We start from the raw sequence: 72,089 nt of genomic DNA, 5'->3' as shown, positions 1-72,089 counted from the left end.
AAAGAAGTGAAGGACCTCTATGATGAAAACTTTAAAATCTTGAAAAAGGAAATCAACACAGAACTTAAAAAATGGCAAAACCTCCCATGCTCCTGGATTGGAAAGATTAACATCGTGAAAATGGCAATACTTCCCAAGGCTATCTACAAATTCAACGAGATACCTATTAAAATTCCACCCTCATTCTTCAAGGAAATAGAAGAGGCAATCCAAAAATTCATATGGAACAATAAAAGACCCCGAATAGCAAAAACGCTCCTCAATGGAAAGAACACTGCTGGAGGAATATCAATACCAAATTTCAAACTCTACTATAAAGCCATAGTAATCAAAACAGCTTGGTATTGGCATAAGAACAGACCTCAGGACCAATGGAATAGAATTGAAAACCCAGAAATGAACCTACAGACCTATAGCCATCTAATCTTCGATAAGGGAGCTAAAACAATAGAATGGAACAAAGACAGCCTCTTCAGTAAATGGTGCTGGCAAAATTGGTTAACTACATGTAGAAAACTAAAGCTAGATCCTTATATATCACCCTGCACCAGAATCAACTCCAGATGGATCAAAGACCTTGAAGTCAAAGCAGACACTCTGAAAACATTACAGGATGGAATAGGAGAAACCCTAGGTCTCCTTGGCTCAGGCCAAAATTTTCTGAATAGAGACCCGGAAACACAACAAATCAAAGAAAGGTTGGACAAATGGGATTGCATAAGATTGCAGAGCTTCTGCAGGGCAAATGACATAGCTAGCAAGATCAATAGAAAGCCCACGGATTGGGAGAAGATCTTTACTAGCCATACAACGGACAAGGGTGTCATATCTAAAATATACTTGGAACTCAAAAAATTAAACCTCCCAACAACAAGTCCTCAAAGAAACAACTGCCCAATAAATAAGTGGGCGAAAGACTTAAAGAGAAACTTCTCTGAAGAAGAAAGAAGGATGGCCAATAGACACATGAAGAAATGTTCAACATCCCTAGCCATAAAAGAAATGCAAATCAAAACAACATTGAGATATCACCTCACTCCAGTTAGAACGGCAAAAATCAAGAACTCTAACAACAACAGATGCTGGAGGGGATGTGGACAGAAAGGAACCTTACTTCATTGTTGGTGGGAATGTAAACTTGTTCAACCACTTTGGAAAGCAGTGTGGAGGTTCCTCAAAAGACTTCACATAGAACTCCCCTATGACCCACCAATCCCACTTTTGGGCATTTACCCAAATGTTTACAAACAAGACCACACTAAAGCTACTAGCACAACTATGTTTATTGCAGCATTATTTACCATAGCTAAGATATGGAACCAACTCAGATGCCCCTCAGTAGATGAATGGATCAAGAAAATGTGGTATATATACACAATGGAATTCTATGCCTCCATCAGAAAGAATGACATTGCCCCATTTGTTAGGAAATGGAAAACTTGGAAAAAATTATATTAAGTGAAGTAAGCCAGGCCCAAAGAAACATAGGTCCCATGGTTTCACTTATTTGTAATATCTAGTATATGTATGAGTCAAGTGGAAAAGGTCAGATAATGTGATGTCAGGAAAATGAACCCTTAGATGTGTATTTTAAGGTTTTTTTCTTTCATGCATGTGTTTCTAATGCATTTATAAGATTATCTCTTTGTTGCTTTGTATGTCCCTCCCCCACAGTATAACCCCTGCTTTCACTATATTTGATGTCAGTATAACTTGTGGAGGAGATGGGGAAAAACCAGTTGTTTAAGGATACAGGTGGACCTGTTGCAACAATGAGAAGTACAAGTTGTCATGTCCAAAACGAGCTTTACAATGTCGGTGCGGGGGGAGGGGGAGGGAAGGGGGAGGGAAGGAGAAGGATTGGGATTGGGGGGGAGGGGGGAGGTTGGGAATGTATGTGAAGGGTAAACACAGGAGGAGGCTGCAATGCTTGGTAAGAAATGTACGTATTATCCTGCCCATGCAATTGTAACCCCTCTGTACAGTATGTTCACAAATAAAATAAAATAAAATTATAAAAAAAAAACAAAAAAACAAAAAAAAATCTATTCTCAGTGACTTCAAGAACACCAAGCCCTTAGTAGGCATCCAATAAAATTTCTCACATGAATGTGTGATTGTCTCCTTACACATGATTCTTCTGAAAGAAGCATTGAACAATGGGTGGCTTATTTTTACAGAACTGCACATCCTAAAAGCTAGGTTCCATTAGCTATTTCTTTTCTGCCACAAAAAAAGCTCTTGCTTGGCCTTTGTGTGTTAGTCATTACACTAGATGATGAAACAATCATTGTCTTTGTTATCTAAAACGACATTAGATGTACAATACACAGATGAATGTAATATTGAAAGTTGAAGGTAAAAGCTGTGAAGTCAGAAAAAATTATTACAAGAAGGAATGGGCCGGGAAGGGGGGAGATAGAGGAGAATACTTCTAATGAAACTGAGGTAACACACAGAAAAGAAAAAAAAAAGAGAAAGAACTAGTATACTGCGTAGAGTTAGAGGTTGAGATGTGGATTACAAGGAAGGAAAACAATCCTATATGAAAGCCCTGAGCAAAGAAAACAGATATTTGAGAAAACGGTGGACTGAAGGTAGGTTATATAGCACATTGTACAGTATTGTGTTAAGATATAGTTGGTATAATTTGTGGAGGGGAAGGGAAAAAACAAACTGTTTAAATAGGGATACAAGTGGATCCATTGCAACAATGAGATGTACAAGTCCTAATGTTGAAAAATGAACTTTACAACTTTGGCCAGGTGGGGCAGGGGTGGGGGGAGGGGGGAGATGGGAAGGGGAAACAAAGGAAGAGGCAACAATGCTTGATAAGAAATGTACTCATTACGTTGCTCATGTAATTGTAAGCCCTCTGTATGATATTTTCACAATTAAAAAAAAAAGGAACTTAGTGCACCAATGATAAAGGCCAGGGGCAATCATAATCTTGAGCTCTTAAAACTTACATGATTCAATGAATTGGTTAGCTATTCTTTGCACCATTTTCCTCATTTCAATATGAATAATTCAAATAGATTATTGGGACCTTTCTCTACTTGTATACTACATTCTTAATGCCTGAACCAATGGGCTATTGTTTTGAAAACCAGGACGGATAATGGAGACACAGAAATACCAATTTAGAAGTGTTGACAAATCCCCTAATTCCTGCTCTAGACTCATTTCTGTAATTTATGCATGGTTGGCTTAAGACAAATGGTACAATCAGGACATGATGGAAAGAAAGTCATTTTGGGAGATCCAAAATTTAAAATTTGATCCAAATAATTGAACAATTCTTGCTTATTTTAACTGTACTAGATAGTTGGGTTCAATTCTGAATGTTATAAAGGGGAGCACATTCAGTTACTATTTGCAACATTTTAATACTTCTAATAGTCAATACAGATTATTTTTGTTGTGAAATAAGGTTCCTCCCCTGTTTCTCAGTAAATAAGTGTAAGCATTAAAAATAACTAAATGGGAAACTTGATTCAACAGATCTGTACTTGAAAACTGGAATATGATTTGAAACAATGAGAATATATTCTCTAGAAAATCAAGTTTCTATTGCATTGATTTTGGGCAGAAGATTTCAACTCAAATATCTCATTATTGCCTTTCTACAAACTGAGAAGTAGAATAATATATATGAACTAATTTTTGGACAAAACAATTTGCTCATCAGTTAAAATGTTAAAATAGATAGTTTTATTTTGACATAGAAAACTCTTTGTTATTTGATCCTTTGTATAATGAAAAGGAAAGACAAAATGAATTTAGTAATGGTTTTGCTGGTAATTGTTCTTCTATGTGCTGCAGTTCTGCATTCAGGCCTATTCTAAAGCCAAGAAGTTGTATATGGATACTCTTAATGTATTTTATTGTATTTACAGCAATCAGGCATGAAGAATATGATTTTATTCCTCTAAAAGGTAAAAAAAACTAATTTAGACTGAACAACCAGTTCTATACAAAATAGTATATTGATTTTTAGCAAAACAAGTTTTAGCTAGGATATTAAAAGTTATTGTTCCTCATTACTGGCTTAACCACCCTATGGCTTTGTCAGCCTTTGGGGTACTAACTTGGATTAAAAAGCTTTGCCCATGTATTTTGTTTAATGACTCACAAGATTTCACTTGTGAAAAATCTTAAGTTTTAGAAATCTCTGTTATTCAATGGATAGTAAAGAAGGGAATGAGTACCAAAAGGGAGAAAGAGAAAACTGATTTTCTCACTCAAGCATTTATGTATTAACCTCAAAATGATAGGTTTAACCATCTAAATGTTTTCTGTAATACTGTAACAGGTGTGAATGCATATGCAGGTAGTCCACAAACATAGAAATACATCATAATCAGGAAATAGGTAAGAAAATCTTCTAAGTATTTCCACAAACATCAGTAAGCAAAAACAAAAATATGTTCTGATAAGAGGTAGACTCAGTGACAAAAACAAGCAGAATGAAAAAGCAAGAGTGCATATTGCCTTTTTTAAGTCACCATCTTATTTTTATATTCTATTATTCAACTTAATTTTCCATATTTTTTTTTATTTTTGCCAGTTTGGGGCTTGAACTCAGGACCTGGGCACTGTTGCCAAGCGTTATTACTCTATCACTTGAGCCACAGCACCACTTCTGACTCTTTCTGTTTATGTGGTGCTAAGGAATTGAACCCAGGGCTTCATGTATGCTAGGCCAGCAATCTACAACTAAGCCACATTCCCAGCCCACTTTCTTATTTTTGACCAAATTTTCTATTTTTAACCAAATTTATATCTAGTAACTAATAGGTAGTAGCTATCCATGAACAAGACGTAAATATCTGGTACCCCCACCACACACTCACACAAATAGAAACTTAAAATGAAGGAAAAGATCCAAAGATTCTTTAAAAGAAAAAAAAAGAATAAAAAAAATCTTAGCACTGTAAACTTTTAAAAAGCAGTATCAACTGATAATTCCTAGTGGGTAATTCTGTTGTTCTCCTGGTAGGACAAACCACTTTTAGTCTAAGTATAGTTGTACTTAAACGTACTTAAACTGGCTTTGGCTGTCCTTTCTGCCTCTGTTTTCTTTTTCTTTTCTTTTAATTTTTTGTTGTGAAAATACCGTACAGAGGGGTTACAATTACATGGGCAAGGTAATGAGTACATTTCTTATCAAGCATTGTAGTCTCCTCCTTTGTTTCCCCTTTCCATCCCTTCCCATGCTCCCCCTGCCCCCTACCAAATCCTCCCCCCCCACCAAAGTTGTAAAGTTCGTTTTTCAACTTTACCACTTGTATATCTCATTGTTGCAATGGGTCCATTTTTTTTTTTTGCCATTCCCCTCCACAAATTATACCAACATCAAATACAATAAAAGCAGGGGTTATACCGTGGGGGAGGGACATACAAAACAACAAAAAAATCGTCTTATAAATATGTTAGAAACAAACTCAAGAAAGAAAAAAACATTAGAATACTTATCTTGGGGTTCATTTCACCTAACATCAACTTATCTGACCTTTTCTGCTTGTCTCAGATATATACTAGTTATTGCAAATAAGGGAAACCATGGGACCTATGTTTCTTTGGGCCTGGCTTACTTCACTTAATATCATTTTTTCCAAGTCTTTCCATTTCCTAACAAATGGGGCAATGGCATTCTTTCTGATGGAGGCATAGAATTCCATTGTGTATATATACCACATTTTCTGGATCCATTCATCTACTGAGGGGCAACTGGGTTGGTTCCATATCTTAGCTATGGTAAATAATGCAATAAACATAGTTGTGCTGGTAGCTTTAGTATGGTCTTAATATGGTAAATTCCCAAAAGTGGGATTGCTGGGTCATAGGGGAGCTCTATGTGGAGTCTTTTGAGGAAACTCCATACTGCTTTCCACAGTGGTTGAACAAGTTTACATTTCCACCAACAATGCAATAGGGTTCCCTTCTGTCCACATCCCCTCCAGCATTTGTTGTTATTAGAGTTCTTGATTATAGCCATTCTAACTGGGGTGAGGTGGTAACTCAATGTTCTTTTATGGCTAACGAGGTTGAGCATTTCTTCATGTGTCTATTTGCCATCCTTCTTTTGTCTTCAGAGAAGTTTCTCTTTAAGTCCCTAGCCTACTTATTTATTGGGCAGCTGTTTCTTTGAGGATTTGTTGTTGGGGGATTTAATTTTTTGAGTTCCAGGTATATTTTAGATATGAGACCCTTGTCCGTTGTATGGCTAGTGAAGATCTTCTCCCAATCCGTGGGTTTTCTATTGATCTTGCTAGCTATGTCCTTTGCCATGCAGAGCTCTGCAATTTCATGTAATCCCATTTGTCCAACCTTTCTTTGATTTATTGTGTTTCTGGGTCTCTATTAAGAAAATTTGGGGCTGTGCCAAGGAGAACTAGGTTTTCTCCTATTCCATCCTATAATGTTTTCAGAGTGTCTGCTTTGACTCCAAGGTGTTTGATCCATTTGGAGTTGATTCTGGTGCAGGGTGATATATAGGGATCTAGCTTTAGTTTTCTACAAGTGATTAACCAGTTTTGCCAGCACCATTTACTTTCTTCCATTCTATTTTTTTTAACTCCCTTATTGAATATTAGATGGCTATAGGTCTGTGGGTTCATTTCTGGGTTTTCAATTCTATTCCATTGGTCCTGAGGTCTGTTCTTGTGCCAGTACCAAGCTGTTTTGATTACTATGGCTTTGTAGTAGAGTTTGAAATTTGGTATTGATGTTCCTCCAGCACTGTTCTTTCTGTTAAGGATCATTTTTGCTATTCAGGGTCTTTTATTGTTCCATATGAATTTTTGGATTGCCTCTTTTATTTCCTTAAAGAATGAGGTTGGAATATTGATAGGTATTGCATTGAATTTGTAGATAGCCTTGGGAAGTATTGCCATTTTCACGATGTTGATCCTTCAAATACAGGAGCATGGGAGGTTTTTCCACTTTCTGAGTTCTGTTTTGATTTCCTTTTTTCAGGTTTTTAAAGTTTTCATCATAGAGGTCCTTCACTTCTTTGGTTAATTATTTGTTGTGGGGCTATTATGAATGGAGCTGCTTTCCTGATTTCAGCCATGCTTTCCTTGTTGTTGGCATACAGAAAAGCCATTGATTTTTGAGGGTTAATTTTATATCCTGCTACTTTGCCAAAGTTTTGAATCAGTTTGAGTAATTTGGGAGTGGAGTCCTCTGCCACCGTTTTCTGTTATTACTCTAAGTCATTCCTTCCATGGTCACTTTGCAATTACCTTGATTTGCAAGAAAGATAAGACTGATCAAGGTTATCTTTATGACAGAAAAACTAAAATTATAAAGAAAAACAGAGCCTTGTAGGACAGATCATCCGCAAATGAGGACAAATACTTATAATGATAAGGCTATACTCTGAAGCCAGAGAAATCATTTCATGAGAACACAATTGCTCTCCTCAAGTGATGACAGTGATAACTTCTCCAAGACCCAGGAAATCCAAAATTGAGATAATGACCAGCCAAGCCACATCTGTAACTAGGTCTATTAATCTGTGCACTCCTTCTGTTATTCCTATTTTGTCCTCTTTATAGCTTGCCTCTAATTCTTCCTCAACTTAAAGCTAATGCTGATGTCTGTACTCTGCAGATGGCAGAAGCTGATTTAAAGTTCCATCTTCTTGAATCATCACGTACATAATAATCTCCTTTTTGTCATATTTCTTTCCTAATAAACTTTGCTAGCACTTTCACTACATTATTCTTTTCTAATAACTTTGCTGTAACAAACATCACCACCTCTAGTAAATTTCTTTCTCTCCCTCTCTTTCTCTCCCTCTTTCTCTCTTTCCCTCCATTTTTCCCTCTCTTTCTCCTTCCCTACCCTCCCACTCTCTCCCATGAATCTAATATAGTCTATGTCTTAGTGTTGCTGATGAGTTTTGATGCTGTGCATACAACAAGAACCATAGAGAATTTGGAAAATTTCCTTAGAAGAGACTTTTTATTCATGTGGTCAGATAGATCTGAGATGTGGTTTTAGGCTCTGCTGGGACTAATCTAGACATTTTTCATCTTATTTAACATTATTGTGCAATAGGTTTTATTTATTTATTTTTGGTTTCCCCTACTCTAGTGCATACCTTATTTGAGGTCTCACATGACATTTTATTACACTTGCAAATGGCACTTGGCTTTCATGGAGTTGGGATTCTGACCTCTGGCTTCTCAATATTGCCTCCTACTGAAATTGGTGATTGGCTTTTCAATTTTCCAGGTTCTTTGGGTCTTTGAGAATCTTGCTGGACTCCTGTGCCTCTTTAAGAATTATCCAACAATATATAGAGTGATAAACAATATATGTTTATCACTCTCTGAGTTTCTCTCATTCTCTAGAAGCTTATATCTTAAGTCTGAGCACTGAGGGGCCTGTGCCTCCTACCCATCTTCCTACTTGGGTCCTATTTCATAATGCTTGAATGTGGAAAGCCATTACAGGGAAAAGTGAGAAGAAGTGTGTGTCTTCTGTCTCCTTAATCTCAGATTTTAGCCCCTTCTTTAGCTAAGTTGTTTAGCTTTCTTTTGGTTTGTTTTTACTATCATCACCAATGCACTGCAAGATGCTTTATACTGTCTCTACTCTACTCTTTCATTTACTGTAATATAATTTCCATCTGACTACTCCATTAAAATGCCCTGGATAGAGTCCTCAGTAGTTTCCGTGGTGCTAATTAATTTACTGGATTCTCATCGGTCTTTATCCTACTCTTTCTGAGCAGAATTTGACACAGCTGACTATTTCTTGTCTTCAGTTTTTATATCATTCACTCTTGATTTCTTGCTGACTTAGCTCATAGCTGTTTTTTTCCCCTCTGTATTCTCCAATTACCTTTATAGGTAATCTAGTTTCCATAAGCCAAAAATTTTCAGATTCATATTGAAAATTTATGCAGTTTCTCTAAGCTTTAATCTTTAGATATAATGACCTATTTGAATTAGATGACTAACAAAGGTTTCCAAACTTAACATGTCTAGCACTAAACTATTTTTGTGTTCTAGGCTAACACTTTCACCTTCTTCCTGGGGTAACACTTGTCACCTTCCTTTCCCAAGTTCCTGGCTTGGTAAAAGTCATCATCCCAACTTTCCATAATTCTTGCCAAACAGCTGAAAATAACCTTGACTCTTCCTCTGAAAACTGCTTCTAGTTTTCACTGTAAAGGCCGTTGTGATTGTTTCCCAGCAGAGAAAACATTCCTGTGACCTCCTGGTGTAGACTATGACCTGGTCTGCTTCAGAAATTTACTCCTTGTCTTTGGAGATGAAAGGATAAATCAAGGGCTGTTCTTGATTCATTTCATTTCAATACTGTAGGTATTGGCAGCTCACCTTTAGATTAGACCATCAATTATTTTAGAGTCTATTTCTTGATGGATGATGATCATAATGATTTGTGTTAGATCGAGTCTACAACTCTAGAGAGCACTACTATGATCATTTTTATGGTATTTAAAGACAGAGGATGCAAGCTCCTGAATTTACTATATCACTACATATGATATATACAGCCCTTCACAGGCAAAATGAAACTAGTGACATATAGATTAATGTATGTTTTATAAATTTAAGATACAACTAAGTGTTACATGATTTCTAGGAACATTAGCAATTTAAGAGCTAGATTGCAGGATAACTTTTGTAAGTTTTTTTAATGGACAATAGTTAAAATCTTATAAAATTGCATTTACATCAATTACAAAGAAATGGATGGAACTGAAAAATATATTAAGCAAAGTAAATCAGGGTCAGAGAGTCAGAGGTTGAATGTTTTCCTTCATGTATGAAAGCTAGCATTTTTTGGCTTACAAACATATACCTTATATGAAGTGTACATAAATGTATTAATTGAAATACAGTAGATTTAAAGGATAATTCAAACAGTGTAATTCCTTAGAAAGGCAAAAATCATACTTCAGCAAAACAAACTTGAAAGGATGAGGTGGAGTGTGGCCAAAGAAAGGTGGGAGAGGTACACGAATGAAGAATGAAGTACAAAATGCAGTAAGAAGTTCAAAGTATATCCTACAAAATTTAAGATATGTGGGGGAAGGAGGAGGTTGGGAGGGATGGGTAAGAATATTGAAAGCGATGACATTGGTCAAGATGCATTGTAATCATGGTTGAATGGTAACTTCTTTGTACTCAAATATACTAAAAGTGTTTTTAAGAATTGTTCCTAGCTCCCAGTGGATTTATGTCATATTCAAACAGAAAATTTTGGTCATTTTCAAATCATAGCTAATTGAGAGCTTTGGACTTATGTCACTTCATTTATGAAATGTCTTAAAAATGAAAATATTTATTTAAAAGAATGAGACATTTTGGCTAATGGAGTTCTAGAGAAATTGTGTAAATTAAATTATCTTCTAATAAATAAGCTTATTTATAACTTCTAAATACAACAGAGTACCCACTTACTCAGGTGGCCTTGAGCAAGTTACTTATAAAGTCTCTATCCTCATCCTTCTTATTTTTGCAATGGTGAGAATGACGGCTCTGCTTTGGGGCCATGATATGTAACACCAGACTCTTCTCTTACACTCGTTAAAGCATTTGACCTGTATCACTTACTTCATTCCCACAAGACTCCAGGTAAGAGGTTGAAAATCATCTTTTACTTGTGGCTTAGAGAAACTCATGACTTGCCTGAAGTCACATCACTAGTAAATGTGAGATCTAGGAAGTTTGTCATCTTTAGGAAGTTTGTCATCTCTAGAGTCCAGTATTTCTAACCACAATGCTGAATTCCTGAACATTTTTTTCTAGTGGGTGATTGCTTTTACTTAGAATGTGATACTTAATTTTAAGTGTCAAATCTACGGGCCCATTGGACTTCTCTGTCTTAGTCTGTTGTATCCCGTTTTTACAGAGTATTGGAGACTTAGAAATTTATTTTAAAAAAATAGATATATTTCATAGCTCTGGAAACTGACAAATCCATGCTCATGATGTTGAAAACATGGATTTAAACATCTGGTACTATTTCAACATGTTCTGAAGAGATTAGAATTTGGATTGGTGGACAAAGTAAAGCAGATGCTCCTTACCAAGGTGTGTGGGTTTCATTCAACCCTTGAGAGAACAGAAAGATGGAGGAAAGTCAATGTTCTCTCTTCCTACCTGACTGAGCAAAGGCTTCCTACTTCTGCCTTCGCATAGCAATTCATACTACCGATATTTCTGTTTCTCAGGCCTTGGGACTGAAAGGTATAAAATTATCTTTCCTAAGTCTTGAGTTTGTTGATGAAAGACTGGAACTTCTCAGCCTTCATAACTGCTGCAGCCAATTCCTTATGTTTCTTAATTCTGTTACAATGGATTCATCCTCCCCAGCAGAGCTTTTAAGAATAGACTAACACCCACGATTTCAGCTAATCTTCTTCCTCTGTAAAATGTCTCTAGTTACCATTGTAAGGGCTCTTGTATTGATTTCAATCAGAGCAAAACTTCACTGAGGCTTTCTGAGATGGGCTTTGCCTTGCCTGCTTTAGAAAAGTACTGTTTGTCTCTAGAGATGAGAGTGACCCAGGGCTGGCTTTTGTTCCTTGGCTTTTGGCTCACCTCTGTCATTGCTTTGTTTCTAGAAGGCATTTGCAATTCTAACAATTTACTCATGCAGAAACTAAACCTTATGTTACCTATTTCATATTTTCTCCACTGAATCTTGTCTTAGCTTCTTTTGGCAACCATGAAGTTCAATCTTTAATAAAGCAGGTTTGCTTTTGTATTTAACATTCATGATCAAATTTTAGCATCAGTGTAATTGCTTGCTGACTCAAATCTAGATTTCTTTCAGTGCCCTTCAAGAGACAGTGTATTATTGTATTTGCCATTTAATACCTTTTAGGTCTTAAGGGTGAGAAGAACAGACCGAAAAGAAATTAAAGTTCTACAAGGTAGCAGAATCTGTGAAGCTCATTAAATCATGGGTATGTGTGTGTGGGGGGTGAGGATTCATGTTCTCATTCACTAAGGGTCTATAGAATCATTAAGTATTGGAGCCAGAAAGGATTAGAGATAGTTTTCCAGATTCCATAAAAATGAGAACTAAACCATGTATATAGAGTGATAAATCTACTATCCCAGAGCCATTTGCATGCTGTTGAAATTTTACTTTCCAAAAGATACTTTCAACCCTAAGCACTGACACCTGTGAACACAATCTTATTTGGAAACAATGTTATTCTAGGTGTATCTAAGTTAAGATAAGGTCATACTGGATTAATGTGGACCCTGACTCCAATGACCAGATTTCTTATGAGAAGAGGGAGGACACATAAAAATGCATGCCTAAGTCCATATGAACACGATGCAGAAATCAGAGTGATGTAGTCACAAGTCAAGGAGCTCATAGAACTATAGGCTACTATAAGAAGTTAGGAAAGATTCTGCCTTTTGAGAAAGTATGACCCTGCTGCTACCTTCATTTCGTACTTCTACTCCTAGCTTCAGGACAATCTATTTCGGTGGTTTCAAGCCACCCAATTGGGAATTATTTTCTATGACGGTCTTAGAAAAAAATAATGCAGTGTGGCTATTAATAAAATTTTACTTTTATCTAATTCCACATAATGTTTAAATTTCATGTTTCAGTTCTTTCAGGGAGGCAGATACTTAAACTCAATTTATATTCCCTCCTCATCCATTTTTCCAGAAAGGACATTTTGCTGAAGCTACAAAGTACTTACACTTGTCTAACCAATTTGCCTGGGAACAATCTTATTTTTGTTTCAATAATTCTTACAGATCTGGTTGTTCCAGCAGCTTTCCACCTCCTGTAAGATGGAGTATTCTCAGAGAGGAAGTATATTCTCCTCTATACCTGTTGGTATACAGGAATGTGAAAATTTGTCATGACAGCTCTACCCAGGAGAAAGTGTCAGAACTTTTTTATCCAAGACCCACCCTGTGCCTGTTCTCTCCTCTTTACCTCTGAAGTTATTGAAGAAATAATTAAACCCTATCTCCTTAAGTCCTATTTCCTGATACTTGCATGCATTTGTTCTAAGCTCTAAATCTCTATTTTTTTCTTTTCTTTCCTTTTCCTTCCCTCCCTTCTTTCCTTCCTTTCCTTTTCTTTCTTTGCCAGTCTTGGGGTTTGAACATAAGGCTTGGGTGCTGTCCTTAACCACTTGGTGCTCAAGGCTAGCATTTTACCACTTGAGCCACTGTACCATTTCTGGCTTTTTCTGAGTAGTTTATTGGAGATAAGAATCTCATAGACTTTCCTGCCTGGTCTGGCTTTGAACTACAATCCTCAAATCTCTAGCCTGACTAGCTAGAATTTCAAGCATGAGCCACCAGCACCTGGCTAAATCTCTAATTTCTTACATTATACCTTAAGAATACAAATCCCTAGATATTTATAGATTTTTCAGTTTTGTCAAACACACACTCCATCACTAAAGTAATAAATACAGAATATTTACTGTTAAGGAAGAAGACAGGGAAAGAGAAAAATATTAGTGAGAAAACATACACACACACACATATACAAGTTAATCAATAAAAAGTAGTTTGCAAATATACTAGGCATGTGAAAGAAACATATACTGACACCAAAAAGATATAATGATGACTTTCTAGCTGAAAATACTAGGGCAAGTTATATTTAATCTCATGGAGACTTGATACTTTAATTTACCAAAAAAGGGAAATTAGAAGTTATAAGAAGAGACCTTGTAAGGACTAAATTTAATAAGATAATTTATGCAGAGTTAAAGTATTTCCTTCCAGCAAAAGAATAATTAGTATACTAACTATTCAAGTCAGAAATGTTGCCAAAAATTATTTAAAATGAGTTCATTCCTATGGAACCAGCATTCATAAAAGCACCAAAGATTTAGTCTACAGGCTCTTTTTGATTGTGGTCCCCCATTGTTGCCCAAAATACTACTTTAGAGGATGGTTACCTGTTTTTCTCCTCCATTGTGAGGAAAGAATAGCTTGATGAGGAGGGTAACAGTTTTAGTTCTTTCTTTGTGTTGTGTTTAACTTCTGGGCACTTTGACTTTTGTGCTTTCCTGTATCCAGGTGAACATAATGTTAATTGGCCTTGCTTTTAAACTGGAATACTGCCAATATCCTTTGATGACTAAAGTGTGCTCTATTGGATTTTTAGGAATTGATGAAACCTGTGTAGAGCCACTGTTAACTTCACCAGACTTTCCTCTGCTACCTGAGGGGTTGCCATGCATCTATGAAGCCACTAGATGTCATAAATGAGAAGGTGTTCTGCCACATTCCCACAGTTTGTCAAGAGTGATGGTGTGAAAGAGTCCTTAACTGGAGTGGCTCCAATGGCATATTAGTGACCAGCTAGTCACATATCTGTGTTCTGTCCTTACAGCAAGGGTTCAAGAAAGCTATACATTGTCTTTATCCTTATTTATAATAAGAATTCCAGAACAGAAATTGTTTAAGAAGACTTCATTTTTGAATGCTCCAATGCAGGACAAAGGGAAGAGAAAATCTCATTGGAACCTCCACCCTACAGATTATTTGGATCATCTTCATTAGCATTCTCAGTATCTCTTCTATGACACTGAAGGCTTTTGACAATGTTTCTGGGGATTGTTCAGAAATTACTTATTCCCAGCAAGGACATCTATGACACTCACTAGATCCTAGAAAAGTAGTTGCAAATAAGTTCAGTGGTCCCTATGGTCCTAGAGAGATCATCAGAGCAGATTAAAGACATTTGGTCCTCAGTGAAACCAGAAACATAAACACATATGGCAGACTTTCTTGTAGCGAAAGATACTTACCTTGAAGAAGTGGACTTTTAAAAGGGTTTCAGCTTTGAGTTAATGGTTAAAATCTCCTTTATTTAATAAAATAACATTGTAATATTCTTATTGGGGAGAATTAAACATTACCAGCTTTAAGATGAATTTAATGTTCCAAAATGTTGACAATTAGAATCCAAAGTTACCTCTCACGTAAGATTACAACCCTGTCATGTCCTCCTCAGTGACTGCAATTGGGAAAGCTGTCAAAGAACAGACAGGAAATCACCCCCCAGATAAATGAAAGCTGAAAATAAACAGATTAATAAATTGGATAATGAATAGCATTAAAGCTTTCCTTCAGGAATCAATCAGTTTTAGCCAGAATATTGTATACATACTGGGTCTCTGAGATTACTTCATAAACTTTATCTGTATTTTATATAAGGCCCTCCATGGAAATTAAATGATCCAATATTTTTCTGGATAAACAGTTCAGTGAAATTTTTTTTAAAAAGGGAGAATTCTATCTAAAATGAGTGACCCTAACAAGTAAATACAAGATTTATCATATCTTTGTCATTATAAAAATAAATCATCATGTCTTTATCGCTATATTTACCATAGTCAATTTGACTCAATTCATTTAAAAATTGATACATAAGTCAGGCATGGGTGGCTCATGTATAGACCTAGCTACTTAGGAAGCAAAGATCTGAGATTGCAGTTTGAAGACAACTCAGGCAAGAATGTCTGTGAGATTTTTTATCTCCAATTAAACACAAAAAAATCTCAAAAAACAAACAAACAAACAAAACCAGAAGTGGAACTGTGGCTCAAGTGGCAGAGTGCTAGATTTGAGCAACAATGCTCAGTTACAGTGCCCAGGCTCTGAGTCCAACCTCTAGGATCAGCACCTCTTATCTCCCCTTCAAATGATATACTACCTGTTGCAAAGAGACATCGAACAGTGTCCATGGAGATTATATGTACATAATATATAATATTCTTCATACATGTTCTAAAATGAAAACATTCTTATTAATATCTATAGCAATATTCCTAAATAGAATGTTTAGTTTTATTAGGAACAAATGCTGAAGACATCAAGAATATGGAGAAGTAGCAGGAAAGGGTTCTTTTGTAGACTGGTGATTGGGTTAAAAGTAGAAGAGACTGAGGTTTTTATGGTTATTACAATGATCAGCCAAGATACACTCCAGCATAAGCTTCACTTAAAGGCACCTATCCATTTAGTGCTGATGGTCAGAAAAAGAACTGGTGGGAAACAGTAAAGCTTCTTCTTGGCTAGAGAATTCTAAAAGGATAGAGTTGGCATGAGATTGTGAGTGGTGATATGTAGATTCTATTTAAAAAAGACACAGCCCTATACATGTAGGTAAGTGTCCAAAACAATAGAACAGCTCCCCAACACCTGGAGAAATGGCTGTAACACGCAGATACAATCTCCATGTGGTCTTTCAAGGGAAGTTTGTGGGAGCACTGAGAAGATGACCTTCAGCTGGCATTTCCATGGATGCTGCAGGTATGGGACACTCATTCAAGGACAAATACTTTCTAAAGTGACCCACATCCAATGATTGAGTAGTCACTAAAAGCTTGAGCATTCCAGCACATTATAGGACCATTGCCAAATGCCATGAGGGCAGTCAGTATGTGCTTATTATTCCAACTGTGGCAGGAAGTGTAAACAGAAAGATCACAATCCAGACCAATCTTGGCAAATAGGCAGACACTCTCTCAAGCATAACCAGGCAAAAAGTTCTGTTCAGAAGCGTGGCTATAAATATAACCAGAGGAAAAAGGGCTAGAGGCAGGGCTAAAGGGATAGGGTGTTTTCCTGTCTGCACCAGGAAAGAAGGATGACTAATTCTGAATGGGTAGTGAAAGCATGGATTGAAGTCGGCACCATCTTAATCAAGGTATCTGGTAAAAGGGGACCTGGGCATGAGCACCAGCCTGTGCTCAGTTTACTAAACCACGTACTTGCTTCCAGGAAGAGTCAAAGTTCTGTCCCACCCAGAGGTGACCCCTTTATCTGATTTCTTCAGAAGCCTTGCTTAGTGTGCTTTTGTGATTCAAACTGAGAGAAGGGTGGATAAGCCAAGTAAAGGAGAATGGCCAGAGGAGAGGATGAGCAGGCCTGAGAAAGGAGATTCTTAGGGTAGTTAAGATGGGAAGGACCAGAGCGATTAGATGTTGTGAAGAATAAAAAGATAGCTGGAAGAAAAATAAATTTTTAAGAAGGATCAATAAAATAAAGAATTTGAGATACACTAAAATGTCTCTGTTGCTGGGCTGTTTTCCTTGTGAGCATCATGGTAACAAGATAACTTTACAGGTCAAAGTTGTTTTTTCAGATAAACTAGCTAAATAAACGAACTTTACAAATCCAGTCAGTGGATGTTGGATAAAGGAATCTGTGAAAAATAGAAGGAAATGTATGATGAAAGAAACATATAAAGGGCTTTCTAAAATGGAGCTGAGAGGCCATGAAGGGTTTGGACTACAGGAATCTATCTAGACAATAAGACAATAAGACTAAATTGGGTCCAGAACCTCAAAATGTAGATTAAGAAGTTTTGGATGTTTAACTAATCTATACCTTATTTTCTTTTTTGCTGTATGTAATTTGTGTGTGTGTGTGTGTGTGTGTGTGTGTGTGTGTGTGTGTGTGTGTGTGTGTGTGTGTGTGTGTGTGTGTGTGTGTGTGTGTGTATGTGTGTGTCTTTTCCTGGGGTTTGAACTCAAGGTTCTTGCTTGGATTTTTCACTCAAGGCTGGCTCTCTATCACCTGAACTATCCCTCTATTTTTGGCATTTCACTCATTGGTTGGAGTTAAGAGTCACAGACTTTTCTGCCTGGGCTGGCTTCAAATTGATAGCCTCTGACTTTAGCTTCCTGATTAGTTGGGATTGTAGCATGAACCACCGGTGCTGGAGTATATTCTTTACTTTCTTTCCATTAGTCACATGCTCCTGTTCTTAACTCCAACAGACAATGAAAGAATTTTTCTATCCTATAATCAGGCAATGAAGATTTGCTTAGTATAAGTGCCTGCCTCCCCTGATTTTTATAGAACACTGATTTGTAGCCATTTGAATATGTGACTCCTAAGTTGCAATTCCTAAAACCTCAACTCTGTACAATATCCTCTCATCTTTTCTTTTTGTTTTGCAACTACTTGACCTTCAGAAAGTTAGTGCTTTTTATTAAGGTTCATTTTTTCAACTACAAAGCAGGATAATAATACAAAACATTTTATGGAATGGCTGAGGATTAAGTGAAATCACATACATCTAAAGCCCTTTGTTTAGGATTTAGTGCAGTAGAAGTGTCAAGTAAATAATAATGTCCCATTGTTGTTTATGTTGCTAGATGGTAAAAATCAAAAGGAATCCTTCAAAGCCTCCGGCAAAAATTGTGTGCACTGAAAACTATCGCGCCAAGCAGAAAGCCTGGGTTTCACTGAATTACAGTGACTAGGATCAAAGCTTTCTACTCTTCTGAGATACATATTTTTATTTTTAAATGCAACCATTTCATATTTTTCCTAAATAGAAGTTTCTTATGTTGTCTCTTTCATATAATTTTCACATTTGCCAGCATTCCATTTGCTTATGTTTTCCTCTTGACATCCATATTCCATTTGGTTTGCATGCTTCTAGTCCATCTTTCTTTTGAAAGGATTTAAAGATGTCAAAACATTTCCAAATTTGAATTCAAGAGACAACAAGGTTAGCATCTCTCCTCTTAGTTTTCTCCAAGACACCATTCTATTTCTTTTCTACACCCTCATCTATACCTTGGATATTTTCCCTGAAAACACTTTGTCCTGCACCTCAGCTCTTTCCCTCAGAGTAGAAATGTAGGGACTGTTGAGGTGGAGCTTTGTGTTTCATGAAGAAATAATAACAGGAAGGAAAGTGCAGGGTCCTGCAGGATTGCAGCATGTGGGATAGTAGATATGCATTACATATATCTATGAAAATAGCATAGTGAAACTCACTAAAGACTTTTAAAGCAAGTGAAAGGAGGAGGGCTAAGCAAGAGCCATGAAGAGGGAATACGTTTGAGCAAAATGCATTATATACACGTATGTATATATCACAATGAGACTTCTTTGCATAATTAATAATTAATGCTAATAAAAAATTTTAAAGTCAGATGTGATCACATACTGTCAATACTTATCAACAGCCAGTTGTAACTGAAGGCAGACACAATACAAAATAAAATTCAACAAATAAGACACTAGGGCAATAATTCTTCATCCAGATAGATCCAAACTGTAAGCTCCCATGAGGTTCTTTCACTTTCTCCTAAAGCTTTGCCTGTATGCTTTCACACCATTTTCAAAAGCCCTGTGTTCTCCATCTATGGTCTGAAGATAGATACTTTGAACCTTAACCTGTGGATGAAATTCCAAGGTGGGAAACCATTTAATATGATTTTAAAGATTTATGTGTATATATTTTGTGTATATGTGTCTGTTCATATTTTCTTTTTCTTTCTTTTTTTTGGTCAGTCGAGGGGCTTGAATTCTGGGCCTGGGCGCTGTCCCTCAGCTCTTCAGCTCAAGGCGAGCATTCTACCACTTGAGCTACAGCGCCACTTCCGATTTTCTGGTGGTTTATTGGAGATAGGTCTTTCCTGCCCGGGCTGGCTTTGAACTGAGATCCTCAGATATCAGCCTCCTGAGTAGCTAGGATTACAGGCATGAGCCACCAACACCCAGCTTATTGTTCAAGTTTTCTGAGGAACAAATGTTATCTATTCCCCAAATCCAAAATGCCCCTGTAAAGTTAGTCACATTTTGTAGACTTTAGTGGTTAATTGCCATTTAGTTCTGCTTTACTTTTATTGCACTCAAGTTATTCTTATACATATGAATTATTCTATGCCAATATTTAGTTATGTTCATGATTGTCTAAGAGGATTATCTTTCAGTAATAAGGAATTTAAATTTAAAATAGATAATTTCTGGCAGCTTTATATGCAAAAATACTGATTACAATAAACAGAAGGTAGGTTTTTTTATTTATTTGTTTTGTTTTGTTTTGTAGTTGTGGCGCTTGAACTCAGGGTCTGGGTGCTGTCCCTTGGCTCTTTTGCTCAGTGCTAGTGCTCTACCACTTTGACCATAGCTATTCTTCCAGTTTTTGAGTGGTTAATTGGAGATAAGAGTCTCATGGGGACTACTCTGCCTGAGTTGGCTTTGAACCAGAATCCTCAGATCTCAGCCTCCTGAGTAGCTAAAGTTATGTACATGAGCTACCAGTGCTTGGCTAGACAGTTATTTTTTAAATGAACAGTCCCAATAGCAATGAAGAGTTTAATATATAGGAAGGACAGTTGAGATGAAAAAATTCATACAGGCTTGTTGAATCTCACTGTCCCTTGAAAGCCATGGGAAAATCTCACAGTGAGAATAGCTAGTAAAGCAAATTCTTGGCAAAAAAAAAAAAGGACCAACTGTTTGGATGCCTGAGGGGAAGTTGGTGGGATTAGGTGAACAATCTTTGCTGAACAATTTACTGTTTCAGTAGAAATCATGTATACATGTATTTGGGCATTTGTGTGTGTGTGTGTATGTGTGTGTGTGTGTGTGTGTGTGTGTGTGTGTGTGTGTGTGTGTGTGTGTGTATGTGTGTGCATGCTCATGCACTGTGCATACATCTTTATATAACATTTACTTTGGGTATAAATGTACTCAACTGTCAAAAAACTTGTAGGTTGTGGGAGATAAGAAGACAGTGTGAGCAGTGTCCAGCATCAGAGCCTTAGACACGAACTTCCAATTGTAAATCATAGGAGGGCAGTTCTATCAACTTGTCATGAGAAGAGACTTGAATTTGTCAAAGGGAAAAGAAGCCAACTTTGTTATACACACTACTCAAGTCTATGAGCATTATAAAAAGCACCAGGCTATTGACTCTTAAACATGTCTTAGGTTGCTGATTGAAGCTGGACCTTTGCAGTTTATTTTATGGAGATTATTGAGGACTGTGAAGAATGTTGCAAAGCATGTCACACGATGTTTCAAGTGAAACTCCAGTAGTCACTGGCAGTTGTCAAATGCAAAAATGGCTATTTTAAGGTGATTCTCAGATAATTCTTTTGCATCAGTGTCATTCCTAACTCTGAGTACATGTTTTTAGCATGTTGGTAAGGAGGGCTATGTGAATTTTTCACTTAAGACACAAAACTAGAGCCTTCAGGACAAAGAACATGAGACTAAACACTGTGAAGTTGTTTGTATGTTACAACTCTTTCATTGAATCAGACATATGTATCTTTGCCTTTGGCTTGTTAGAAGAAGTTTAGCTGTCAAATTAAGTCAGTAAATATGCTTTGGATTTATTTTATATGGATCAGAACCCAAGGATAATGTTGCAAGTATCTAAAAAAATTGGCTTAATGGAACAAGCTAAATTAGGTGGCTATTACTATTGAAGTTGCCACAATTGAGCCATTGTCTTAGTGTGCAGAACTGTTTTAAAAAGGTAGTGAGATAATAAAACTGAATTAAATGTAATGTGTAGAGTAATTAAGGGAAAATTTTTGTTCTGTGAGTGGGTTTTACCTAATCACTTTTCAGGATAAATATGTTACAGACTAGTGTTTTATTTGCATACATTTTTTGTTTTCTCACAAAATAATAGCTACTTGCTATGTTTTATGTGACAACTCTTGTGTCTTCCATTATTATCCTGATGATTTTATTGAACTGTGTTGCTGACATACAGGCCTCAATTAATGCCCAGGGGTCTTGCAGGCAAGAGGAAATTGTTCAGGATATCATAGAGTACAGGATTTATCAGACACAGAGGGATCAAAGTAAATGTCTTATGCTTTCCAGATAAATGCCCTACTACTTGGGCACATGGCTTCAGCCGTTTTTAACTTCTTTTTCATATAAGATCTTGGGTTTTACTGAGACTCTTCTGGACCAAGGGCCTTGTCCATCTACCCTAAATAGCTGGGATTGCAGGTTTGTGCCTCTACACCTGGCTTGGAGGAAGGTTTTCCAGGAAACATCTTCTAGAAACAGCGTTCTTTCTACCAAAGTTCACAGAAGTGTTAGGAAATTGATGCCACAAGAGCCTCAGAAAGAAAAGTCCTTGCTGAAGTCCTTCTGGGAATCCCCAGGAGGTGCATTTGTAGATGGAAATTAAAAGAGACTGAGCCCTTTGAAGTCTAGTTTTTTGCTGAGCTCTAGCTATATAAGGTACAGAGTTATTAAAAAAATAAATTGTGTTAAGAACGGCTAAATGATATCTAAGGATAATTGGTATAGTTACCCTAAGACAAAGATGTAATACCTTTGTTGCTGGTCAGTGTGGGACACAGAAAAGGAGAAGCATACAATAAGGAATTTAGAATTGCTGCACAAGAAAACTGGGGTAGAAGTTTTTTCTGAACTCACCTTTTTAGAAAGAAGCATTTCTTCAAAGTACAAGTGTTGAGAATTTGAATAGATTTTGTTAAATTTATCTATAGGTTGTAAAGTCTTTCTTGAGTAGTAGTCTGAAGAAACTATTTTAAATACCAACAATGGAATTTCTGTGAAAGATGAAACTTTTTGTTTAGAGAAATAATTTGTGGAGCAAGGTATGAGCAAGGTATGGTGACACATACCCATAATCTCAGCTAGGGATACTCCAACTAGAGTTGAGACTCTGTCTCAAACCTAAGAAATAAACAGCAGCCAACTAAAACTAAACAAAAAAATAAACAGGGTCTTAGTACACTGATAGTCAACCAACCAAATGGATGGGGTAGTTGTTGTGCATTACCGGAGACTTGGATGCTATTCAAGGCAAAGTAGAGAGAAGCAGGATGTAAATAAGGAGCTCAAACCTTGAAGATCATTTAGAACAGTTATACCTGGGGTTCATGATTTGTGACTTGATTTGTATTTCTTTCTAGCACTCAAAGTCAATGCAGCCTGCTGTGTTATCTCAAGGTACTGAATAATGGCGAAGATACCATTTTCTTTGGCAATCACAGCCATATACAAATAATAAATTAAAAGTAAATATCTGCATTCTATTATTTACCCTATTAGGTACACTTGAAGATGTCAAGATGTTAGTCAGTAATTGCAAATGTAATTAAGCTCTAAATAAATATCTAAATCCTTACTCGGACACTGTGTGCCTGATGTGCGATGCTGCTGCAGATGCTCTGGGGATGCTCTTGCACCAATGGTTACACAGTTTCCTGCAATGGGAATGAAAATCCAGGATGGGCAGCTTCTCAGTGCTCTGCAGAGCCACAGAGAAAACATTTTTGGATTCAAAGCATGGTCAGAGGACCAAGAACATCGTATACTATTCTTTGTAACCTTTGATAACCACATGGCTGTCATAGCTAAAAATAACAACTACGAGTTGCTGAAGAAGAGAGAAGTTAAAATGTATGGCTTCGCTCTAATCTTTGTATGAAGATTAGAAAAAAAAAAACCATTGTGTTGCTGTAGATGATGCTGAGTTTCCTCAGGTTAGTCATCCCATATCCTCCTCTGTCAGCAACAGTCATCACCCCTGCCTTGTTTGCAGAGCTAGTCCTCATGGCTGGAAACCTAAAAATACCCCATAGGAGGTCGTAATGCTACAAAGATAATGATTTCCCTCATGGCCTTCTCCCTATCCCTCCCTGTTTCTAATGTATGAGGAAATCGACACCCAGCTTGGTATATTGATATACCACATATTTTAATCCGAAAGAAACCAAGTAAATTGCAAATGTTTCAGCGTCTCTCTGACCTCCTACCCTCCACAGGTGTGCTGTCCTATGCAGGAGGGAAGGTTGCAACACACACAAGTCCAGAAGGAACTGAGGAGATTTGATGTAGTGAATGTCATGACATCCAACATCTCCCTAGGTTCATTTGTTTGTTCATTTTTAGCAAACTGTACTTCTACATGAATACATAATTTATGAAACCTCAGGCTCCCTTGTCATGTACAATTTTGTTTAAATGTATGTTACATGTTACTCTTACTAATCAGCCTTTTATTATTACAGTGCTGTTCGCTATGAGCCTTGGGATGGTTAAAGAACAATTACTTTTCCTCCTTTATGGAAAGCCATAAGCAAGTCCCAGAGGGGAACAAATGAAAAAAAGAAATGTGACTTCAGAGAAGGATCACAACAAAAAATTGTGTAAGGATTTTTATGACTCAGGTGATCCAAAACATCAAAGAGGACACATCATCTCACACTTAGAATGACTAGTATAAAAAATGGAAAATAGCATGTGTAAGTAAGGAGAAATGAGAACCCTCATGCCACTTTTGGTGGGAATGTAAAATGCTATAGTTGCTCTACGTAATGCATGGCAGTTCCTCAAAAATACAGATACAGTAATCACCACCCTCTAGAAATGAAAATATGACTCTAGTGATTCTTACCATATTAACATTTAACTCACCAGGTTAGCGCATAAAGTTCACAGGTGATCCTTGTGAGGTAGTAAGGCAGTATTGGAAGCTTAGCAAATAGTAGACTACAGATGCAGCTGGCATTTACAAAGCTGGCGTTTACAAATGTGTTCTCTTTACAGGTCTATAACTACTTTGTACCCCAAAAGTATGTTCCAAATTAGTAACTTGCCCCCACATGACTTATTTTAATCTGAGTTTACACAATAGTCTTTATATTTGACAAAGACTATATGGCTTAAATGCTTTAATCAGGGCTACATCAAATGGTCTAGATTTATGTTATCTTTTAGGCCACAGAAATATTGATCATCTTACCATGCTGTAACATTACACTTAGGATTTTGTTGACATTCATAATTGGCTGGAATATAAGCAATATACTGGACTCCTTGGTGAGAAATGTGCATAAATGATTAAAAAAGAATCACATAGAAATTCAGAAACCAGCCACAGCCATAAAGTGTAAAATTAGTCCAGGAAATGAGGACAAGAAAGGGTAGGTCATCGATCTAAATTAGAATATGAGTTCTTATATTTCAGATCCTTATTTTCTAGCAAATGACACATGATATAGAAGCAAAATTTGGGGAAATTGATCCAACACTCTGTTTTCCCCTAGCACTGTAGTACCTGATGATACTCAATAAAATAGTAGCATGAATGAATGTTGTACATGAGCTCAACAATAAGGACCTTCTCCTTTCAATCATAATCAATGGAAGTTGGTCAACTGGTAAGAAAGTGTAAAATAGAAGAACCTGCCAGAAACCTGGTTCCATTATGCAGGCAAAGAAAAGCACCTTCACTGAAGTATGCAGATATTTGGGCTCAATTCAGTGTGCTTGCTTTTACCTAAATATGTACATTACTGTATGCTCCCTCAAACTTTTGGTTCTATCTTATACCTGGTTTCTCAGGGAAGTGGCTTCTCTTTTTGTTCAAGGTACACAATCTTCACCATTCTAGATAGATCAGGCAAAGAGTTGGCCTGTCTTTGGTACAAAATAGGTGGGTGGTAGACAGGCCTGAAGCTGAGCACTGGCAATTGTTGACGCTTTAGGATATCAGCTCTCTCCCTGGCACTGTCTACTTGAAGTCTCTTGAAGTCTACTTGAAGACTCTTCCTGGTATACTCTCATCCATTCTCCAGACCATGTGGCAGTCTGCTGATCTGTTTTCTCTCACCTACACCATTTTTTATAGCTCTGGTGGTGGCAAACCCATTCTAGAAGCATGCTTCTCAACTTCCTGTTAGACTAGAAAAAAATTTTCGAGTGTATACCTTAAGTTTTTCTAACCAGACTATTATGCCTGAGTAACTTGTTTCTGCCTTTGACCATTGGAAAGAAAGGATAGAGAGAGAGAGAGAGAGAGAGAGAGAGAGAGAGAGAGAGAGAGAGAGAGAGAGAGAGAGAGAGAGAGAGAGAGAGAGACCATGAGAGTATGCATGAACCAATTCTGTTACTATTGAACCACATCATGAACAAACATATTGTTTGCTGTATGTGAAGTGGCAGAAAATAGTATGAGTACTGCTGAAATACATAACATTCCTTGACTGACTACAGCAATAAGAAAATGTTTCAGTCAAATCTGGAAGTTTTCAGCTTTTAAAATTCACACTTTTCCCCAGTTGTTCGGGAACAAGTTACATGTATTTCTACTTAGTTTTTTAGAATGCTAGAAATCATTGATGATTTGGAAATTTATCCTTGACCCAAATTTCTTCCCACATTTACCAAGATTGATTCATACTTAATCAACTGATAAAACACGAGCAAATATCAATTATCAGTCACTTTCTTTTTCCCTACACAGCTGGCTTAACATTGAGGACTGCATGGAGAGGAGAAACTCAATTATTTTAGGATAAAAAAGTTAGATTAGGTGGAACACCACATATTTTCAGGCCATCTGCTTCAGTCACAAACTCCCCAGGGATCCCTAACATATTTGCAATTGAAAACAATTTGAACTTGAATGACTTTAAATAGGGACATCAAATGTAGCAACACAGAGTATGCACAGATATTTAGCAAGGACTGATGAATAGATCTGTTTGAGCCTTATGTTCTATGGTATTTTCTTTTCCTCAGAGAGAACAAAATAATGCAACACCTGTTAATAACTGAATAAAAAGCATTTCTCTTGAAATTAAAGCATGCATGTATAATGTATTTTAAATAAATCTGAAAAAGTCACCTGTTCTGATATTAGCCAGAAAACAGATGAAAGAATGATAAATGTGCTATAAGTATTCTTTCCTATATAGTGGTTGGCATGGAAATGAGATCAGGAAAGTTCTTATGTTGAATAAGAAAATTGCACAAAAAAATTGCACAAGTAATTCTGGAGCCTATAAAGTAGCAAGGCTAATTTCCATTGGTGGAATTATTTTATTATTTCATCAAAATCACATTTACATCTATCAGTTTCACTGAGGATTTTCAGAGTATAGTTCACAGGATAGCATATCCTACCACACTTTCTCAAGAAGTCAAGGAGAATATATAGTGTTTTACCTCAAAAATTTTATAGCAGTGTTCTTTCACACACAAGTACATAAGAGGTGAGTCAATATGTGTGGACATAGTTGACGTCCTGCTTTTACTAGTTTGGTAAACACTAAATTTAGATTTCATTGGAAGTAGTGCTGTGGCTCAAGCGGTAGAGCACTCGCCTTGAGCTGAAGAGCACAGGGACAGCACTCAAGCCCAGAGTTCAAGCCCCATGACCAATCAAAAAAAAAAAGATTTCATTAAAATCATACACTAAATGTAGATCTCATTAAAGTCATATACTAGATTTAGATCTCATTAAAATCATGACTAAGAATACCCTCTTCTCCATTAATTATGAAAATCAAATTCACTTTCACCCAGGAACAGCAATTTATAGCCTTATACTCTATTGACCATATTATCAATTTAAAGCATTCTCAAATTTCTTAAGCATGTAAATGACAGTGATATGATAGATACGCAACTCTAAATTCGAATTCTGGACAAAAGATCTTAGATAAATGGAAATAAAAAGGCTGCATTTGCTGTAGAAGATTTGCTAAACCAGAAGAAATAAAATACTTTGTTCAAATGTCATAAGTCTTGCAATAAAAAAAAAAGCACAAAACTTCAGGGGAACAGAAAATGGAAGACAATGACCATAGAGAGAAGTTATTTTGGAAGACCCTACTCAGATCTGCATCTTTGAGAATCAAAGTTCCCTGGATTGTCCTGGCTCTTGGAACCTATTTGGTAAGAATTAGCTCTCCCCTGAGTGCTGGCTAGGAGAGTTGATGTAGCTAAGGTAAAAATACTCAAAATCAAAGATGCAGAAAGCTTAATATAGTGGGAAACTGGCCAATGTTACAGCAGAAGTAAAAGTTGCTTCTCACTGGGAAAACTAGCAATTCCCACAGCTCTGAGAGTAGAAAAGATCCATAGCAATGATTACACATGGTAGCTAAATTGTGGGAAAACAGACCTGGAGGATCTGAGTATTCTACTCGTCTAACAGTGAAACATTACCAGAGAGTAAGATCTAATGCTCCCAAACTTTCAGTCTGCTGTATGCATCCTTAGAATCAGGATGATTTTTGAGAGTAATTATTATACTGGCTTGTCCCAAAAACAAGCCCTCTGGTTTACTGGTGAACAACATAAATGAAAACAGAGGAAATCAAATAGTACAAAGACTACTCTCATCCAGTCCACATGTAGCGAAAGTGTATAGAGAACGTGAAAGTACTCGGCCATAATCAACAGGTTTTCCTTTGCTGTTGTTTTTAATGTACAAGGTGATTTCTTGTTTCTTTTGTATATTCTCCCCACTATGGTATATCCCCTGTTGTCACTGCATTTGATTTTGGTACCCTGGTATTGTATATACATTTATCTTAATTAGATCGGAAGGGGAACAGCAGAGTGGTGACAAAAAGGACAAGGGGGGAACCAATGTAACAGTGATGTTCAAAAGACACCATGTTGAAAATGATTTGTACAACTTGGTGGCGGGGGTTGGGAAGAGGGAAAGTAGGAGAAGAATGAGGGAAAGGTAAACAAGTTTGACAAGAAATATACTTATTACCTTACTCATGTGTAACCCATCTGTACATCACCTTGACAATAAATTTTAAAAAAGATTTTTTACTGTTGCTCTTGTTTATGGGAACAAAAACTTATCTTCTTTGTTTATTTAATAAAAATATTTTGTTTGCTCTTTCTTTTTCTTTTATTTTATTATTGGATTGTTTGTTTTTCTATACAGACAGCTAAAATGAAACTGATCAAGTATTTTAAATTTCGCATATGTTATTTAAATCAGTTTTGAATATAATTTCCATTTTCCTCTTTGCTTTTAAATTTTGCCTTGTGCCATTTCTCCACATAATATCTAATTTCTTTGATCTGTTTTAATTTTCTATTCTGTTTTCTTTATTGATGTGGGCTCTTGCCATATGGCTTGGGAGGCCTAGGAGTTAAGCTCTCTGTGGTTCAGTTTGTTAAGTTCTGGAATTATACCTAAATATGAGCCAGCATATCTGGTTTTTAATACTTAATCTCTTCTTTCTCTTCACAGTTTGAAATTGTCCTTTTTGATCAATGAAAATAAAGAGAATGTGTATGAACACTTTAGTGCATTTAAAAATAAGCAGCTAATGAAAAAGGCACAGTAGGATATGAAAGAGGAATTCAATGGAAATATGGAAATCTTGAAAAAAATCAAATTGAAACTTTGGAAGTGAATAGCTCAGAGTAAGTTTAGGTTGGCTCAGGCAAAAGGTGAGAACTTTCTTTTCTTTTTTTTGGGGGGGGTGTCCGGTTGTGGGGCGTGAACTCTGGGCCTGGGCACTGTCCCTCAGCTCTTCAGCTCAAGGTTAGCGCTCTACCACTTGAGACACAGTGCCACTTCCGGCTTTTTTCTTTTTGCTTATGTGGTGCTGAGGAATTGAACCCAGGGCCTCATGCATGCAAGGCAAGCGCTCTACCACTCAACTACCTTCCCATTCCCGGTGAGAACTTTCTTAAAAATAAATAGAGGTGAAACAAGCTAGAAGCATGGATCAAATGGCCGATCACCTGCAAGCAAAAAGCATTGAGTTCAAACCCCAACACCGTAAAACCAACCAGAACAACCTCCCTTCAATTGAAAGCCTAATTAGTTGTAAAGTTGTAAAGTTCTTTTTTCGACATAACGACTTGTACATCTCATTGTTGCAATGGGTCCACCTACATCCCTATTTAAACGCTTTGTTTTTTCCCTTCCCCTCCACAAATTATAACAGAATCAAATACGGTGAAAGCAGGGGTTATACAGTGGGGGAGGGACATACAAAGCATCAAAGAAATCACCTTAAAAATATGTTAGAAACAATAGCAAGAAAGAAAAACCATTTGAATACTTATCTTGGGGTTCATTTCACCCGGGGAATGAGGGGTGGTGGGGGGAGGTTGGAGATGGGAAGGGATGGGAAGGAGAAACAAAGGAGGAGGCAACAATGCTTGATAAAAAAATGTACTCATTACCTTGTCCATGCAATTGTAACAGTATTTTCACAATAAAAAAAAGCCTAATTAATAGACTGGATACGATGGAAGACATAATATCAGAACTTGAACACAAAATAGATTACTAGTTCATTCAAATAAGAATGTAAGAACAGACATATAAGAACTCTGGGGTAACAGTATAAATTAAACTTAGGAATCATGAGCATAGAAGAAGAATTTCCATTCTTAAGAGAGGATAATAAAGGCTCAATAGCTATGTGAATTTGATTATATAAATTCATGTTTAGTGAAATGAACTGTAAGAAATGGGAACAAGAAATTTTGTTATTTTGCTTTTTGTTTTTGCTTCCCCCCTCCTTTTTTGCTGTTTTAGTTTTCTGTGTCTTTTGTCTTACTTGAAGGTTATCTGTTTTGTGGAGGGTTATGGGAAGCATAGAAATGATAAGACAAAGCGTGAACAAATGCAGCAGTGATACTAGACACTATGTTGAAAATGAACTATACACTTATGGGGGGAGGTTTGGGATGTAAAAATTAGGAGAAAACAAGGGAATAGGTGAAACTGTTCAAAAAGAGATGCATTCATTACCTGATTTATGTAACTGTAACTAGGGATACAGGTGGACCCATTGCAACAATCAGATGTACAAGTCCTTAAGTCAAAAAGCGAACTTTACAACTTTGGTGGCAGAGGGGGGAGGATCGGATGGAGGGAGGTGGGGGAAATATGGGAAGGGATGGGAAGGGGAAACAAAGAGGAGGCAACAATGCTTGATAAGAAATGAACTCGTTATCTTGACCATGTAATTGTAACTCCTAGGTACGGTATTTTCGCAATAAAAATAATAAATTATTTTTTTAAATTTAATTTTATTTTATTTGTGAACATACTGTACAGAGGGGTTACAATTACCTGGGCAGGATAATGCGTACATTTCTTACCAAGCATTGCAGCTTCCTCCTTTGTTTACCCTTCACATCCCTTCCCAGCCTCCCCCCTCCCCCCCCAATCCCAATCCTTCTCCTTTCCCTCCCTTCCCCCCCTCCCCCCACCCCCCCCCACCCCCCCCACCGACTTTGTAAAGCTCGTTTTGGACATGACAACTTGTACTTCTCATTGTTGCAACAGGTCCACCTGTATCCTTAAACAACTTCCCCATCTCCTCCACAAGTTATACTGACATCAAATATAGTGAAAGCAGGGGTTATACTGTGGGGGAGGGACATACAGAGCAACAAAGAGATAATCTTATAAATAAATGCGTTAGAAACACATGCATGAAAGAAAAAAACATTAAAATACATATCTAAGGGTTCATTTTCCTGACATCACATTATCTGACCTTTTCCGCTTGACTCATACATATACTAGATATTGCAAATAAGGGAAACCATGGGACCTATGTTTCTTTGGGCCTGGCTTACTTCACTTAATATAATTTTTTCCAAGTTTTTCCATTTCCTAAGAAATGGGGCAATGTCATTCTTTCTGATGGAGGCATAGAATTATTTTTAAAAAAGCAAAAAAAATAAAATGGAAGACATTCCCTATATTGTCCTAAATTCATATGATTTAAAAATTATATATGTAAAGTACTTAGCCCAAAGTGATGGATTATGTTAGCTATTACCAAAATATATTAACTCCTTCAAATTTTGTAATTTTTTGAGGAAGGCACAAATAATATAATTAATATTAATATTTTAGATTGAGAATGCAAGGCTAAAAAATATTTACCCAGAAGCAGTATGGGTTAGAATTAGATTTGAACTATACCTAGTGTCAGTGATCTGAGCTACTGTAGACTTTAAACAGTTCATATGTTTCACGTGATGAATAAGCTGGAAGGGGTACATGTTTTCAGTATGCATTATACATAACAGAAACACACTTCTGGAAAAGTGTGTCTATGTTAACATGATCGTTGCACTGTTTTTGGTACTTGGTAAGCAGACTATCAAAATATATATCCCTATTGATAACAAGGACATTCTCTCCTGCATCATTTTTTTTCTTAGGTTAATTTTGTTTCATTTGTCTCTTGCATTTTGTCAGCACTTATTGACCTTTTAAAATCTGAAATCTTATGTTTGTAATGTAAAGCTCACAGTGGATAGAGCATTTTTGTCAGAGGTTGAATTGAGATCTCAGAAGCCATTGACTTCAAGTATTTAGCACAATTATTGTTATATCCTATAAATTTCACTAGTTTAATGTCAAGGTAATTCATAAATGGTTTAAAATAAGAGTTAATAAATTGGAAACACTGGGGTTTGAACTCAAAGCCTCAAGCTTACAAGACATTTGTTTTGCCACTTGTTCTAGGACTCTAGTACTAAAAGAGATTTGTATAAAATGAGTTAGTGACCATATCAAAGGAGGCAGGTAAATAACTTGAAACAAAATTCCAAGATAATGAGGCTTGTCCTCGAGGTGAAAGAGCAATTGAAAGAAATTGCATTTATGATTGAAGACTATTCGGAGTTCAGTTAAATACAAATTTCATTAGTTTTAAGAATAATTTCACATTGTGAGTTGTATAAATGTCAAATGTATCATATATCAGTGGACTGGTTCTGCTCTCCTTTCCCTTATATGTGTTAAGACCAATGGCTTTCAACACTGTCTTCCCATTAGAACCTAGAAAAGTGTGGAATGGCGTAGTTATGGGAGTTGTTGATAAATCCTCATGTTCTTGTTGCTCCTTTGACTATGATCTTGGGAATGGACTCAGGTCTTAGAGATTTTCTAAAGTTTGCCAGGTATGGATGTTATGAAAATACAACTACTTTAACATATTTCCAGATTTCTAAATTGTTATGCATGCTAATCGGAAAGAGTGACTTAATTTTTTTTCTTGTTTATTTGGATTGGTTGCTTCTCATTCATTTGAAATTTGGCTCTCATCACAAGAGAAAGCATCTTCCAATGGAATAAGGATTTTCACTTGGGCAGTATTTGTTCATAGGAAGAATAAAAAAGAACAGCTTTTGTCTTTCCCTGGGCTTCTAGCAGCAATCATTTCACACAAATTCACCAGAATATTAGATGAGCCTTCTGCAACACCATTTTTAGATTTAAATACAAGATTCTCAGCATATGAAAGACCATTCTTCTAATGGATTTTTGCAGGCCCATTTTCATTGATCAAAATCAGAGAGGAAACATAATTTAAGTAAACAACCAGGATGAAGAGCTAGTGATTAGACTGCTTCAAAAGAAAGAAAAACACAGGTGTTTTTTTTCTTTCTTGCTATTGTTTCTAATGTATATATAAGGTGATTTTTTTTGTTGCTTTGTTTGTCTCTCTTACATGGTATAACCCCTGTTTTCACTGTATTTGATGTTGGTATAATTTGGGAAGGGGAAGGGAAAAAACAAATAGTTTAAATAGGGATACAGGTGGACCCATTGCAACAATGAGATGTACAAGACCCTTATGTCGAAAAACAAACTTTATAACTTTGGTAGGGGGGGAGGATCGGGTGGAGAGAGGTCGGGGGAGTATAGGAAGGGATGGGAAGGGGAGTATAGTCATGGAGATGGGAGGGCAGGGTTGGTAAGGGAAAAACAAAGGAGGAGGTAACAATGCTTGAAAAGAAATGTACTCATTACCTTGCTCATATAATTGTAACCCCTCTGTACAGTATTTTCACAATAAAAAAACTTATTTTTAAAAAGACACTGGGATACAATATTCTTAGAGCTCTATTATCATCTAAGAATATTATATTTACTGTTAGTGCCAATAATTTTAGTATTCAATAAAGGGAATTTGAACTTTCTCTTCACTTGGAGAATACTAGCCTGAATTAACAAAGCTGAGGCTAGTCAGATACCAATGATTTGTAAGAACTAAATCTTATTAGTTGAGGTATGGAATGGTGGATATCCTTAGTGGACAGGAGATTTGTTGTGATAAACTGAGAAGGAAACCTAGTGGATTTCACAGAAGACATAGAGATGAACCCTAGGCTAGCCTGAGATATATTTTTTTTAATTTAATTTAATTTTGTTTGTGAACATACTGTACAGAGGAGTTACAATTACATGGGCAGGATAATGCGTACATTTCTTACCAAGCATTGCAGCCTCCTCCTGTGTTTACCCTTCACATCCCTTCCCAGCCTCCCACCTCCCCCCCAATCCCAATCCTTCTCCTTACCCCCCTTTCCCCCCGCACCGACGTTGTAAAGCTCGTTTTGGACATGACAACTTGTACTTCTCATTGTTGCAACAGGTCCACCTGTATCCTTAAACAACTGGTTTTTCCCCATCTCCTCCACAAGTTATACTGACATCAAATATAGTGAAAGCAGGGGTTACATTGTGGGGGAGGGACATACAAAGCAACAAAGAGATAATCTTATAAATGCATTAGAAACACATGCATGAAAGAAAAAAACATTAAAATACATATCTAAGGGTTCATTTTCCTGACATCACATTATCTGACCTTTTCCACTTGACTCATACATATACTAGATATTACAAATAAGGGAAACCATGGGACCTATGTTTCTTTGGGCCTAGCTTACTTCACTTAATATAATTTTTTCCAAGTTTTTCCATTTCCTAACAAATGGGGCAATGTCATTCTTTCTGATGGAGGCATAGAATTCCATTGTGTATATATACCACATTTTCTTGATCTATTCATCTACTGACGTAGCCTGAGATATTTTATATAATGAGTGTGTATGTGGAAATAACTTTGCCAGCTTAAAAGAAATACAAAAAGCAAAACAAAACAAAAACCTTGAAGTTTGCATCTGAGTGGAAAAAAATAAATGTTTACCTTAAGTTTTCTATTTAATGTTGGGGCATGTATTTGAGTCCAGAATGTACTATTTACTTAGAAGCAAAAACTGTACTCCTAAGCAATCCTAAATGGAGGGCCCAAAGAATGGAGGTAGGAAAGGAAATGGTGAATCATTTTCTTTTTGGTTCGCTGCCTCTTGAATGTTTCCTTCCTCCCCTTTATGACTCCTATTATATATAGAGTACATAGACTGTATTATATGCCGGAATTGTCTTAATATCAGGAAACACAGAGCATTCTGTTTTTAACAGTTTAGCTTGTTTTTATTTAAGCATTATGAAACTCTGTAAGATCCTTCAATATTCTTACCCCGCAAGTATAACAAGATGGCAATAATAAAGGAAAAAATGCTGGCCAAGTAAAGAACGATGCTTTTCCTTTTTATAAGAACTTACACAGAAATCTATTAATTAATTCATCTTTTAGTTTGAAAGTTTATGCCTCAAGGCATTTCAATGGATTGTAGACGACTAAGAAATTTTTTGAAGCACAATTTTTTTTCTTTAAATATAAATGATTCCAACTCATTTATGTTTATTTTCATCGAAGTCTTTGCACCAGTAACAAAAATCTTATTTCATGGTATATAGGACCCTTTTTTAATATACTAAGAACATCTAAACTGAGTGCCAGTAATCCTTGCTACTCAGGAGGTTGAAATCTGAGGATTGTGGTCAAAGCCAGCCCAGCCAGGAAAGAAAGTCTGTGAGACTCTCATCTCCTATTAACCACCAGAAAACTGGAAAAGGCATCTGGCTCAAAGTTCTAGAATGCTAGCCTTTAGTAAACAAAGGCTCAGGGACAGTGCCCAAGCCCTGTGTTCAATCCCCATGACTGAAAACACCAACAACAAAGAAAAGAAAAGAAAATCTAGAAGTAATTTTTCATGTTGAAAATTCATAGTACTAATGGAAACACTAGAAGATATGTTGTTATTGAAGCATAAAATGCTGGAGCAAGGAATATTTTTTATGAAAATTAAATTGTTCCTTTTAAATTCAATACCAATAGCTCTGAGATTGCTCAGCTCATTATAAAAATTAATTAAGCTGGTGTAAAAGAAGAAAATGATGACATATTATAGGACAGCACTATTGCTGATTTAACAACATTGTGCATATGTTTTCTTTCTTTCTTTCTTTTTTTTTTTTTTTTTTTTTTGGTTGGTCCTGGGGCTTGAACTCTGGGCACTGTCCCTGAGCTCTTCAGCTCAAGGTGAGCACTCAACCACTTGAGCCACAGCACCATTTCTGATTTTCTGGTGGTTAAATGGAGATAAGATGCTCAGAGATGCCCAGACTGGCTTTGAACCATAACTCTCAGATCTCAGTCTTCTGACTAGCTTACAGGATTACAGGATTACAAGAGTGAGCCACCTGCAGCCAGCTTCCTTTTCTCCTTAATTTTGCAAAAGTATTAGAAAATTAAAATTGCTCTGTGTAAACAATTTGAACCCAAATCATCATAGAGAAGATAGGTTTAAATGTCTTTTGTTGAAAGAATGCATTTATGGAAACTGGCACAAAGACAATTACCTGAATCTACAATTCAGAAGAATCAAAAGATACTGCAGTAACACAAAATTGACTTTTAATCTTTCATTACCAGTTCATTGTATCTTACAGAAAATAAGAACATTTTTTGTTATACAGATTGGTTCTTCTCCTCAAATTTATACTTAATAGATAGTAAACATCCTTATTGATTTTTTCAAAAAAAGGTGGCCTAATAATTTTATATTATTCATTCTTTTTTTTATTGTACTCCATTGATATTCTGGCAGTAGTGAGCTCTGATACAGTGAACTTTTCAACAAAATGATGTCAGTTATCCATTCATCTCTCAATACTTCCTGTGCTAAAAACTGATCATTGATTTTCTTTTAATTCCTCCTTCCTCAGTTGTCAGGTACTCCATGAAGCCATCATATTCTTTAGAGTACTGAAATCAAGAAACACAGAATGGCTGCCAGCAACCAAGTTAGAATCTCGAGTCTACTAATTTGCAAAATAATAAGCAACTATATTATTGCAGAAAATAACATCTTAATAGGTACCAGCCCCCTCCTATGAGAAAAAATTTCAAATGACAGATACAGTATCTGGCTGAAAATTACTGTGATGAAATGTTGATGATAGCAGTCATTGAAAGATTGCTTCTAGTGTTAATGTGATCATTTATTTTCCATGAGTTGCTTTTTCTGGTTTGGATTTTCAAATATAGTTGTCTTGATAAAAATCTGTTTATATATTTTATTCCTACTATGGGTCACAGGATTTAAGTACAGATGAAATAGTAAAACTCTGAGAATCAGTCTAGAAGGCAACTTCTAGGCAATTGCTAAATTATCCATATTATTATTATATCCATATTATATCCATATTCTGTTGGAAATTTTACTAGGATATTTTTAGACATTTTCTGTGAGATATCTTTGGGAATGAAAAATAAAGTAGGAAAATAGACATTTGATGGAAAAATCAGCAAAACAAGAACAATAAAAAGACTTCTTTGACAAGTAGAAGTCCAAAGAACTGCTCAGCAGTATTCATTCTATTAAGATTTTTTTAAGAATGGAAAAAAATGTTATGCAACTGCTACACATTTGAATGAGCTAACAGTCACTCCAGAGAGTTTGATCAGCACCAATTCCTATTTTAATTATTCAAAAGTCAAGAAATACTGCTATGTCTGACGTTATAAAGGCAGAGTTCTATGATAGTAGGTGAAAATGATCAACCTGCTTCAACAGAAACTTTTCCCACTGACATTTCTAACAACGTTCTTGTAATATAGGCAACAATTATTCAAGTATGGTCTTTCAAGAAGCTAACTCTCACATTTGAGGTTTTAGAATGATCATTTTGAAAAAAGCCTCCTTTTTAAATAGGTTCTTCTTAGCTTGAGACCATGTTTTATTTAAAAAAATTTCCAACAAATATTGATCCTATTTGTATCAACAGTATTTGAGTTGGACTTCATAATCTCTTTGGATTTACACTTTTGTATAATTTGCAAATCCAGCCTAACTTAAAAAATGTACATGCATACATTGCCACCTTTTAATATTAAAGCAGCTGAAAATGTCCAGGTATATTTTTGATGAAAGGAGGAATTATGTTTATTTACAATATTCTATGTAGATAATAAGTGAAGATAATTATGGTTTCATGGACTTCCAATTGTTCTATACCTCCACACAAATAACTATATTTGTAGGTAAATTTATTAGAATTATTACAGAGCTTTAAAGTCAACCACAATCAATTCGGGAAACAGATTTATTTACTCATTTTCAAGGGATGATAATCTACATAAAGACATTCATGAAAGCATACCAGCTATGTCATTCCCGCATTATTATAATAAGTCCTATTCATTAAAACTCATTGTGAAACAATGGGAAACTATGAAATATAACTTGGATACAAATATTGGTCCCTATGGGGTCTCAAGAGTCATAAAAATGTAGGAAAACAGAGCTTTATTTAAGATTGGAGCTGCTAATATGAAAGTTGTTTTTCTGAAGCGGGACTTTTAATTGAAAGCCCTGAAAATTTTAGTGTAAACTCTTTGATGACAGTTTCAGCATTTCCTTTATGCTTGTTGATCATCTGGCAGAAAAGTGGCACTGACAGCATCTTCTATGTGGGAGAAGGTTTAGAACTAAGTTTTTTTTTTGTTTTTATTCTTGTTTCCCAAAATACAGGCACCATTTGGGCTTTTCTAATACATATACAAATAGGAATAAGAATTTTGAAAGTTGGATCTTGGTTTCTTAGTTAGGCAAGTATACAATTATTCATTCTTCCTTCTATGATTTAATTTTTCCATGTAATGTAAGAAAGGAATATTAAATAGATTAAAGTTACTTTTATAGGACAATAACATTTCATAGGCTAACATAAAATCAAGCTGCTAAATCTTACAATTTATCTGTCCAGCAGTTTATCTATGTAACTGCCCTGAGTAGATGCTAAATGCTGCTTATCAAAGGGCCCCTAGTATTTTAAATATAACTCAGTAAAGCTACTCAAAACATAAAACAATTCTTCTCAGGCATGTATAATTTTCATTAGAAGAAGGCAGGAGTTTCTCATGGATTAAATACTATGCTTATTTAAGTCTCATACTCTAGATAAATGGGATATTTGAGGTGTTTAAACTGTGCTTATTACTATGCATTTGAGTTCACATGATCTTTTCATTTATTCATCAAAAACAGAAAGGATTTCAAGAGGAAAATATTCTGTCTTCTGGAGCCTTGAAATAATAACTTTAAAAAATCATAGATTGCTCCTTTGTGAAACTGAGTCTGGTGCAAGCTCGCACAATCTCAGTTCTTGTAAGGAAGCCTGTATGGGAAGCTTGCTGCACTTACTTATCTATTGGACTGCATTTCAAAATTGTAGAAAGGTGTAAAACTTGTGCTTGCGGAAGTTGCTGCTCTGAGTAGCTCTAACTTGCTTTAATAATCCTAGCAAGGTCCAAGCAAACGACATGCCCCTTTTTGAGAAAGACTACTGGGTGGGGATGATGTAGCTAAAAGAGTTTGGCTTGAAAGCCTTCTTATGTAGAGCTTCCCTTTAAAAGTATATTAATTTACAATGCATATTGAATGATACTTCTACAAAAACAAATTAATGAGTTGGTCTTTATGAAAATGACTCTTTACAGTAAGTAAAAAAAGGGTTATCACAGTTTTGGTAACTTGCGTAAGTTCATATCGAAAACAAACAAAACCTTTCACATGTTCTTAATAACATGTTCTTAATAACATGTTCTTAATAACCTTAGGCCTCCCACGGTGTGGGGGACACGCTCAGTTGTATGCTCTGAAGCAGTAGACACCGTACAGCTTATGCTTTTTATCTGGGAAGCCCACGAAGCGCACGGCAGCCTCGGTGGGACTGCAGCGCCTTCTTGGTCTAGAGATAGGGTAGCGGACGCTGCCATCCGCCAACCAGCCTGCATCGCACCGGTCATAGCCCAGAAGTTTCCAGGCAGCAAAGATCTGGCCCACTTTGGCGATCTGAGCACCATCGTGGAGACACGCTTGCACGGCTTCGTCATAGGTCAGCTTGGTAGGGTGGATGAGATAGTAGAAACGGCCTGAGGAGAGAAAGAGAAGCAATGGGCTGGAAAGTTTCTGAGCCAAACAGAGGTAGAAGCACAAGGGAGGGTGTCTCGGTGAAGGGAGAAGTCAGAGCAATGTCTGAAGTCAGTTAAATGCAATAGCTCTAGGTCACTCTACTATTGAAATCGTCTTTCTCTGCCCCCTTCCATGTGTTCGGGCACGTCCTTTCAAAACTTTAATAGGAGAATGGAGATGGCAGATGAACTTTCAGCTAGCTAATTAGTGACTAAAAAGCCCTTCTTTGGCCCTCGTGTAGACAGAATTTCATGCTAAAAGCAAGGGTTATTTAAATTCTAGCTGTAGCAAGCCTGAGCCTCAGCACAAGTTTCTGGAGAGGCAAAATTTGAATGTGAAAAGATCAAAAAACATTCCTGACATAAAAGTCCATTTAAAAAAATCAAAAGACTTCAAGTTCTTTTCACTACAGGTATCAATAAGACAGTATTCTCCTTCAAAGACTACTGTACGCAAAGCATAAAATACAGGAAGTCACGTGCCACACATCATACATGGTCCGAATGGAAATCCACTGTATTCACCCACCAGAAAAGAAGATACATTGGTGGGTGTTTCTCAGCTTCCAGCTCAGCCCTGACACCGTGCCATTTCTTGAATTCACAAGAGGGAGTAGTTAGTTTCCAGTACTTATGACATGGTATTAATTACTGAAATTTCTTCTATATATATTCAGCATGCTTAAATATATATAAAATATGACATGAAGTGACTGTACTAACACATACTGACTGAAGATTTCCTCAGTCATCTGTGTTCCAGGTAGGAAATCATTATATTTTCTTATCTGAGCACATATCCTTCTACCTCTCACTAAGTATAAATTATTAAAGTATAAATAATAATTGGCAGTTCTTTTTAGTGTGAGATGATGTGAGTTGGAAAAAGGCCATGGGAACATGAACTAGAAGGCTGGCTATATCATCTAAACTAGAGGTCAGCAAAGCATAGCATCTGAGACAATCTGCTCTGCTACTGCTTTTGCAAATGAAATTTAACTGGAACAGAGCCAGGCCTGTAGGCCTGTCTATACATAGCTTCACTGATAGCTGTACTAGGCTGAGTAGTTGCAATGGAGTTTATATGACTGCAAAGTGAAACATATTTACTTTCTGCCTCTTTACAGGACATATGTTGAATCTGCTTCTTTTCTATGTCCTCTAAACTGCATTACTGGAGATTGGAAATTTAAAATGACAGCAGTGGATTTTTGATAGTATGGGCTCAGGCTCATACTTAGAAAGGTTCTATACATGAGTTAATATTATGCCTTTTCTGTGGTCATCTTAAAATTATTTTTTGTTGCTATTGTCACTTCTGTGTTCAGTTTTTAATGTAGGATCTTGTTACATAAATGTCTCTGATGATCTGGAACTATGTAATTCCAGGCTTTTCTTAAACTTGTAATTCTACTGCCTTAGCCTCCTAAGTGCTGAGATTCTAGACATGAGCCACCCTGGCTGTCTTAAAATGCTCAGTCATTTTTGAACCAAAGTTTCCAAGGTCTTCATTTTGTGCTGGCCACACAGATGGTTCAGGATGTCAGAAGAGAAGGGCTAAGGGTTGGAAGACTGAAACAAATCACTTAGGAGCATGGTTGGAACACAACCTTTCATGGCCAACATTACTATGAAGATTTGTGGCAGGAAGAAATAGACTCCACACCATATCACAATTTCATTTACTTCATATTAAAAATTATATGCCTTTAAACTTAGAAATGTCACAAATATTTTTGTTCTGTTGACTCAAGGATATTTATGAAAGCTATCACAGTCAAAACATTTGTATACTTATTCAAACTATAGCAGTGTTTCTTTCTTTCCTTCTGCTCTTCCTCTCTTCTCCATTTTTTATCTTGCTTTCTTGTCTTTTTATGTAGCTAAGACTAAAAGCTACAGTAGTGTTTTAGTGAAACTTGGTGTCTGGGGTAAGATAAAAAGCAGTCAATATCTTACCGTTGAAGTTGGATGTAAAGCAGAATACATCATATCTGCTTTTATCCTTATCCCAAAATCCATAGTTCCTGACGCCAGGCACTGTGTTCTGACCCCCACAGGGCTCTCGTGGCTTTGTGATTGGGTACTGCACAGATCCATCACTGAGCCAGCCTGCATTGCACCAGTCTAGCCCACCCCTCCATGCATCATAAAGCTGGTCGAAGGAGGCAATCACAGCATCTTGGTCCAGACAAGCCTGCCGGGCCTCGTGAAAATTGAGATTGTAGCGCCCTAGTCGTGGAAAGTAAGGGAACACCACACCTGTCCAAAAGAGAAGGCAAGGGGTTATTGGTTCCAGAGAAAAAAATCAAGTCTTAGCAAATACACTTAACTGGTTACACACACACACACACACACACACACACACACACACACACACACACACACACACACAGTGACATCTCCTAATTTCTATTTGGAAGGAAATTAGTTCTCTCCAAACCCCTCACCCTTGAGCTACTTGGTTTGACAATTGCACTAATTTACTTCCTGCATGTCTACAGCTATTACAATTTGTTGTCAGGTTGCTCCTGAAACCTTTCAGGCAAGTAACTACCACTTAGGAGGTTTCTTAGTTGGAGAATCATTAAAGTGAATATGCACATCTCACAAAAACCTAAATAATCTTTTTTTTAAATATTGGTAAGCATTCTGTAATATAAAGCACTGCAAGTATTAATATAGATTTTAGTCTTCCTTTTTTCTGTCCTGGCATAGTATCACTAACATTAGGGCTTACATATATCTATATTATTTTTCAGCTTTCATATTTGTATAATTGTAAACTAAGGTTTAAAATCATTCATATCACAAAAAAAAACAAAAGAAATTTTCTCTAAACTTTTTCTAAACTTGTCTGGTATAAGACAATGACTTGTTAATGCAGAAAAATGTAAAACCTCATAGCAAATGTGGATGTGACTTGACTTTGATACCTAAAAAGATTCAATGGCTTTAAAGACATTTCCTTGGGTGCAATTTTTAGAGGTGACTGAGCTGTTTTACAAAATTCTATACCAGTTCTTTGAGGATAAAGATTATCAGACTAAGAGAGCAACATTTTACCATTTATTGGATATCAAGAAATACATGGGTCCATGTATTTCTCTCATAAAAATCATTTATCAAGAATGGTTATAGTTTTAATATTATTAAAAATAATTAGATTTTACTTTGTGGAATGCAAAAGCTTTTCCCATTGGCATAGTAGTTTGATGGGTTGTAGCAAATGTACCCCAAGACTAGATAGACCCTATTTACAATAATGTTCAAATTACCTAGTTCATTCCTTATATAGTATAGCCTTGAATATATAGCATTCAGTGAATGCAATTTGTAGGGATGGGAAGGGGAATATATGGGGAAAAAGTAATGTCAAATTACAGATAACCATTGTACAACCAATGTAGAAGAAATAATGTCATTTAATAAGTTGTCTCAGAAATCTCTACACAAAGAAATTTTAGGTGCCTTCTGTCAAGTCTAACTCTAGTTTCAGCTACGGAAGGCCTCTGTAGGACATGTTTGTTCCTCTCAGGCAGTTCAGCTGGCATGCACATTAGAGGCAGAGATCCAAAAAGGCTTCTTGATCTCATTCTGCTTTCTCAGGTTCTTGGCTGTGGGATCTATTAACTGAACCTGAGCCAAAGGAAGAAGGAAAAGACTCTCTTGGTTGCCACTGAGTCCCTGCTGTGCTGAGGGAAAGGAAGAGACTGTAGAAGGTTCTGTCTAAGAAGAGCTTTGCCCAGGCTAGGAACCTAGCTAATGCTAAGAAGTACTTAAGGCTCCCTGTCCCCACGTGGCATTTGTTTTTTGTCCTTTTTGTCTTAGTAACCCCAGAATGCCCATGTAAAGAAAACTACTCAGTTTATCCAGCAGAAATTTCCTTGACTTTAGAGCTTAACTAATAGAAAAAGTCTTAAAGTACCTCAACTGTAAGAGATGAAAACAAATCACTATTTGGTTTGTTTTCCTTTTCCCAAATGGTTGATGATGGTAGCAGTGCAAAATATAAGATTTAAAAATGTATAAAAATTTCAAAGTTCTAGAAGACTTTTCAGATTTCAGTTCCTTATGGTGTATTGCATTGGATGCTCCTGGACATTAGAAAATGTTAATTCAGTTATGAATCCAGTGCAGTTGAGTGGCTTTCAATTTTCATGTAATTTCTCACATCATTTTCTAAAGTCAAAGTGAAATGTTGTATTTAAATGTCTAATACTCTCAATCATAAGAATAAATGTCACCTCACTCTTACAAGTAAAAATATTTACTTAGTACATTTTAATTAATGCTTGATGATATTAAAAAATTATGTTCTGAGCAAGTCAAGGTCAAATTTGCTATACTCAAAGTTTTTAAATGTTTCAAGATACCCTACACTCCTGGGGCACACAGTTAAATAACTAGATTATTCTCAAGCGAAAGTGAAAAGTATGTGTTTGTTAGTATTTTATTTATTTCCTTATTTTATTCCCAGGTAGTTAATGTTTCAGGATCCAACTGTAGGACTCTTGGCTTAATGAAAAATCATTCAACTCCTACACTTGAATTGTTTGTTGGTGGTGGCTTGGGTGCTGTCCTTGCGCTCTTCGGCTCAAGGCAAGTGCTGTACCACTTGAGCCACAGCACCACTTCCGGTTTTCTAGTGGTTTATTGGAGATAACAGTTTCACGGACTTTCCTGCCCCGGCTGGCTTTGAACTGTGATACCCAGATCTCAGCCTCCTGAGTAGCTAGGATTACAGGCGTGAGCCACCAGCGCCCGCTCACGTGGTTTCTATCATGCATGAAAGAAAAGTTAGAATTTCCTAAGTAGGAAGAAAAGTTTGACTATTATTTTTAAAGTAATATCTAACTTTTTTGGCACCTATATTTATACATTTATCCTCAAGATATATCTAAAAGCTCTCTTCTTTTCCTTGAAGAGATGTTATGTAATGTTAAAACGGGATAAGTGGAATTAATAAGTAAGATACTATTGCAATCAATACCAAGTGATAGGAAGAGATTGTTAAGACACATGTTGAGGACATCCATTTAAGATTTATAATCACAGCCAGGTGCTAGTGTCTCATGCCTGTAATCCTAGCTACTCAGGAGGCCAAGATCTGAAGATCACGGATCACCGTTCAAAGCCAGCCCAGGCAGGAAAGTCCGTGAGACTCTTATTTCCAATTAACCACCAGAAAACCAGAAAAGTGGCACTGTGGCTCAAGTGGTAGAGTGCTTGCCTTGAGCTGAAGAGCTCAAGCCCCATGACTGGCAAAAAAAAATTATAATCACATAGTCCAATTTATCCTGTCTGCACACATTTGAAATTGTTTCTGTTTCTGGAAATGTTCATGACCAGTGCCTTCTTAGCCCAGTGTTCAGCACGTCAGTCTCCTAACAATGTTCAAATAATATGTTTATATATTAGGTCTTATTTTCATCACCAGAAAATTAATACAATGGAAATATTATGAGCAAATTTCTCATTTTTCTTGTTGTTTTCTTATTTTCATCCATGAGCTTTTTCACTTAAGGGTAGTGTTCTACCACTTGGAGACATAGCACTACTTCCATGATTATCATAATTTTTCTATTTATTGATTGCTGGTGAGTACTGTTATACAATCTACATGATTTCTTGTGATAATATCCTTGTTACAGCTGTGTACTTCTTCTTCTTCTTCTTCTTCTTCTTCTTCTTCTTCTTCTTCTTCTTCTTCTTCTTCTTCTTCTTCTTCTTCTTCTTCTTCTTCTTCTCCTTCTCCTTCTCCTTCTCCTTCTCCTTCTCCTTCTCCTTCTTCTCCTTCTCCTTCTTCTCCTTCTTCTTTTCCTTCTCCTTCTCCTTCTCCTTCCTCTCCTCCTCTTCCTCCTCCTCCTCCTCCTGCTTCTCCTCCTCCTCCTCCTCCTTGTTCTTCTTCTTGCCAGTCCTGGGGTCTGAATTCTGGGCCTAGGCACTATCCCTCAGCTCTTCAGCTCAAGGCTAGCATTCTACCACTTGAACCACAGCACCATGTCTGGCTTTTTCTGCTTGAGTGGTGCTGAGGTATTGAAGTCAAGGCCTCATGCATGCAAAGCAAGCACTCTACCACTGAGCCATCTTCCCAGCCCCATATACTTCTTATTTTTTAAGGGTTTTTCTTTACTCATTTAGTGTGAGGGATTAAATCCATGACTGTTTGCCTGCTAAGCTCTCATTCTGCTGCTGAGCTAACATGCTCTCCATAATTCTTATATTTATTGGATACTATGTGATTGTTACCAATCAGAAGCCATTACCCTATGCAAGATTTTAGAACATATAAAGATTTTTTTTAAAACAAATGTATGAAATTATAAAGATAATGACAAGAATAAATTCCAAAATGAATAAAAAATTAAGGATCTTTAGCAACATTTTTCATATGATCTGTGATAATAAGTTGCAGCAAATTATAAGCATAAGAGTTTGAAGGCTGTGGTTATCATGTATTAGCTTTTTTCAGAATGCAAATCAGTTCTCAGAGTTTGGTGTATGTCTTCTCTAAGACAACTTTCATCTTGAATAATGTCAACATTCATGATTAATATGAATATGAATCAATAAAAAATGAAAAGGTGGCAAGCAATCAGGAGCCAAAATCTACAAAAAGGAGCAAGAATTCACAAAAAATACCATTTATTATACTGTGAGGATTAAATAGAGACATAAAGCTAGTAAATCCCCATTTGAATGATGGGATTCTATGGGATTCAAATCATATCTCAGTACTTTGTGAGTGAATCAAACAGGTATCTTTTCAGAAGCTAGAAACTTATGCATGAAATACACACCTATAGTTTCATCAAAGGAAATATTCTGTCAATGTAACTAGAATCTGTTCTTCAATGTAAAATACTGCTAAAAATCATGGAAAGTGAGATGTCTTGTGGTACCTGAGAAACTAAGGAAATAAATTCTCCTAGGGGATAGATATTGGACAGAAGAGCTTCAATAGCAAGACACTTTATATTGAAAAGCTTTGTGTGTGTGTTTTTAATACATAGCTTTATATCCTAGTTTCTGGACTACTAAATTCATTGCATATACAAGAAATTTAAAATCCTCCCTCCTTTCAAAATGCCTTGATCATTTCATAATCAATGCCTTTGAGACTGTGGGCCATTAAAAATTTTTTCTTTGCAAGAATTTTTAAATAACTCAAGAAGACTTTTTTGTTTGTTAAATGACATTTTTGCAATCACTTTACAGAATACAAATATATCTATTTTGGTGCAGATGCCCCTTACAAAAATTATCACTGTTTTGAAACTGAGATAATTTTGGAAGTATAATAAAAAAATTTAATCTGAATTTCTCAATAATCATACAAGAGAATTTATTTGAATAGTATAAAACAATTTTTGAAAACTACTGATTCAGTTCCAAAGCACAGTTCTCTTAGTTGCAAAAGCTTCAAATTTGTGCATCAATACTGTGTGTGTACATTTCAAATATGAGAGCTGACATTACACGCTTACTGTGAAATACAAAAGAACTGAAAAACATGGTGAGCGTGGACTTTTGGTTTCTCCCACTATTGCTAAAGTAACCATTACACCTTAATACTCAGTTTAAAAAAAGGAGCAATAATTAATTACTACTTTTAATTGTAGCTTGCTTCACAGATACTTACCTTGTAAATCTAATGCTACTACAGCAGTGTCATCTTCTAATCCTTCAATCACCTCACACTTGTATCTCCCATAATCCTCCAGGGTGAGGTCTGTGATGACCAGAGAAGCATCATTGTCACTGCCTCCTTTCAGAAACACTCTACCCTGGTAGCCTCCATAGGTTTTCTTGTGATATCCCATGGAAACAAAAACATCCACTTCCTTGAGGTAATCTGAAGTTAGCTTGGTCCACTTAATTCGGATTTTGTGGATTCCTGAGCCAAAGGCTGTAGGGTCTCGATAAAATTTACATGGCAGTGTAACATTGCCACCTCTGTGTGAGAAGACCTTGGCTTGCTCTGCTTCCACGAGGAGACGGGGGCCATTTTCCGCTATAATGAAAAAGAAGATAGAGAAATAGAAATCAACATTCTCTGTTTTGTGCAGTGGAATATGCTATGTATACAAGACATAAGACAAAGAATGGTTTTGGTGATTATTGTCTATGTGTAATCTCTTGAATCACAGAGGAAAGATATTCTTAATATTTGAGAGGTATCTATTGCATAATCACCTCTTTTAAAACACAAAGAAGGGGAGAGGTTTACATTATAATCATTGAGGAATAGATGCAAGTTTCCATAGTTACCTAAGCTTTGATAATCTCACAATAATTTCTACAATTATTGCATATAAAACATAACACTCCCCCCACCCCCCCAGCACCGTCGCAAAAAAAATCATCAAGGTGAAGTAAGCCCAACTGGGTTTTCTAACACATTTAAAAAAACCCTGAATTTCATTTATTGAAAAATATAAAACAACAGATTCACTTTCATTCAATGATTCTGGCCCAAGAATTGAGAATATCCTTGTTTCAAAAGGTTTCCACTCAGATATATCCTTTTGATAGCTACTCTGGGACACTTCAAAGAATATGGAGGTATTTCACCTTCACATGAAGGTAGACATCAAAAAGATATTTTAGTAAAGGCAGTTGATAAACTTCAAAAATACTTAATCTCAAATTCTTCAAAATTTGGATGTTAAAAGCATATTTATTTTTCTGAGAAGCCACATTATTATTTTCTTCTTATCTCTTTAAATATCCCTCTGGTGTCCTTTTGCCTTTTGCTATGTTCTATTGTATAGTTATTATTTCTACCTTTCTTTCTTTTGACCTCTCTTTCCTCATCTTCATCCTCCAAGGTCTTTATTGCTTTCTAAAGAGCATCACAATATCCCAAGTCTGCCAAGTCAGCAGTAATGTCAATTTTAAAGGAACTAGCTGCTATTTTCAGATTCTGGCTTTCTCTGGGATTTCCCCTGGTTAGCACATTGTGTTTCTGACCTTGACAAAATCTCCTGAGGATGTGCAAGGTTTAAAAAGGAGAAAGCATAAAAAAAAACCTCTTGGGCACATACACCTCTCCTCCCACACAACCTTCAAAATAACCAAAGCTACTTTTCAAACATCTTTGCAGGCCCTGAAGCCTTAGGCCAAAATGTATTGAGTACCTTATTGGCCATTGATTATTTAAGGTGTACAAATTACCAAGAAGACTAACCATTCGTCATGAGACAGGTCTTAATTTTTTATTTACTTAATAACACACACAATACTCTAAATTTAAAGCAGAAAGCACCTAAAAATCAGACACCATATTTCTATTTTATGGCATAATAATAATAAATTGCAAATGATATTGAAAAAAATGAGCATGTCACTTTATTTACAAGTGAGCTCCAGTCCTCAAGATTCCCACTTTTAATAGAAAATGAAATAGAGTCCAATGACTTCATTTAGTATGAATCACAAACCCAGCTCATTAAATATATTCTTGATATCCTATTCTTCAGCCTCTTATTTAGGACAAAAGAATTTCAAGGGATGACAAATGAATCTAACTGCAGTTATACAATATATGTAATCCCACAATATTGTCAAAGGCTACCTCTAAGTTCCATGGAAACAATTTTTGTCTACTTTCTGGTAGAGGAAAAAATACTGTTGACTAGAATGGTTCAGATGCATGAGGGCTATTTGGGGCACTGTTATCTGGATTTTGGGGGGCCATATCTGAGATCTGGGCTTTGCCATGCTGAAATGGCAGTTGAGATAAAGCAAACAGATATAAGAGGTCCCAGTTCCATAATGTGTTTTCTACTTATTTAGTTGGAAGTCATAACTGATGCCCGTATGCACTGAAATAGACGATTTTATAGAAGTTAGGAGTAAAAAATTTTTAGTGACTTAGAACTTAATCTAATTTAAGCTCAATTTACTAACTCATTAGTCATTGGTTGGTTGGGCAATGCAGCCTGCAATATATAGGAAAGTGGAAAGGTACATGGTTTACTTGTAATCATTATAACCTATTGCAGACTGAATGTAAGGGCTGAATGATTTTCTAAATTACAGAGCTAGAGCAAAGACCAAAAATATTGTATAGTAGATGGAGATTTCTAACTTTTTTTCTGTAGTTAACTGTAAGTTTTCATAGTATTTTAGAAGACTCAGGTTCTCTGTCTCTGTCTCTGTTTCTCTTTCTCACTCATTCTGTGTGTGTATGTGTATGGATGTGTTTTAACTCCACAACACTGTAAACACAGGATGACATATATTACAATATTGAACATGGAGTTGGCACCCAAAGTTTAGTATTCACATGCAAAATAATTTTTAACAATCCTGAAAGAATGTCTGGAGTTCTAACATATTATTTCTTTTGGGAGGGTTTGAGGTAATAGATGCTAGAATTCCCCAATACAAATTTGAAGAACCTCAGGAATGGTATGTAGCATATTTAGTGATGAAGGTCCATAAATTCACAACATAACCTTGATCATGTTTTAAATTGCTAATTTTCATATCAATACTGCAGATTATATAGCATCAAGCATGATTGGAGACCATGGCCTATTTCAGAATAGGAAGATTGAAAAGAATGAACATCCACAAAATGAATCAGAAGCTCTCTGGTTGTTTCTAGTCCTAGGGCAGCTTGGCTCCAACTGGCTTACCTCATGAGAGCACTGAATTTAAGATTGTAATCAGGCTCTTTTTCATAGACTGTTATCACAGGAATTTGGCAGGAAACACATGAAGCTCAAGAACAGGAAGGGAAATGACAAAGATAGTAGAAAAGTGAGCAAAGACCACTGAGGACTAACTTTACACCATGTTGACTAGAGGAGTAACTCTTGGATATATCATTGACTTGTAAAACCTGGGTCAGTTTGAAATTTATGGGTAAGTTCAATCTTTGATGAACAATGCAGTGTTGCATAGCAGAGTGTGAAATATAAAAATAACCATCATCTGGATGAATATTTTGTTTTTCTCCTTTAAACAATGAATGAAGTAAACAAAATGGAGTTTCAAATGTGTGTTTATTTTCCCTGTTTCTTTTAATTAGTGAGAGGCAATGACAATATGTTGAAAAATGGGTTGTTTTTTCAATGCCAGGGCTGTCTGTAGGGGAAGTAATGGGGTGAAGCAATAGAGCATGAAGAGACATTGCTGGAGACTCATGAACCACTGGGGTCTAGTTATTATTTTACAAATTCTGCTGTGATATCCAGAGGACATTATTTGGTTTTGCTGAATAATGAAGCCCATTGAATGACAAATTGGTCTTCATAAGTGCTATGTAATTTAAACTAGATCTTTTAAATGGGACAAAGTGGACTTTTTGTGTCACAAGTGACACAAATTCTTGTCACCTGACAAGAATAAAAAGAAAGTGGTGTGTATCATTTTGTATATTTGAATGAATCGTGATTTTGCAAAAAAAAAAAAAAAAAAAAAAAAAACAGCCTTGGTTTGGGCTACTTCTTCCATCAGTACACAGAAGTTGACTCCAGATTTTTTTATTTCCTAGACCAATCTAAAAAAACAACCAATAACAAAAAACGTGGGATGGTGATAAATAAAGGCATTAAATATGTCTTTTCTTTAACTGTGGCATTAAACATATTACATATAAAATAGATATTATATAGCTATAGTACATTATTATTAATTCCACTATTTTTTCCATAGATAGAAAGTTCATTATTCTCTAGCATTCCATATGCAGAGGCATTAATTGAGTAGTCGGTTTCTGGGGTCTTTTAAAAAAATGCTCAAGGTTTAAAAAAATATTTCTTTTGTGAAATTTGTTATCACTTTGGTGGGTCTGGATGTGTAAGACAAACCCACAGGGAGCTGTGGTTTTCCTGACCATAGGGAAAGCCTGTGGGAGGCTGAGCATCAGGATGAGTTTGTGCCTTTACCGCTGTGCTCACCACAGTCTACTGAAAACAATCAACTCTGCCTGTTTACATTGGCTCTCCAACATCAACTCTGTGTCTGGCATGCCAAAAGCTCCTGTAACTGATGCACACTTGTGCATCAGGCGTAAATGCTTGCACTGCCTTACATTATGGAACAGCAATTAAAAGTGAAAACACTTTATACAAATAATCACTCTTGTTAAAGAAACAACATTTCAGTAAAGAATGTAATTTAGAGATTTATGTCTGTAATATAGTTCACACAGTACAGTGGAGTAGGGTGCATAATTCTGGGAAAACAATGTCTTACTGTCAATCTTTAACATTTATAACTATTTCCATCAAATTGGAATAAGTGATTGTTCTGAGACTGTCCACTGAGGTCAGTTGTAACCACCTTTGGTCACAGACCTGATAGATGGGAGAACTTCACAGATGCTCTGCTCTTTCCTTCTCACCCTTTCTCAGAGAACTAATATGTAAAAAAAAACAAAGCTTTGTTACTTTTCTCCCCAAGCTAATTCTTAAATTTGAAGAATTTTGGAGATATTTTATAGAAGAGCAGACATAAAGTGGTAGTGGAGAAATGATCTTATTCTCTGTGCTCTTACATATTGTTTTGAATTTTAACTCTTAAATTTGAATCTGGCTAAGTTTTGCATCCATCTGAGATCCAAACTTTAATGTATAGATCACAGCTATTTGCATGCTTTTCACTTACTGGGTTAACTTGTTTGTGTGTGGTTCTGTTTCAACTACACTAAAAAGTATTCACAAGAAACTCGCTTTGCAGTCATGTGGGAACATGTGCTGGAAATCTTAGTAGAGGAATGTGGGGAATATTTTCACCATGCACACTTCCGCATTAAAAAAATCTGAATCATGTGAATGCATGACACATGCAAATGAAATACAGGATAAAATCAATCTAAAATAATTGAGAAAATTTAAAGAACATAAACAAAGAAAAAGCCTTGCTTAGAATATCTTAAAAGATTAACAAGAAACTGGCAGCCACAATTAAAAGATATATTTTAAATTAAAAGACTGTATATATGTAAGAAGTTTTATTATTTTGCTAATTAAAATGACACCTTTAAATAAATTTTTGGAAAGTGAGAGTTTTATTTCACTTTCTTGATTCTATACTTTGTGCCCAAGGACACAGATTAGAGATTAGTTTGAATTAAAAAGAATGATCTTATTGTGGAAAATTGGATAAATGAAGATTATTCTTTGATGTCAAATTATTGCTTTTGTTTTCAGCACCAATAACCCTGCCTTTAGATCCCTTAGGCTACAGTATTCTGCTTGTTCTATCCATTTCTCCCCTGCTAGGGACTACCAGTGTTTAGTCTGAGTGTTCTGCTCTTTCCTATAATTCGACCACATTGCCTGGAATTGTATTTTTACTGCTTCTTCAAATAGCATGCATTCTTTTTGTTGAGAATTGCATTTTCTGATGTGATGTGTGATGAAGTAACTCTATCTTCCTCTTTTGCCTCTTAGTAAAGTTGAGTCTGTGATGCAAAAGTGCCAACACCGAAGATACAGCATTGCTTTAGCTGATGATGGTCATGAATATGAACTATGTTATTGTCATAGTCAAGCTTTACAGTGAAAAGAAAGGCATGTACATCACTATTTTGGAACCTTGGTGTATACCTAATGATACTATTTTTTAACTTATATTTTTTTCAGGAATTGCAATTTTTCCCTTCTAAGTATTTCTTAAAGAAATATTTGCTATGTACAGCTGAAAGAACTGAGGTTTCCTGTGTGAAATGGTCACTAAAAGGCTTAAGAGAGCTCTAGAACATCAACTGAACTATTTAAAAATTGCAATGCAGGAGGATGGGCTATAGTCATAAAACTCTGTCTCAAAAAACATCTATGCCTGGTGACAAACACCTGTAATTCCAACCATTTAGGAAGCAAAGACAGGAAAGTCACGGTTTAAAACTGTCCCAAGCAAAATACATGAGACTGTTTCTGAAAATCTTAAAGCAAAAGGACTTGGGTATGGACCTGAGTTCAACCTTAGGTACTGCCAAAAAAGGGGAAAAAGTCTAAAATGTACACTTTAAACTCTATTACAACAGTCCTGAAAAAAATAATTCTTTTTTCTTCATCTCTTTATTTGAGGAAGGAGGAAATAGTGAGAAAGGACTTTGGGTCTGTCTTGCTGGTAGAATTCTTTGAGAGCTTTTGCCTTTTAAGTTAACATGACTTTATTTCTTTCCTCAGAAGTTAGAGTATTAATTAAGCAAATGGGTTGACATCTTATCTCACTGTGCCTCAGTTTTGTCATCAGTGAACTGGTCTTTAGCTTTGCCACTGACTATACACTTGAGGTAGGAGATCTGGTCTCACAGTCTTAGTGAGGATAACCAGGTTCAAATACTGTATAGCCAGAGTGAAAAGAGATAACAAGGTAATGTGCTTCTCATTTGTATCCCACATATTCTAAATGATTATATTACATGTTATCATGCAATCAACTCTGATTCAACTGATCCTAGAATACGAGTGACATAATCAACTTGGAGATGTTTTTGCTGGTGAACAAATCAGAATTTAATGAATAATTAAAGTACTATAATTTAATTCTTATTACTTTAGACCAAGGAAATAACATATTATATTTCATAGTTATCGAACAATAAAGGAACAATGAAGAAAAAGAAATTGGAAACTTTCAATAATATGCTGATGACATTCTTAAGACAAACATACTTTCCAAGATTTCAACTGTCGTAGAAACTTGTTACAAAGGTCATAGAGAAACTAAGACATAGCACGAGTCAATCTTCTTCATTATGCTGCAATTATCCACACAATTATTATCCATGCAATTATCCTTAATTATTGAAAACATCCCATTATGTGGTAAAGAGGAAAATCTAGAAGCCACTTATTTCCACTCAGACTACTACGCTCAATGGGGAGTGTGGGGTCAAAACACTGTAATTCACACAAAGAACATTGCTGGTTTAATATACTGCTAAGACTAATATCTTCATTTAGAAGGAAAAACATCAAGGTAATACAGATAAGGGTCAGTCTTTGAGGCCCAAAAGGAATATAAAAGGAAGTTTTGATTCTTAATAATCATGAATCTATTGCCTATAATGGGGTGGAGAATTAAATCTGACATGAAACAGAACAAATGATGAATCCAATACCAATGCTCGAGTTGAGCAAAGGTTAGAGTGAAAGTCAGTGTACCCACTCCTGGAGCACAAGCTCCAAGGCAAAGGGACAGCAGACACAATTGCCATGATGTTGTTCTATGAGAATCTAGCTGAAATGCAGTAGGCCTTTGGATTTTCAACAAAGACTAGAAATAAAGGTTTCAGTGAAAAGTCTGTCTACCTTTACATCCTTATCACTAGCTTAGATTAAGAAAAAACTAGCTTAGATTAAGAAGGAAAATCCCCACATGTAAACAACCAGGAATTAAGACTTTTGGAAGTGAATCTGTGGCCTCTGCATCCTCCTATATCACAATTCTTGGTAGTAAAGACCATGAAGTGACATCTCAGTGAATCTGCATTTCCCACTCTCCTCTCTGGGCTGCTCTTCCCTGAATTCTTACAGGACCATGTCCTGCTTATTCTGCAGGTCTCATTTTCATCTTCCTGATCTCCTCTAATGGAGCTCATCCCTCTCCCCATGAGTACAGCCTTGAAATCACTTATTTTTTCCTTAAAAATCTTGGATATGTACTTATATATTTGTTGGATTTATTTAGTTAGTTTAATAAGAGGGCCATGTGATATTAGTTCCAAGAAAAGAGGCTGAAGTTTTTAAAACTTGCTTTTGGAACACATTTTCTTTTGTGTACATGTGGGAAGGCTGTATAAAACTGTCTGAGTTCATCTGTTAAATATTCTATTATATAGAAAAATGCAGATGAAGCATTAGCCATTTATTATTGAAAATAATTTTTGGGAGGCTGAGGGCTGTCCTGGGGCTTGAACTCAGAGCCTGGGTACTGTCTTTGAGTTTTTTGCCCAAGGCAAGTAATCTACAACTTGAGCCACAGCTCTACTTCTTGGTTTTTTTTTGCTGGTTAATTGAAGACAGAACTTTCACAGATTTACTGTCTGGGCTGGCTTTGGATTGCAATTCTCAGATCTCAACTTCTTGGCTTGAGCCATTGTTGTTTAATACTGAAAAGACTCTCTGTTAATGACTGTGGGATTAAAGACAAAGTGACATCACAAAAATAATTACATGTAGGGTTTCTGGATGTGTTCAACTTGTGAGCATAATTTCTAATAGTTTTCAAGGGAATCTAGCGTTCATAATTCTCATAATATTGGAGGAGAAAGCTTTCAAATTTGACTCTCTAAGCTGAGAAAAATAAAACAGGAGCAGAAAGCCTTTTATGGAAACATACATTATCTCCTTATAGATAATTGTGAAAGCATCTTTGTAAATGCAGTTCCATTGCAAGAAATTAAGTTCATGTAATATCTTGTAGCTTATAAAGAAACAGGCATAACTTTAATTTACAGGATTTCCCCCTTACCTGCTCTTGCACTACTATTCAGTAACTCAGAATAAATGCAGTAGCATAATTTCTTCTGCTTTCCAGAAATAAGTCCAAGCAAGGACATAATGCAAGCATAATTCACACAATCTCTAAAAGTAAAACCTACCTCACTTCAAAGAACTGTTCACAGTGGTGTCTTTATTTTAAGCACACACACACACTCTTTAGAAACAACTATGAAGCCTTTCTTTTTTTCTGCCTTCACATAATCTACATATGTCACTATAGCAAAAAGCTTCTTGTTCCAACATGCCTTGTCAGTTTTGTACATTATCTCTCTGAGTCTTCTGACTTGGAAAAGATAAGTAGAATTCATATTCAACTTATTTGTTCAGAATAATTCATAGTACCATCTTTGAACATTTGCACATATTGGTGATTAGCCATTGAATAAATAATAAAATTGAGTAGCCCACAGGTTTCATTAAAACAGGGTTCAAATGGCTACAACTTGAAAATCATTTCCCATACCACATATGTCTAGTGCTACTACATTCTGGCAATACAAACTACACAAAATACTTTTGAAGAAATGAAAATAAAATCTTCAATTTAACTTAATATACCTTTATTTTGAAATAATCATTTTCCTATGACATCATTATAGGAACTTTAATGACATAAAGCCTCTTAGTCATAGATCATTGCTTAGCTAAGTCAGCATTGTGTCTTGCAGAGTTGCTACCAAAGGAAAAAGCTTCACTACTGAAAAATTTTTCATCCTATATATTTGGAAGTATTTCCAATAATCACTGGTTTCTTACACAGTTTGTCAATTTGATCACCCATCCAGGAGGAAACATAAAATGTAATGGTTGTTACTACTTGAAAAGATGATTTTTTTTTTTGGTCGTGGGGCTTGAACTCTGGACTTGGGCACTGTCTCTCAGCTAGTGTTCTACCACTTGAGCCACAGCACCACTTCTGGTTTTCTGAGTGGTTTATTGGAGATAAGAGTCTCACTGAGTTTCTTGCCTAGGCTGGCTTTGATCATCCTCCTGAGTAGCTAGGATTATAGGCGTGAGCCACTGGCACCTACTTTGAAAAGATGATTAAACTGTAGATAAAACTATAGATAGTAAGCAGGGTAAGACAGAACTCAGCATTGGTAATTATTCAATACCAAGTTTAGAGATATTCTCAGGGTATATTTTATGGTACACTTAGTGATAATAACAACTTCAATGAATATGTCCTTCTAAGTAATAAAATTTTTTGTGTTGAACTACTTTTCTCCATATTTCTTCATATATGTAATCCTTGTTTTATTCTTTGTCACATTTGTCATCCTTTAGTACAGTTAACGAACTTGCTAAGGAGATGTTTTGTACTCCCACGGAGTTTAAGTGCTTGTGTACAAAGGAAGCCAATGTTTGACAAATACTTGAATGAACAGATCTTATCAACAGTACATACAAATACAAAGATAGGGGCAGATATAATATGTGTATCAAATGAAGCAAAGGTGAGTATGAAAATCGGCTTTCTCTAATGTTCATGTAATGCCTACCTCTCTCAGTAAAGTAAACTTGATAAACATACATGTTGAATAAAAAGAGCTATAGTGATGGTATATGTACATTCACCATATATGAGTATATTTATATATATATATGTTTACTTATTCCTTTATTTATGTTGATACAAGGGGTGGAAATTGGGGCCTCACACTTCTCCATTTGCTTGCTTCGCTGGCACACTTGAGCTATGCTTCCAGCCCAGCTTTTGCTTGTTATTTTGGGGATGGACTTTTCTGCCTGGCCTTTGAACTATAATCCTCCAGATTTCAGCCTGCTAAATTAGCTGAGATTACAGGTGTGGGCCACTAAAGACTGGCTTTATGTTTGTTTTTATATAAACATTTGTTCTTATTTCCATTTCCATTGGGAGTCTACTTATTATATTTATATAGTTATGTTCTTAGTTTGGCCATATACCATGACTGTGCTTAATTCAGTAGGTTATTACCAGTTTTTACTTCACACCTGCAAAGTGGTAAGAAATTTTAGAATTAGTCTTCTAATGTGGATGTTACTGCTGTTTTCTTTTTATAATTTCATGATACCATTCTCTAATGCTCTTAAACTAATATTTTCAGGCAGAATCATTAATAGTATCCATACCTACCTAAACATACTTTGGAAAATATTTGTGGGACATACTCAGCTTCAAAAAGATAAAAATGTAACACACTCAACACACTCCACATTTCAAAGTAGTTTTCAGTAGGAGAGAAAAAATTAAGCTCAAATAACACTTAGTTCTCATATTAGACTTTGGCTCTGTTGTTAGTTTGTGATCATACATTATTAAATCCACCTACTTTTTCTGATCTGTTCTGCACTACTGGGTCTCCTCTGCAGATATTACATAAGGAACAAGATAGCATTGCAGTGATCAGATATAAATCCAATACTTTTCAAGGCCATATATAAATGTTAGACGATTGCACCCTGCCTCAGTGAGCTCTCACAGATTACAAGGTGCTCTACTCAGTGTGAGAACCACACACATGACCAAACCAAAGTGACTATTCCAACACACAAAGCTCTTGCTCGTATGTATTTTGCATTTGACAAATTGGCAATCTTTCCCTGAGATTTTGAAAGAATAAAAATTGGCTAGGAAAAATAAATAGGACTCATTTAACAAGCACAAAATGCTCATCTATCATGTTCCAAGTAGAGTTTTTAGTGACTGAGGGTATCTGATAGGGATCCTTGACCTTGTGGAAATTTTGTATGTCCTTCACAAACAACAAACAATTGCATACACTAGGTAATGCATTTAGCTACAATGAAAAAAGAGGAATAATGGATGACAGAGACAGGAGAACTACAGGAGTGCACAGTGCGATACTCAGGACAGCTTCATGTAATGAGTAGGAAAGAAAGGGCATGGGTTACCCTCCTGCTAGCCTGGTACCTGGAGTAGCAAAGATCTGAGTGCTTGCTTCCTCACTTGTCCAATGGAAACTTACTGTAGATGGTCTATGCTAGCATTCTGTAATATTCGTTTTTTGGGGTTTTTTTTTTGGTCCAGTCGTGGGGCCTGAATTCTGGGCCTGGGCGCAGTCCCTTAGCTCTTTATCTCAAGGCTAGTGCTCTACCACTTGAGCCACAGTGCCACTTCTGGCGTTTTTTCTTTTTGCTTATGTGGTGCTGAGGAATCGAACCCAGGACCTCAGGCATGCAAGGCAAGCGCTCTACCACTGAGCCACCTTCCCAGCCCCTGTAATATTCTTAAATTCTGTGAACTCTTAGTTTACACCAACAATATAAAATGGAAGCAATGATCTAGTCAATGTTCATTGAACCCACACAATGTATCATGTGACATTAATGGATGACATAGCATTTAAGAAAATCCTCATTAACTTACGAGAATGGTAGTTGGGAAATGTGTCATAGCAGTCATTCACCTATTCACTCAGCTAACAAACATTTACTCAACACTTACTACATGCTAGGTACTACCATACAGTAGCTACAATTATCACAAACAGAGGAGCAGTCTCATCAAGAAGGCAGTTGGGTTGACTGAAAGTAGCATGGGCTACTTTCATGAGTGTTGGAAAGGGTGTTGGAAGAGAAAGGAAAAACTGCCATTGGTTGGTAACAAGTGGCTGCTTTGGTCAGAGATTCTAAATATTCAATATTTTTTTCTATTTATAAAAGTGAATTTCTAGTAGATTTTTTTAAGAACTGTTCTATATTTTGAGAAAGTTGACAATTATTACTTATATAATTTTCTTTACTTATTTGTAAATATTTTTACTTACTAAACTTATGGAGACAAGTTTGCGTTTCTGACATTTTTCCATTACTTATTAATAAAAATCTATAGTTTATCTCTGTTTACATTAAGAGAAAATATTTAAATAAAGGCCAATGGCTTTAGTTTCTACTAGGAAAGTAAAAATGATCACATAATGTTCAATATTGGGAAGGGATTTTAAGTTATGAATTTAAAGAAGACAAAGAAGGTAAATTATTAGCACTGAAATAATGTCATGATTCAGTCAACAATAAAAAGTAAATAAAATACTTTTCCATAGTATTTATGACTCCTAAAATGTTAAAAAATTATCCATGATAGCAAGAAATTCATAGATATAGTGATAATAACTACCAATTATTAGAAGCTTATTTATTCTGTGCAAGGCATATAGTGAAAGCTACATACAGCACTTAGGCTCAGTATTGTAAGTGATGTGACTGAGACTCAAAGGGAATAAGTAAATATTTCAAAGTCTAAGCTAAAAAGGACAATAGAAGAAAGACTTTAACTTGTCATCTGAAGACCTGTGCTTGCCCACCAGGCACTGGAAGCACTTGGCAAGCACCGTGACCTTTGAAGGTCAAGAGTCAGGTATTTTGCTCAGTGTAACTCTTTTGCCTTGTGGCAGAAGTGAAAAAAAATCACTATCAGGGCATGCCTTCTTAAATGTTGCATTTTTAAAACATAGAGATCATTTCTGAAGTTCTGCTGTTAATTCACAGTTTATGGAATAGTTTATGTCTTTCCTCCAAATATTTTAAATGTTATACTTTTGTGTGATTTGGCACTCCATGTGTAATCTGCCCAATATTTCAGCCTCCAAAGCAATTAAAGCTTGACTGTATCATGCCATGAAAAATATATGGAAAATTACCCTTCTGAGAGCTCTCTAGACAGAATTTTCAGTAATCAGGCTTCAGCACATCATTGTCTTCTATGGAGGATAGCACAAGATGTACTGACTAATATATCGATTGCACTATTCTGTTTTTCTTTTTTCTTCATTGCAGAACTCAGGGCCTCTTGTTAGTCAAGCTGTCTTATCACAGTTCTATGTGCTCTGTCTATTTTGAAATGGTAGCTTGCTTTTTGCCACAGACATACTGGACCAGGATCACCCTATTTAATTTCCCCCAAAACTGGTTTGATAGAGGTTTTGATTTCTGACTACTACTGGTATGATAGGCACATGCCAAGACATCCAACATTTTCTGTTGAGAGGAGGTCTCATGAACTTTCAGTCATGGGGCTTGAACTCTGGGCCTGAGTGCTGTCCCTCAGCTCTTCAGCTCAAGACTAGCGCTCTACCACTTGAGCTACAGCCAGTTTCCTTGTGGTTTATTGGAGAAAAGAGTTTCATGGACTTTCCTGCCCAGGCTGGCTTTGAACCGTGGTCCTCAGATCTCAGCCTCCTGAGTAGCTAGGATTACAAGCGTGAGCCACCTGTGCCCGGCTGTCTCATGAACTTTTGATTCAACCAACTACAACTTTCTAATCTTAGCATCTGAGAAACTAAGATTGCAGATGCAAAACACCTTAAATGGCTCTTGATTACACTTATTTATTTATTTACTTTTTTACCAGCGACTGTTGTCAAGTGAAATTAGCTTTCTTGTATCAAAAAATTAATTCAACCAATAATAAAGGGAATAAATTAGTGGCATGGGCTGTTTTATCTAAAGTTATACCTTTTCTTGATAAGAAGCTGGGAGAGTTTGTGTTTCTTTTCACTTCAGAAAAATATTTCCTTCTTGAAGTAATTGCAGAATAAATTTTGATTGATGGATCTAACTGTATAATCTCATTAATTGATTTGCATTTCAGTAGTAATTTCCACAAGCCAATAGAGGCTTGGTGGCTCTGTCATTTCAAAACCTGAACACCTCTTCCAGGGAATCCTATACTTTCTAAGAATATGAATTTACAATTAAAATGAAGTAGACTATCAAGGCATTTGGAACAAAATCAGACAGGGTATGCAAATTATTTTCATGTTTCTAATACCTTGGGATAGAAATTTTTGTGCAGAGAACTTCACCAGAACACATGAGACTGGGAAGGCTGGACCAACAGAAGTTTTCCTGCTGAAAACTTCCAACTGACTTTTAAGAGTAATGTTTAAAATGTTAGTACATTTTTAAACACTGGTTGTGATATACACTAGATGGTTTGTGCATATTTTTCATAATAACAAGTAGTTGCTAGGAATTTGAAACCATTCATACATACAGGTTTATCTGACAATAGCTATTATTAATGATTAGGTATTGCAATTTAAATTAAGCTGCATCCTGTGACCCAATCCACTAATCCCTATGTAGAATCTTTAGGAAACAGCCTTGACTCTCTTCTGTACACCAGGAAACCAGCTGAGTCAGCAGCTTGGAGAGTAAAATTTATAGTTATATAATTCCTTCTTATGATTGAATAGTAAGAAACTAGAACTGTTGGGAACAAAAAAAATGCCATGAGAAATGTGTCTAAAAATAGCAAGAAAGAGGCATCTTCAAGTTTTTATTTCAGTTATGAAAATACATACAAGAAGTCACACTTCTTTATTTTTAGCAGTAAATGCAATTTTCTGAGGCTACACTTTTGACCTTGAAGGCATACCTTGCAATTTTATTTCTGTCTTTTAGCAAGCAATGTCTGTGGCCCCTAAGTGGAGTTTTATCTAGAATTACTGCCATTATATGTTTACACTGTTAAAGTCTGTGATTCTTACTTTAATTCTCCAGCAGACCAGGGAAGAAGAGAAGCTACAGTTTTTAGAGCTGTCGTTGCTTATTGAGTAAGCATCTTAGCTTTCTTAATGCAGGATGTCTTTCTTCAGAAGCCTGGATAAGGAAAGAGCTGCATTGCACCGCAGCCTCAAATCTTGCCACAGCTCTGGAGCTTGAGATTCAGCTGAGCTCACCAGAAATATGCAGGACTAACTAAATATGCAATACTAACAGTGGAATATGCAATGGAAACTACGGCTTCACTGAAGGAAATTATCATGCTTTATTCTGGACTATAGTTTGTTTGATTTTTTTCACTCTCTTTACATCATTTCTCTTAATTATTATAACAGAATAACCAGATCATAAGTTTTCCTTTCTATTTCTTCCCTCCACCTTGCATTTAAATGAACTCTATGCCCTCCATTCTACTCGAAGGTACCAGCTGCACTAAAAAGCCACAAAGTTGATTGCACCAACTCTCTGTATTGGCAAATTCTGAACCAACTCAACTTTCATCCTTTCAAATTCTTAACTCTCCTGTAATGCAGTAACATTTAAAAAGCGAGGAAGCATGGTCACTAATTAGCAACAAGGGAAAGAAAGAGTCCATGCAGCAGAATTAAAATTAAGAAACATGAGTAGAGTATCAACTGTTAAGTAACTTGAAATTCATTTGACTGTCCTTGGAGAACTTGAGTTTTCTTACCTTGAATGTGAATAACTCTGTCATGATTCAGAGTGTAGTTGTCTGAATGATGATCAGCCCAGCAGATTGAGATCAGCACCAGAAGAAGTAGACTCTTCATCTTTGGAGCTCAAAGAATCTTCTTCACTGTGGGAACATCACATAGCAGGAGGCTCGTGAGATTTGGAACCCTTAGGAGTGTTGCACTGCACAACTTATTACCGCTATCATCCTAGAATGGGTCTGTAAAAATATTTAACCCAATCTGTCCAGAAAGTTACTGTAGCTGTCTGTGAGAACTGAAGACAGCGGCTTTGAAGAATTTCAGTTCCCCTTCAGCATCCAGAGTCCAAATAGTGTTTAACTCTATCTATGCAGAATTGCAAAGCTGGGAATTTAAAGCACTGTACTTTGGACTTAGTTATGACAAGTTACAAAGATACATGCTAGGGAAATACATAGATGCTTTAAATAATTAACCCTCTTGAGTTTGGAATATAGATTAAAACAGAAATTTGACACATCTATATATGAATATTTATCACCTGGTCTAACGAGGAGCTGCATCTAAAATAAGAGCAAATAAAGAATAGTGACATGAAAGTGAGTATCATCATGAAGCAGGTTAGATTTGCTTGTTCTAAACAGAAAGAGAGAACTAAAATGAAATAAACACCAGATTAAGCAAAAGCAGTATGTCTGGTTCAGATTCACTTACCATCTTAAACGTTTTGTAAGTCTTTGGTAAATAAATGAAAATTATGACAAAACTAGGTGAGAGTTGTGCATGCTCTCATTGCAGTCACCCTATTGACTTTTCATTCATTCCAATCTAAATGCTGACGCACCAACTTTAAGTGCCAGGTAGGGTCTCTGCAGTCAGCACAGCCAGGGCTGCAGGAAGCATCCCTGCCAGCTTCACAAGGCAATTAGGCAAACGAGGAGCTGAAATAGAAAGGCAGGCAAAACTCTGGTCCTTAGTCAGAGAGGAAGAGTCATCACTTGCCTGTCCTTCACCCAAAGATGGACTCGATCAAAAGACACAAAACATTTCTCCCTCTTAAACTATGTGTTTAGAAGGACCCAAAAGTGATTTTGAGCACTACAAATCTTATAAGCTTTGCAGTATTTGCCAGACAAGAAATCTCATGTAGCCTCCCTGTGATAATATTGAAAGCCCAGGGGATATATATATATATATATATATTAAAGGAGATTCATTTTATTCTCAGGCACACAGCGGCCTTCACAATACCGGCTATTTTTAAAGCTGAAATTGCACAGGCTGGCTTCTCACACTCCTTTGTTTTATTTATTTATTTATTTCCAGGAAAGCTTGACTCCCTGGAACGTTTATTAATGAGTTTCTATCTGTTCCTGGAGGTGCTAGAGGATGAACTGAATTCTAGAGCCTGAGCTCTCACTCTCACATAGAGATTCCCTGGAGGGACTGAAAACCACCTCTTTTGCATTTTCCCCTCTAAATCTCTATGTGACCCAATACTTAGGGTTCCGGGATTCATGCTTGTTGTAATTCCCTTTTTTTCCATTATGGTACAGAAGGGAAGTAGTGGATAAGCAAACTTTATAAATTAGTTGTTCTAGAAACTTTAGAGGTTTTAGCTTTGTCGCTGTTGTTTTTAATGTACTTATAATGTACTATGTGATTTTTTTGGTTTCTTTTGTATGTTCTTCCCCCATGGTATAACCTCTGTTTTCACTGCATTTGATTCTGGTGTCCTGCATCTTATATATACATTTTTCTAGTTTGGGGAAGGGGAGGGAAAGAAAAAAAAATGCTGAAACAAGGATACAGGCTGACCCATTGTAACAAGGAGATGTATAAGATACTATGTTGAAAATGAACTTTACAGCTTTAGTGGGGGGAGGGAGAGAGGAGTTGGGGAAGTGGGGAGGGAAGGGTTAGGGAAAAAACAAAGGAGGGGTAACGATGCTCCATAGGAAATGTACTCATTCCCTTACTCACGTAAATGTAAACCCTCTGTACAGTATCTTTACAATAAAAATTATATACAGTAAAAAAGAAACTTTAGCATGTAATCTTCAAAATTCTACCTTGACTTATTAATCTTATTTTCAGAAGTTGTTTTCTTGCTTGTTCCTCTGAGAACTTTGCTAAAATGATGATTATTTTTGTGACCATTGACTGTTGTCCATAAGATTACGATAAACAAATATTGTCTACCTTTTGGGGTTTGTAATAAAATTGGGAGAACTATTTACACAAACATGAGACAATAAACAGTGATAAAGAAGGGATGTGCTCTGTGCTTATTCCCGTAGTCTGAGAAAGGTAGAAGGTACAATTGTAAATGGTACTGTATAACAAAACCATAGCACTTCAACAGTTAAACAGCAGATGTACTCTGTAAGGAGCCAATATGAGCAATGGTCGGGAATGTGCTAGACTAATTTTTATGTAAGTGTGATCACCATAAGACTAATTTTGAGGGAGCTATTCCCCCACATGATTCTACTTAAAATAAATCATACATATGTCTAGCCTTTAATTTTCACCTAAGTGTTCAATCTTATGCCTCTAAAGGTGCATTCTACTTAGAGAAGGCATGGATGTCCAATAGCTAATTCTGAAATGCAAATTATCTTGAGAAAATATGTGTGGAAGGGAAATATAATAGCAATAAAAGTACTCTTCCCCTACCCCATTGGATGTCTACTTGTTGCTAAGTCTATGCTGTCACTTTGAAGTGTATCACACCATCCTTGTAATCATACTGAGAGAACCGTATTTCTATTTTCCTCATATAGACAGTTGTGCTGAAAGATACACATTTAGTGAGTGGCAACATTTAGATTTACCTTTAAGCAAGAACAATATTTACCTCAAAGTGTTCTTATTTTTCTAACAATTTGTTGTTTATGTTGCCTTTTTTATTCAGGCCTTTAAACTTTAAAATTTGATGCTCATTATTTGTGGATATAAACTTTTCTCAGGACTTATACATGAGAAGCTGATCAGATAGTACTTTTCTTATTATTGTGCCTGAATTCTTTTAGGATATCAGCCTCATGGCATGAAATCTGCCCTGGTGTCAAGTTTACATGTGTACATATCCATCCCTTCTTTGTAAAGGCCAAGGATATTGAACATCTGTTGTGATTGCTGGTTGATCTAGATGCTTATATAATTGAAAAAAATTCTACCTGCCACACACTGGGATTGATGCAATCCAGAAAGTGGAAATTACCTTTGCTATTCTGATAGCACCATACCCACCCAACAAACAGTCACAAAACCAGAACAACAACTTTAGAACACAGCCTTCAGATGTCTGAACAAACTGCAAAAATGGTTGCACTCCAGACAGAGTCTCTTGAGAGCATGGATTCTACTGGAAGTCTGAAATCGGATCTCGGACAGACAAGAACAACTCAGACATGAGTGGATGTGTAAGTAAATCCAAGTTGTTTTTGTTTTATTTGCTGTTTGCAATGAATATCTTGGTGTGCTAAAAGAAAATTTTCAGGTTCCAATATGAGAACAATTTAGGGAAATTGGGGGACTTTTATATAACAAGTTACCCTGCATTCGCTCTCACATTTTATCAGCACCTCACACACTGATGAGCTCCTTTGATAGCTTACAGGTGTGCTGCCATGGTGCTGCAGCCAGCTTCACCATGAGCCCAAAGCAAAAGGTCTCCATTTGTTGTGAAAGGTTGGCAACAAGGATATCATTTTGTAGTTTGACTTAGGCAATACTTCAGCTAGTCTTTGGAATCAAGATACCTATCAAAGGTAATGACTAAAATAGTTGTATATCAAAGGTAATGACTAAAATAGTTGGATATACAGATATAGGCATAACAAAAGTTTTACACTAACCCAAATGATCACAAACAAGGCCATACTAAAGCTACCAGCACAACTACATTTATCACAGCATTATCACCATAGCTAAGATATGGAACCAACCCAGATGCCCCTCAGTAGATGAATAGATAAAGAAAAAGTGATATACATATATATATATATATATATATATATATATATATATATGAATTCTATGCCTCCATCCATTTGTTAGGAAAATGGAAAGACTTGAAAAAATTATAATAAGTGAAGTAAACCAGTCCCTTTTCTGCAATGACTAGTGTATGTCTAGGACAAGCAGAAAAGGTAAAAAACTATATACATATGACCATATAAAATAATGCTAAGTGAAATGAACTCCAAGATAGGGACACAAGATATTATTTTTGTTGCTGTTGTTTTTAATGTACTTACAATGTACTATGTGATTACTTTTGTTTCTTTTGTATATTCTTCCCAGATGGTATAACCCCGCTTTTCACTCTGATGTTGGTGCCCAGAAATTTGTATGTACATTTTTCTAATTTGGGGCGGGGAAGGAAAATAACAAAATGTTGAAATAAGGATACAGGATGAACCATTGTAACATTGAGATGTACAAGACACTATGTTTAAAACGGACTTTACAACTTTGGGGGGAGGGAGGAGTTGGGGAGATGGGGACGAAAGGGATGGTAGGGTGAAAACAAAGGAGGGGTAACAATGCTTGCTTGGAAATGGACTCATTACCCTGGTCATGTAACCGTAACCTCTCTCTATAGTCTCTTTACAATAAAAAATATAAAAAAGTTTTAAACTAAAGTGACCAGTTGATATTTCTTATCTATTTTATAATTATTACTCAGATAATTGGAAAAAAACATGGAATAGAAGGCACACTTCTGAACTTTGTGAGCAATATGCCATTTTTCCTGAAGTGCTATCACATGCTGGTCACTGTCCTTGAAGCTTTATCTACTTAATTACTATTTGTCAGAACAATTAGGTTGAGGCATATTGTGTATTTATACTCTGAAAATGATATCTCAGAATGATGAGGTACTCAGCGTGCACAATGAGACCTGGGAGTCTGATAGTCTGACCAAAGAGAGTCCACTATACCCACCATTATCAGTGTCCTATGTAAGCTGAAAAATAATGTAACTCTCTCCTTGCCATTTTCACAACTTTTTCAGGATCTCACACATGCTCTATGCTTCTTTTCAGCCCTCTCTGACTAAGGCCAGCTGAGATCCATTAGTCCATGAGCTATTTCAGGTGAAGTCTGCAGGTTATGTGCTCAGGACTAGGCCTATATACCCAAGAGAAAGAATGAATGGGAAATCATGCTTGGGAAAAAACTAGTTAAAGTAAAAAAAGAGTCAAGTCCAACAGAGACATTTCACACAGTTTAAAAGTTTACATGTTATTCTATAAAGGAAATGGGAAATTATGCCATTCCTCCACAGAGAACATAATAAAATTAAACAAAACTTCGATTTAGCATATGAAATGTGGTATAAAAATTGTGAGAAGTAATACAAAGAGTGCTCAAATTTGAGTGAGAAAAAAAATCATAGCGTTTTGTTTGACTCTTCTTAATATCATGTAAGTCTGATCTACAGAGAGACAGAAGAAGGATAATCAGTATTTTTAAGTGGTGGCCAGTGGTGCAGTGTACATGGGTTAATCAATTAATTTAATTAATAAGGACTGTGAAAATACCTTTATTAGGTTAAATAATGTAATTTAGAATGTTATTCTGTTTTCCTTTATCTTGGTGCTGTTACAAAAATAGCTGATTCATGGAATCCTAAATTTTAGGCTTTTCAAAAGGTAGATATTTTAAATTCTGACCTCTGTCAGTAAACAGATGAACAAAATCTGCTTCATTCTACAGTGATACTGGTTTATGACAACAGATGTGTGTTAACTCCACTGTGATCAACTTCTTGCCGTATTGCATAGCTCCGAGAGAGCACATGTACTCAAGCAGCTTTCCTGATCTCCTGAGTTACAGTCCCCCAGAGCCCTTCTTACTGCAGTGACCTAATGTGGCCATGCTCAGTCTATTGCATCCTTGGCCCTGATGCGATCCTGGTCACCTGGTTGATTGGAAAAATTCAGAGCTCATAATGGGGAAAACTGTGAAGTTTATTCCAGGCCTTATAATAAATATGCTATCTCAATTTCTTCTACAAAATAACAATGATGGAAACTCTCTAGTGAAGTATTTTTTAAGTGCGACACAGAATGCGCTATTTAAAAAGAATCAAATTGGTATAGACTACCTCAAAAATTGATCATTTTCCACAGATAAATTGAAGAAAATCATTGAATAAAGACATCTAGCAGTTCTCTAATTCTACCACTTGAAATGCATTCAAGAGTTAAATCAATGTGGTGCCTGGAGCTTTGTGAGAAATGTTGATTCTTGGGCTCCACCTAGGTACACTGAATCAGAAACTCAGAGGTGGGACTTGGCATCAGGGTTTTACAGCGCCCCCCTCAGGTGATTCTGATACTTGGGCAAAGTGGAAAACAACTAGGAGTCTAAGCAAAGATTATCAGTTGTGAATTTTTGTGTGGAGCTGGAGATTGTGAATCCCCAATCATTTTCCTTTCTGTTGTCCTGATTTTTCTTTTTTTCTACTAACGCATTTATATTTAAAAATATAAAACTTTAATACACTGGGAAGGAGCATATACTTAGTTTTTTTAAAACAGTAGGCAGACAGATTGATATGTTTCTCTATTTAAAAAATATTAATGGTACTATGACTTATAAAAATAGGGCAAACACTAAATAATTTTCTCTTGTTGGTTGTGGGGCCTGAACTCTGGGCCTGGGCTATGTCCCTCAACTCTTCAGCTCAAGGCTAGCGCTCTACTACTTGAGCCACAGCGCCACTTCCAGCTTTTTTTTTCTCTGCTTATGTGATGCTAAGGAATCAAACCCAGGGCCTCATGCATGCGAGGCAAGCGCTCTACCACTGAGCCACCTTCCCAGTCCCCAAACGAACTGATTTTGTTTAGAACTATTTCCATCCTAAATCAGTTATGAATTAAAACAATAATCTTGTATTAAAAAGGACTGTTTGCCTTGATTTATTTTCTGTACATTTGGGACATCTTCCATTTTCTAGAAATGATCTCTGAAATTTACTAGCTTTGGCTTTTGACAAGTGCAATACACCTGACTTCTTTTCAGCAGGGTGACAGGCTGGGCCCCTCTGGGTCCTCTCTGAAGAGAGCATGATGGCCTTTAGTGGCTCATTGCCAATGCCAAAGGGTAGAAGGTGAGAACGAAAGGAGTGAAAACCAGCAAGCAGATGCAAATTGATAACAGCAGACAGGAAACAAATGAAGAAAAGAAAGGACGTCAAGAAAATAAGAGAAGGGCCGTGAGAAGTAACGAACAAATAATAAATGGTGGATATTTGGCATGCTACCTCTTAGTTTGAAGAGATAAAATGCTAGAACTTAATAAATTCTGAACTATACTCCCAGACCCAAGAACTAACTAGTAAAAATGACATTTATAAGAACACAATTTGTTATGCAATGTAAAGCCAAGTTTTCCTTGTACACAGGTCTGCAGGATATGGCAGAAAAGGATGTAGTGGTAGAAATGGAAAGGAGAGAGTTATCTATGGATTTCCTATTTTTCATTTGAATGACAAATAACATTTGGGAGCAATATAATAACACCCATTTCAATCTGGTATTTATGGAGTTTTATATGCCTGCAATTTTTGTTAAAGAAGATCAAAGTACAGTATAGCCACTTATATACAAGTGGTTTAGGGTACAGCAAACAATCTTATTTTATTTTTTAATTTGGAAAGTATTTTATTTTTAAGTTATTAATGTATTCTAGAATATTTTTATTTTTTATTTTTAAACTTAAATTTTATTGTAAAGGTGATGTACAGAGGAGTTACAGTTACATAAGTAAGGTAATGAGTAATAGTGTTATCCATTCCCTCATTTGCTCCCACTTTCCCTCCCCTTCCAGCCAAGTTATAAAGTTCATTTTCGACAGTGTCTAGTGGGTATCACTATTGAATTGATTCACCCTTTGTCCCACCAAAGGAAGATATTCTTAGGAGAGAATCATAGAAATGGTGCAGAAAAGCATTTTAAAATGCTACTAAATGGATACTACTTAGTCTTGTTGTCTCCACAATTGTAGTTTCAATTTAAAATTTCAGAAATCTCAGTGAGCCAGACAAACTGAATTAAATGTAGAGGGTTAACTCTCAGATCATCATGGCCTCTTGTTTGTCTTTTATGCCTCTATTTCTCCATTCATTATCTCCAAGTTTAGTCCATCTTCTTTTATTTGATTGCATTATGATACATTTTATGATGTTCATTGAACTCTTTACTAGTTGATATAAGTGTAAAATTATATGGCATCCAAATCAAAGAACAAAGTAAAATGAGGATGTTTCCCACAAAGAAAATGATGGCATGTAATTTTAGGCTGTCTTGTAGAAAAATAAATCTATGTTATAGGAATAAAGAAACAGGAAAAATAGTTTTATTCCTTGGTCTGACACTTTCTGTTGTATGATCTTGGAAGAAGTCATGCAATTGCTCCACGGTCAAGTTTTCATTGGTGAATTGAAATAGTTAATGTAAAATGTCAAAGTCTTACATTAGATGTTATTATTATGTAATATTTGTCCTCAGTGCTGATATCAGGCCTTTCATTCATTCTATTTTGCACTTCAGGAATTTTCTCAGAATACAAAGTTGTAGATTGTCAAGGAATGATATTAATAATTCTTACTTAAGAAGCAATCCAATTTACCTACTGTTTTTGGCTGGCTCTTTGCTAGCTCTAGCTTGGAAAATATTGACAGAGCTTTGTTAAACT

General features: G+C 36.1%; 1 protein-coding gene across 1 annotated transcript; it reads right to left on the bottom strand.

The window, feature by feature from the left end:
- Nucleotides 1-35,778: 35,778 nt before the first annotated feature.
- Nucleotides 35,779-63,655, bottom strand: Hapln1 (hyaluronan and proteoglycan link protein 1). Its single transcript, XM_070030952.1, has 4 exons — nt 63,392-63,655; nt 47,361-47,732; nt 41,675-41,977; nt 35,779-39,676 (listed from the first exon to the last, which is right to left on the bottom strand). The coding sequence occupies exons 1-4, from the start codon at nt 63,489-63,491 to the stop codon at nt 39,387-39,389; spliced, it is 1,065 nt and encodes a 354-aa protein (XP_069887053.1). The 5' UTR covers nt 63,492-63,655; the 3' UTR covers nt 35,779-39,386.
- Nucleotides 63,656-72,089: the final 8,434 nt, after the last annotated feature.

The sequence above is a fragment of the Dipodomys merriami genome, unplaced genomic scaffold, assembly GCF_024711535.1.
Source record: "Dipodomys merriami isolate MVZ:Mamm:240054 unplaced genomic scaffold, mDipMer1.0.p SCAF_20, whole genome shotgun sequence".
NCBI classification, from domain to species: Eukaryota; Metazoa; Chordata; class Mammalia; order Rodentia; family Heteromyidae; genus Dipodomys; species Dipodomys merriami.
This window is presented reverse-complemented; position numbering and strand designations above follow the sequence as displayed.

What these genes read in the sequence shown, in the direction of transcription:
- Hapln1 (XM_070030952.1), bottom strand. Translation starts at nt 63,491, where the DNA reads ATGAAGAGTCTACTTCTTCTGGTGCTGATCTCAATCTGCTGGGCTGAT. An exon ending in CAGAGTTATTCACATTCAAG is followed by an intron (nt 47,733 to 63,391) that starts GTAAGAAAACTC and finishes TTTTCATTATAG; the next exon opens with CGGAAAATGGCCCCCGTCTC. An exon ending in CTTTACATCCAACTTCAACG is followed by an intron (nt 39,677 to 41,674) that starts GTAAGATATTGA and finishes TTCTCTCCTCAG; the next exon opens with GCCGTTTCTACTATCTCATC.